The sequence below is a fragment of the Megascapheus bottae genome, chromosome 17 (genome assembly GCF_031878675.1).
Source record: "Megascapheus bottae isolate mThoBot1 chromosome 17, mThoBot2.hap1, whole genome shotgun sequence".
Classification (NCBI taxonomy): domain Eukaryota; kingdom Metazoa; phylum Chordata; class Mammalia; order Rodentia; family Geomyidae; genus Megascapheus; species Megascapheus bottae.
Genome location: NC_143525.1, coordinates 8,410,249 through 8,482,337, shown reverse-complemented (window position 1 = coordinate 8,482,337; position 72,089 = coordinate 8,410,249). Strand labels below are relative to the sequence as shown.

Below are 72,089 nucleotides of genomic sequence, written 5' to 3'. Positions count from 1 at the left end.
TTCTGTGTATTTTACTGCCTTATCACATGTGCCCTTGTAAAGTAGGGTGACTAGTCATCTTAGTTTCCTTGGATTACCTTTATTCATTTAGTTAGAGACGCATATATTAAACTGTACACAATAAGCGGTTTCATCATGCCATTTTCATTCATAAATGCACATGTACTTTATATGCATACCTTCTGTTGCTCTTTCTTCTCTTCCCCTTCCCTCCCTCTTTTCTTGTCTTCTTCACCTCTCTAGGAATCCCTTTTTTGTTTTCTTTGCCTTGATTTTTTGTTTTGCTTTGTTTCTTCCTCACCAAGTAGAGAAAATATGAGATATATTTGTCTTTGCTCGTTTCAGTAAACAATGATTTCCAGTTCCATCCGTTTTCTATCGAATGACATAATTTCATTCTTCTTCATGTGTGTGTGTTGTGTGTGTGTGTGTGTGCCAGTTTCTTTATTCATTCATCAATTGATAATCACTTTGGCAAGTTCATAATTCTATAACTCAGCTATGGAGAACAGGGCCATGTGTGAACAGAGCCATGATATATACTACGATAGAGGTCTCTCTCTGCATCGAGCAGACTTGGATTGCTTTGAGTGATATAAATGGGCCATTGAATAGTTTTATACTTTTGAAATTTTTCTATATTGCTTTTAGCATCCCAAATCCTTCCTCCTGAGAAACTTCTTAGTTACTTTGCTTGGTCACTCTGCTGGCACTATTTTTATGAGTTTGGTCAAGCTTCTTAGCTCTTTTATACATGACTTTTTTTAAACAAAATAAATGAGTCGTTTTTTTGTGACGCATGTAACACAAGGAGGCAGGATTTGAACCTGCTTCTGCCTGACTGCACAGCAATTCCCTCAGACAAGTACACATTCATCGCCCTGTTCTAACTGGTGTGAGTGAAACCAGAGGTGGTTGTTATCATCTTCATCATCATCATTGTTATTATTATTATTGTTGTTGTTATTGTCCTGGGGCTTGAACTCAGGCTTTGGGAACTGTCCTTGAGCTTCTTTTGTTCAAGGATAGCACTTGAGCCACAGCACCACTTCTGGCTTTTTATGTGATTAACTGGAAGCAAGTCTCAGGGGCTTTCCTGCTCAGGCTAGCTTTGAACCATGATCCTCAGATCTCATCCTCTTGAGTAGCTAGGATTACAAGCATGAGCCGCCAGTATCCAGCCAAGGGTTTTAATTGGAGACCAATCCACACTCATGAGTGGTCATTGGTGAGCAATCGTTTCCATGTGTTCTACTCCCCATGAAACATGATTGTTGGAAAATTTCTGAGCAGCATCTTAATGATATAATTCAGTTCACATCTGAGCCTCAGAAGGCTGGAACTTGAGGCTCAAGTTCACACAGCGCACAAATGACAGTCCCTGTTACCAACTCAGTGTTCTCTGTTCCAATGAAGCCATGTAATATGATTTCCACGCCTTTTGACAAATCATATTTGAAATGCAAAGTGGAGCTTGACTAGTTGACCGAGTAATAGTGGACTCCTGAGCACATATTCTGTTTTCCAACATGAAATTTTATAAACATGACATGTCACAGGTATAAAATCTAATAAGCACACCCTCATCTTTATTTTAAATTAATGACTCTCCGTAAGGCTTAGCCAAACATAAACATTAAACCCATAATTTCAGCTCATTGCATCTGTGGTTAATGGATTCCTACTTAAGTTCTAGATAGGAAAAGGACAATGGGATTTTCCCCATCTATGGGTGGTCATAGATGTGTCAACTTATCAAAAAAGGGCAATTTAGAGGTTGGGTGATGGTGGCTCATACCTGTAACCTTAGCTACTCAGGAGGCTGAGATTTGAGGATCGTAGTTCAAAGCCAGCCCAAGAATAAAAAATTTGGGACTTATATCCAATTAACCACCAGAAAACCAGAAGTGGCACTATGGCTCAAAGTGTTAGAACATCAGTCTTGAGGAAATGAGCTCAGGGGCAGGGCCCTGACCCTGAGTTCAAGCTCCAGGGCCAACCAAATAAAAAGAGAAAGAGAAAGTGGTAATTAGGTAATTTTGACCCAAGGTATCAGTATGTTCTGGAAATTTGAAGTATGGCTAGCCTGTTGTCTGAATCTGAATCCAAATTTTTACACCCTCTGGGAGGGCTGTGTGTACACATAGGTGTGAGGCACTGCCTGGAAGGTTGCAGAATCTGTCTGCTCTTAATGGTCTATTGGCAACCACCTTTGCTTACCTGTGCCTGATTTCTAAGAATGGTCTAAGAAACCTCAGGACATTCAGTACATTTACCAGGCTGAGGTTTTTTGTGCAGCTAATTTATGTAAACCCATAATTAGAAAAACTAAGGCAGGGGAAGATTGGGTAGTGATATATCTTTCTATGTTTCTGTGAGTTTTGGTTGGTAGATTTTCCTTCTCTGTTTAGACTGCACAGAATTATTGTTGTTGTCATTGTTTCTGTTTCTGTTCATACTAGAGTTTGACCATGTGACCTTTGTGTTGCTCGGTTGGTTCTGTATCATTTGAACTGTGGCTCCAGCCTTGCATTTTTTGTTGATAATTTTGGCAATGTAGTCCATGCCCTTCCTTTCCAAGGTTGGCCTTGAACTGCTATCCTCCAGCTCTCAACCTCCTGACTAGCTAGGATTACATAAGTCAATCACAGATACCTGATGTAGATTGGATCTAACTTCGTCACATCTCTCCATTCTCTATAGCTAAATACTTCCTAGTTGCTTTCTCATTTGGACTGAAATGGTATTGATCGAGGCTGAAACAATGTCGAATATCAATATATGAATACAGCCCCTTGATGGCTTCAGAATAGGGAGTAGTCTCTATCATTTTCCTCAATTCTACCTCAGTTTCTCCTTTGATGTCACCATTCCTTCACAAGAACATCCTGAGATGGACCCCATTGCTTCCAAACTGGCTTTTACAACTCTCTTAAAGATTATTTACTTGATCCTGGCTGTCTATTTTTCTGCCAAAAATCTAAAGCTTCCTGCTTCCATGTAATCTCCCACATAAGAATTTTTTTTTACTCTTGATGGAGTTACTAAGCTGAATAAACTGCCATGGTAAGTCAAATATCAACATAAATGGCCATGTTCATGCTATAAATATTGTAAATATTCGTTAAAGCAACAACAACAAGACAGCCTTATCCCAGGTTCCCAGAAGGATTTCAATATCTCTTTACTTATCTCTTGGTGTCCAAATGTCTCCAGACTGGGGCTGGTAGTAGGGTCACATCAACAACTAAGCCCACATTATAACACTTGGGGAACAAGCAAGAATAAAGCATGTTTTCCTATCCCTTTGTAGCTTTCAAGTGGTCTTCAAGGGGTTACTCCCAGCATGCAGGAATCAGGCAGCCATCTCTGGTTCCCACGTTTCTATTCCAACTTATTTTGTCACAAACCATAGTCCTTATACCCCTTTTTCCTCAGTAACAAATCCTATAGGCACTCTAATGAATTGAAAAAAAGACTCTCTAGGAATAGGTGAGAACTTGCGATGTCTAGCTAACTGAACTTATTATCTCTGAGCTGCAAAGGAGTACCTTCAGCAACATTATGGTCAACCCTTTTAGCTTAAGTTTTTCCAGTTCTGAGTATATTCTTCACTTGGCTTGTTTGCTCACGGTTGGTGGTGAACCAGCCTACGTAGGAAAGTCTATGAGACTCTCAATTCCAATTAACCACTAAAAAGCCAAAAGTGGATCGATGGCTCAAGTGGTAGAGAATTAGCCTTGCACCAAAAAAAAATGAAAAGAAGGAGGAGGAGGAGGAGGAGGAGGAGGAGGAGGAGGAGGAGGAGGAGGAGGGAGTGGTTGTGGCGGCGGAAGCAGCAGCAGCTGCTTAGGAATAGCACTCAGGCCATGAGTTCAAACCCTAGGACCCAGGACCACACACACACACACACACACACACACACACACACACACACACACACACACACACAGAGACGGACAGACAGACCAGACAGACAAACAGACAGACAAGACAGACACACACACACACACACACACACACACACACACACACAGAGACGGACAGACAGACCAGACAGACAAACAGACAGACAAGACAGACACACACACACACACACACACACACACACACACACACACACTAGCACAGCTTCAAGAAAGAGAAAGACAAACCAAGAAGCGTCAGTCCACAGCTTCATGATCATTTTTTATCCTGCTTGTTTTTATTGGTACAATTGAATTCCAGGTCTTGTGTTTTCTAGGCAGGTACTCTACCACTTAGGCCACAGTTCCAACCCCTTTTCAACTGGTTCTTTCCATCTTTTCTTTTTCTTTTTTTGCCAGGGCTTGAATTCAGGGCCTGAACATTGTCCTTGGGCTTTCCTCAGGGCTAGAGCTCTACCACTTGAGCCACAGCACCACTTCCAGCTTTTTCTGTGTATATGGTACTGAGGAATCAAACCCAGGGCTTCATGCATGCAAGGTAAGCCCTCTACCACTAGGCCACGCTCCTGGCACCTCCACTGGTTATTTTCAAGTAAAGTCTTGCTTTTCTTTTTCATGCCAGAGTAGGCTCAGCCTGCCAGCCTCCTGCTTGGGCTGTCCTGAGTCACTGGTGGTGACACACACAAGCCACCATGTCCAGTCATATTTGCTTTCCTTATAACCAGGACAAGTGTGGACTACTAAACCCAGGCATTGGTGCGATGGGGTCTTTCAAGCTTCTGTTTTGCACCTGCTAGTCTTGAACTGTAATTCTCTGATTGCTGCCTCTCAATTAGCTAGGATTATAGTCTTGAGTCATTTTCTTGGGCCAGTGGGTGGAAAGTACAATAGCAACAAAGTAAATAATAGATGAATTTGGTTCAGCATGCCTTATTGAAAATGTCAGTGAAATGTGGTAGAAATAGTCCCTTCAAAACTAAAATTTTTTTCTTTTACACTTAGGACACTGAGAGGGGGGAAGATATAACCCCAAAGATTCTTGCTAGGGTAAAAACATATTCTGAAGGCATAGGATCAGGGACTAAATGAGCCAAACTTTGTAGAAATTCATCATCCTTTTACAGAAATAGGAGGGCTTCTGTTGTCCCCTGAGACTGTGGCAAAGACCTAGCCTTACTCTTCTGCTAGCCTGGAACTCATAATTCTCCATGCACAGCTTGTCATGCTATTTTCTCCACCCACCCCCATCTGTCTCCTTTTCTCTCTCTCTCTCCCTCTCTCATAGAATAGGTTTGTACTCAGTGCCTCATCCACCTGCTTGGCTCTTGTCGCTCATGGATGACACTCCACCACGTGAGCTGTTGTATTTCTAGATTTTTTTCCCTAGCTAATTGGATATAATAATTGCTTACATTTGTCTGCCCAGTCTGGCTTCAAACCGTGATTCTCAGCCTTTAGGATTTTGCACACAAGCTACATCCAGATTCTCCCCCTTTTATTTTCTATATAATTCCATCCATTCTAATCAATTCCCAAGAGTTTAAATATTACATTCCTGAAATTGTAATGCATATGGAAATTCATATCGTCATATATCCAGCTTGCTGTTGAAAATTTCCATTTGGATGGCTCTCTTGTGTTCCTCAAATGGGAAATTCAAACAAGCCAATCACTATCTCTGATCCCTGGTATCTTAAGTTACTGATTGTTCTCACCACTCACCAGTGCAACCAAAACAATGGCTTCAGACATTATCCTTCCCTTTTCCTTACTTGTACTGTCCAAACCAACTATTTCTGTGTGTGCTAGTCCTAAAGTTTGAATTGAGGGCTTATGGGCTGCCTGTGAGCTTTTATGCTCTATGCATTGTGTCAGCATCCACAGTGAGTTTCCAGTAAAAAGAAGGGAACCAGAAGTAGAGCTGTGGCTCAAGTGGTAAAGCATCAGCCTGGAGTGGAAAAGAGGGAAGGTACATCTTCTCCCTGCCTGCCATTTCTTAGAACTTTATTGTCAGGCATATGAGTTTTCAAGAGTTACTATAACAAAGCCCCACATGCTAGGTACTTGAATCACAAAAAATTATTTTCTCACTGTTCTGGAGACTGAAAATCCCTGATCTATTTTCATCCCTGCTCTATTTCTTCTCAGTTTTCTGTCCTCGGCATGTACATAGCCTTTTCCCACTGTTAAGCAGCTTGTTTGTTCACGGATGGCATTCAACCACTTGAATCATACCTCCAGGCCAGCATTTAGATGTTTATTTTGGAAAACTATTTTCATAGATTTTTTCCACCTGGGCTGGCTTTGAGTCCTGATTCTTGGAATCTCAGCTTCCTGAGTAGTTACGTTTACAGGCATGAACCACCAGCACCCATCTTGAAACTTCTTTTGTATTGGTATGGGTCTCACTTTCATGGCCTCATACTGAGAGAATTACCTCTTTACAGCTCCTATGGTGAAATATAGGCACACTTGGCAGTACTGAGTTAGAAGGCTAATTACGTCTTTTTTATTGTAATTAGTAAAAGGGTTACATGATATTTGCCAGATAGAAGGTGCATTAATTCACATACATTGATACCCTTTCACATGTCTTGGTACCCATTTCCCTCCCCCCCCCACTAATTACCTCTTTATAAGTCTTGTTATTAAATACAAGGCACAATCGGAAGTACTGAGTATTAAGGCTTGTTATCTTTTTGCAGGTCATATCATTGAATAAAGGTGCATCTGGCAGACTGAATTTTAAGGCAACACTAAAAAGGGGACACAGGGGACTCTCTTTGGAGGAGCTTTACAGTCTCATCAATCATATTAGTTTATGATCTGCTTTATAATTACTCATTGACCCAGTAACCTACTGTAGTGGGCACAAAACCATGGTGACTGAGAGGGTGGCCCTTGAAAACCAGCCTCTCTGAGACTCACAGAAACATATCTTTAAATATGGCCCTTGGGAGTCTGAAGCCCGTGGGAATGTGGTTTGAGCAGTAATGTCTCCCAGGGTTTGTGAAGCCACGCAACTTAGGCTATGCCTAATCGCTATGAGCTTAAAAGCTACTGGGAACTCAATTATAATGTGATATTTACATTCTTATAAATCCAAATTGCAGCTTGGAAGCCATCCAGCAAATTCATTTCTGGATAAGAAAAGCTGATGAAAATCTTGTACCAGGAGGCTACATATCCCAAATATTACAATAAATATCAGTCATATTTGCATTCAAATATTAGGCTATTTATTCCAAATATGGTAGTGCCACAATTATGTGATAAACATGAAATATGCAAAATGGTTATTTACATTTTGTCTTCAATTTCCCAATAGCAATGTTTAAATTTAGTGCTATTATATTTTCTCTCACTTATCTGGTTGTCATGCTCTCTGAAAAATTCTATTATAAATAACCCTGCATTTCCTTACTATTTATGCCTTTTCGTTTGCTTACTATTGCTTTTCTAAGACTTCAAGATTCTCATCTTCATCTTCTGTTTTGGATAGGTTGATCTAAGCAGGGAGGAAATGTGTTGAATTAAAGCTAGAATCACCTTGGTGTGGTGGTTCAAGTCTGTAATTCTTGCTATGTGAGAAGTGGAAATTGAGGGATCATGGGGCCTGAGAGCATGTGAGACTCCATATATCTCCATCAATGGCTGGGCTCCCTGGCACTGTCTGTTATCTCAGTGACAGGGCAAGCCCAATGGCCAGTCACAGTGTTGTGCTCCTATCATCCCCAGAATACAGGGAGGCACAAATAGAAGGATGGAAGCCCAAGGTAACCTAGATATAAAGTAGATGCTAGCTCAAGAATAAGCAGTACAAAAAGGGGAATAGGGGACCTGGGAGCGTGACATAGCGGTAGAGTGCTTTCCCTGTATGCACGAAGACCTGGGTTCAATTCCTCAAAACCACATACATAGAAAAAAGCCAGAAGTGATGCTGTGGCTCAAGTGGTAGAGCTCTGGCCTTGAGAGAGCCCAACGACAGTTCCCAGACCCTGAGTTCAAGCCCCAGGACTGGCAAAAATGGGGGGAGCCTAGGTAGTAGAGTGCCTATCTACTTACCTAGCAAACATGTCATGAGTTCAATCCTGAATAGGGCCAAACACACACACACACACACACACACACATATATATATACAGAGAGAGAGAGAGAGAGAGAGAGAGAGAGAGAGAGAGAGAGAGAGAGAGAGAGAGAGAGAGAGAGAAAAGGAACTTTTGCAGACTTTAATATAATCAACAGAAGAAAATGGGGGGAGCAGTCCTGGGGCTTGAAATCAGGGCCTGGGCACTGTCACTGAGCTTCTTTTGCTCAAGGCTAGCACTATACCACTTGAGCCACAGCACCACTTCTGGACTTTTCTGTTTATGTGGTGCTGAGGAATCCAACCCAGGCTTCATGCATGCTAGGCAGCACTCTACCACTAAGCCACATTCCAGCCCAAGTTTTTGTTTTTTTTAAATCAACAAAGAAGATTGTGTGTGTGTGTGTGTGTGTGTGTGTGTGTGTGTGTGTGTGTATGTGCATGGTGTCCACAATTTTAAGATTCATCAGTACTGAGTTTTAAATGTTCACTAATGTTTGTGTGTTTCAAGGCCAGATCATAGCTAAAATTAAGTAGATGTGTGGCTATGTCCACATTTTTGTATGCCATCAACAATTGTATTCCTCATTCTATTGCTGTTTTTAGTACTAGATCTTAAAAGACTTTCCCCGTAAGTCTATTCTAGGCACTTTTCTTTTCTTCTGATATTTTCATATCCCTTTTGGTCTTGACATGTTTAACCCATTTATGGTGTGTTTGGGTATAAGATGAGATTCTAAATGTAATTTTCCTAATGGTTCGGCAGCTGTTTCAGCACCTGCTAATGACTACCTATCCTTTCCCCCTACTGATCTGAGGAACCATTTTAACACTCGTAGTCAGGGAATTCTAAGGAGTTCTAACAAGAGAATGATGTAGACAATTCCTCAAAATCTTCCCAGTTCTTTTGCCAGGATCATTTCCAGTCAAATGATCCATTTTTTTCTTAACCAAATAACATAGTCAGCATTGACTACAATTATCTACTCCTGTATCCAGTCTGTCCAGTTCACATCTGTCTTGTCCCCTCTCATACAAGAGCTCCCAAAGTTGCATTAGAAAGCTGCTGAGGAACTCAAGCCACAGCCTTTTGCACCATAACACACATCTTCTAAAACCACACCCTATTAAGGGCCTTCCCAAGCTTTCTAGTGAACTTTCAACTTCCTGCACATTTCGGCAGAACTCCGATTTCCAAAATTAATCTCCAGCTTACTAGTATTTCACAGTTTAGAAGCTTAGCTGGAAATGTATCGAGCTACTAGAAGACGTAAGACTTACCCACTCTTAGGATAATTATAACACCAAGCACTAGACTAAAATGTTTTCATTTCACTCTGTTGCCAGAGGTAGATGCAATTATGAATCCCCATTTAACAGCTGGAAAATCAAAGCGCACCAAGTTTGTGTTATGGGCTGTCACAGAGCTCCACGTTGTAGAGCAAGAATTCTGTCATGTACCTGTACAGTAAGAGCACAATGCAATCCCTTTGTCCAACTGACTTATGTAAATTACACCAGAATTCGCACTTCACCAGGGCCTATAAGGACCTGTATAACTCGCATCTGAACTTGAAGGCCGATGATCTTGAAGGAGCAAATTGAGGCTTCTCAGTGTGACCCTCAATGCTTGGGCTGAGAGATCTTCATAATTAGAACAAGGATCAACTTTCTTAGGACTGATTTGTTTCCCTCCTGGGTTCTATTCTTCATCGTTTTGTAACATGAAAGACTCCCGTCTTTTGAATTGGGATGTGGACTCCATAAACTGCTTCATCAAGCATTTACTCCAACTGTGCAAAAATAATGTTGATGGAGTTTTATGGGGTTTTAAAGATTTATGTCCATTGTATTTGTTTCTCTTGGGGCTGTACAATCCATCTCCTGACTAACGATGACAGCTGACAAAGGGCTAATGGTTGCTCACATCTCCGCTCCTCCAAATCTCCTTGTGTTCTTTTCTGTCCAGTCCCAGTGAGAGGTTTAGTGTGATTCATTACCTTTGCAACTACTAATTTTCAGGAGACATCAGTTCTTCTAGGGGTACAATCATTTGGGGCCAAGTATTGAAGTGATCTTTTCTTATACCCTACTATGTTCGGAATTGGGACAGCAAAGTTCATCTGTGTTAATTATGTGTTCAAGGGCACACATTCAACCCACATTATGTATTTTATGGCAGAGTCTGATGGAACTCTCAGATCTCCTAACACCCTCAAGCTCTGCTTTTGGTCTAACAGCTTGCAGCCTTGCGTTGTATGACAAATCTTGCTTTTTGATGATTTTTTTTTCTTTTGCAGTCACTTAGGTTTCATGTAATCTAACCCAGCTTGAAAGTGCACTTCCCTGTCCTGTATAACAACGTGCCTGTGAATGAGTTTATGATAAAGACACGTGCGCCCAATGACGGCTTTCTCATCTTCTCTCTGAGTAAAGACACACAATTTATAGCGTCGCACCCTGGCAGTGTAGGCACCACAGCCTGAATAGTTTGTAAGTACATCTCCTAACTCCTTTTAATGGTCACGTGTCACAAGTGCTTTTTATAAGGCCTGAAAAACACAATTCTTGCATATTTTGGCTGTCACTAAGTTCAGTCGATGCACTCGACCAAATATGCTTTTAATTTGGTACATAAAAAATACGATGTAAAAACTGAAGTTGGCTCAGTCGCATCCATTCCTAGCCCCTTCTTTCTTGGAGATTCAGGACCAAAGGATGCTGATTTCTTGGCTTTTCATGTAGCATTGGACATAAAGTGAGATGTGAGTGGAATCTTTCTGAACAGGGTCCTGAGGGGCAAGGTTCTGCCTTCTCCTAGCTGGAGCATTTGCGTGACTTTCAAAGGTATAGTCGCCAGCTCACGATGATGAAGTAAGAGTGTAAAGATTAAAAAAAAAAAAGTATGGGTCATAAGCATGACAGAATGGCAAGCAAGGGAAGGCATTTCCTGGGGACACAGGCACTCTGCATTGTCTTCTTTTTCATAAAAAGTGGGCATTGTTCTCATTTACTTGAAAACAGAAAGATACAGAGGTTAAGATCAATAATGATTATAGTACTGAATTTCCAAGCACTACATTGTAATGTTTTCCTAATTAATGCACTATTTCTATGAACATTTATTCGTGTGTGTGTGTGTGTGTGTGTGTGTGTGTGTGTGTGTGTGTGTGAATTCAGGGCTTCGCTTGTCTTTCTTACTCAAGGCCAGCTCTCTAACACTTGAGCCACACCTTCACTTCCAGCTTTTAGCTGGTAAAGATAAGTCCCTCTCTCTCTCTCTCTCTCTCTCTCTCTCTCTCTCTCTCTCTCTCTCTCTCTCTCTCTCTCTCTCTCTCTCTCTCTCTCTCTCTTGCTGGGGCTGACTTCTAACTGAATCCTTATATCTTAGCCTCCTGAATAGCTAGGATTATAGGCTTAACCTCCATGAGCCTTTTTACTTCAGAAAAAAATGGCATGAGCATCTACAGTTTGTACAAGCTGATTTTTATTTTGCACTCCATGGTGGATTATGAGTGTTTACCTACGCATTAAGCACTCTTGTGCAATGTGGTTTTTAATGGCGATACGATGCTCATGTTAGAAATATGCCACTGCTGAATGTATCAGTTCTTCATGGCTGGCATTTGTAGTACACATACATTTCTAGATTCTTCCTGCTAGCTACTAAACATCCTATATGAAAGAAACAGGAATTTGGGGAGGGGTTGAGCTTGCTAGGGAGCTGAGGTCTTAGGGACGGTCTCAGATGACTCCTCAAGTTATATTTCTGCCTTACACACCCTTGTTTTGAAAGTGAAGATATCAGCAATCTAGAAACCTCAAGTGTAGACAACTAAAATGAAGAACAAAAATAAGAAAGCTAGTTTTTGTCTGGGCATGGTGGTTCACACCTGTGATCTCAGAATTTGGGAACCTGAAGATTGTAAAATAGAGGACAACATGGACTGCATAATGAGTTCTTTTTAAATTTTTTTTTTGCCAGTCCTGGGCTTATACTCAGGGCCTGAGCATTGTCCTTGTGCTTTCTCAAAGCTAGCATCTGCCATTTGAGCCACAGCACCACTTCTGGCTTTTTTCTATGTATGTGGTACCGAGGATTTGAACCCAGGTCTTCATGCATGCTAGGCAAGCACTCTACCTCTAGGTCATAATGAGTTCTTGTATACTCATTCCATCCCCTTAATAAAAGCAGAAAAGAGAAACCATGATTTCTGTAGCAGAGGATAAGGGAAAGCTTCCTGTCAAGGAACTTTGATAGAAACTTTTAAAAAGTTTATATACTTTCATAAACTGGAGTTAAGTCTTGTAACTGAAGAGAGGTATAGGCTGAAAAGTACAAAACATTTACAAAAGAAATGTTCAGATCACGAATAAATAGATTATTCCATGTGCATTCCTCGAAAGAATTAATATTGTCAAAATATCCAGTGACTCACAACTATAATCCTAGCTACTCAGAAGACTGAAATCTGAGGATTACATTTCAAAGTCAGACCAGGTAGAAAAGTTCGTGACCCTTTTATCTCCAATAAACTACTCAGAAAAAAAAAGTGGAAGGGGTGCTGTGGCTCAAATGGTAGAGTGCTAGCTTTGAGCAAAAGAAGATCAGGGACAGTGCCCAGGCTCAGAGTTCAAGCCCCAGGAACAGCTAAAACAAAAAAGCAAAACAAAACAAAATTTATTAAGCATTTATTGTGTATCAAGTACAATTTGGGGTCTGAGATATGGTGGTAAGCAAAATACAATATGTGCCCTCCCTCATGGAATGAACTTTTAGTGAAAAATGGCAAATGGGAATGACCATCATAATATCAACAATGAATAAAGACCAGGAAACAGAACTAAGAAGGGAGCAATGAGAAGGAATGACACATTTATTAAGGGAAGTCCCTCAGGGAAAACTATATTTTGAGATGGTCTCCCTTCTCTGCCTTCTTTTCCTTTTGCTAGTTAGGACTGGGACTTGGACTCGGGGTCTGATTGTTTCCTTCAGCTTGTTCTCTCAAGGATGATGCTCTATTACTTCAGCCATGACTCCAGTTTTCCACTGGTTATTTTGGAGATGGAATCTCCATATGGGCTTTTCTATCCAGTATGGCATCACTCCTGCCTACTGCTTCCAAGAGGAGGTATTATTGACATAGGCCCCTAGACCCAAATCTAGGTGGTAGCTTTTGATTTTCTAAAAGGTGAGAAAGCCAAAGGGGAATGAGCTGTGCTGTCAGTCTCTGGTGACTTGGGGAATTCTGTTACATGAGGACATCTTCTGGTGCCATGTTGTACAGAAAAACACAGGCCTGCCGTGTTGTCACTATTCTAGTCTTCCTACAGCATGCTCATGATCGGTCATTTATCATCTTATTTGCATTTTCATTGATTCCCCTGGTCACTCATGAGTCTTTATTAAATAAAGATGCAGCTACTCAGACATTAAGTAGGTATGTTTTATTTGCCACTGAATGGACTGCAATTCTAATTTTGTTTCTGTTTTGATGACTCACTTTACAAGGAGTTTTTCAGGAAAAAAAAGATTATCCTCCCAGTAACATGTTTTATTACGCGTCCAACTTTGTCAACATTAATAAAAAAAATTCTATTGCTTTATGTGGTCATAATTTTTAAAGTCCTTTGTTTATGTTGATTTAACAAACACTTTCGATCTTTTTACTGTGTCTCTTCCATCCCTCTCTTGGAAATCTCAACCCGGTTATCTAGTACTTTTTTTTTCAGAAGGTTTTATGACTATTATGTTTATTTTGTTTTTCTATATCTGAATTTGTAGGGATGTGAAACATTTGGTCTCATTTCTTACATCTGAAGAGTCCAGACATCGTATTTATTTAGTTAGTTTTGTTTAGTGTGCTTTCTTGTTTGGGATTTGAACTCAGGGCTTCACAAAGCTGATCACTCTATCACATGAGCTAAGCCTCCATCCAGCTATTTGCTGGTTAGTGGACATGGAATCTCTCAGATTTTTCTTTTCAAGTTGACATTTAAATGGCCACCCTCTACATCTCAGCCTCCTGAGTAGCTAGGACTACAGGAGTGATCTACTGGCACCCAGACTATTTTGTTTAATTTTTATCTCTAGGTAGCTTTTAAAATGTGCATTCACTTACTTTAAGAAACAATCTTTCTTAGCAGGTTAGCAAGAGTGCAGAGTAGCTGACAAATGTACATGCTCTCTGCCCGTCTTGAAGCTCTTCAGGTTTAATGGACATTGATTACGATTCCATGTTTCTTGGTATCTGGTGTAGTCTACTAATCACAGGACACGCAAACTGCCATTCCATAACAAAATATTTGCTCTTGTATATTTGACATGATTTCTGCTATGTTTTTCCTGTTTCTTTTTGGGGGTTCACAATTTACATTCATGCCAATCTTTTTCTGAGCAATATTTATTTTTTAATTTCAACATGGTTTATAGCGTTTCAGATGATTATTTCTATTATTCTTTATTGAATTTCTTTTGGCTCCTATATCTTTCTTCTATTGTTCACTTATGTCTCATCCAATAAAAATCTGGTGCAGTGGTGTGCACCTGTCACCCAGCTGCGTGAAAACCATAAAGCTTAAGTAGGGTGAAGGCCAGACCAGGCAGTCTGAATATGTATGAGTAGGAGACCCTCTTTAAAAAAATAATAAAACCAGGCTGGGAGTTTGGCCTAGTGGTAGAGTGCATGAAGATCCAGGTTCAATTCCTCGGTACCAAATGCATAGAAAAAGCCACAAGTGGTGCTGTGGCTCAAGTGGTGGAGCTCTAGCCTTGAGAAAGCCCCAAAACAGTGCTCAGGCTCTGAGTTCAATCCCCAAGACTGGCAAAAAAAATAACAAAAGTAAAAAACGTTAATGGTGTGATTCAAATGATAGAGTAACTTCCTTGTAAGTTGAACCCCAGTATCACCAAAATGAATGAATGAATGAATGAATTAGTGAATTTAAATTTTAAAAAACATAGCCTCTACGATTTTGATTATGTCTTGAGAAGATGAAGACCCTGGGGAAACGTGATCACCAGCCATCCAGTTTAAAGTCATACAGGAGAAACATCCAGGAGGGGTTGTTAGCAGAGAGTTCTGTGAGCAATGAGGAAGAATGACAACAGACAGAGATGTGTCCAGACTTGGACACATAAGGACTCTGGGAGTGTAGGGCCTTTGTGATGTAGCCTCTGTGAACTACGGTTGGCTTTCTCTTGACTGGACAAGCCTCATTTTGAACCCCTCTTCCTTTACCTATTTTCACTACTGATTCTTAAACCACACTTTGGGTCTTGGACTTGTGTTTCTGCTGTTAGCTCAGAGTCCTGTTGACTCAAGGCCTCTCTTCAGAACCCTACACCATTCCAGCTAGTACACAGGGGTGGGAGTGTGGTTGTGGAAGACCAGTGGGCTGAGAGGATGATGCCCAGTGGATTTCCAGAGTCTAGGGAGTCTCATTGTCAATATGGGTCATCCCTCCTCATGTGCTCTAAGGAGTTGGATTGAATCATGAAGATCTGATAATTACTCATGGTGAAGGATGAATGCTTGGATTCCTTTATTTTGGCTCCAAGGTGCTTCTGATTTGTGTGTGTGTGAGTGTGTGTGTTGGTACTAGGTTGGAACTGAGGTTGTGGGTACTGTCTTTAGCTTAATCACTCAAGGCCAGTGCTCTACCAATTGAGTTATATCTCCACTTTTGGCTATTGGGGGGGGCGTTAATTAGAAATAAGAATCTCACTCACTTTCCTGCCCAAGCTGGCTTTGAACTGTGATCCTCGTATCTCATCCTCCTGACTGGCTTAGGATTACAAGTGATGTGAGCCACCAGTACTCAGCTAAGGTGCTTCTATCTTTAACTGATATTTTTTTTTACAAGGTTGACATATCCCTGCCAATTCTAAGTTAGGATGAATAGAAAGAGCATAAAGAACATCATAGTGCACAGCAAAGAGAAGAGAAGATCAAGTAAGCGAGTAGGGGAGAGAGGCTTGCCAGATTCCCATGAGAAGAGGCAGGGACAGCGTGGGAGAAAAGTGAAGCCAGAGAGAAAGACTCAGCAAGGACTTCTGAGTGGATTTGGTGTGACAACTTTCATTTACAATATATTATCTGTGTGTGTAGGTGGAGCAAAAGTTGTTGCTTCTTCCCTGGGCCCTTTGAATTGCAGGCCCTTCGGGACAAGGCTTCTCTGGCTTTGAGAAACAGTTGAGGTGCTTTTGCTTCAAAGCAAAAATGAGGTGGGGTAATGGAGGGAGAGAGGTGGGTTGTATTGCCAGTTATAGTTCTGATATAGTTATAGTTCAATATGATTGCTTCCTCGGTTTATTTTCCAAACAGAAAGACGGACGGTCTGTGACGTTCACAGGCTTCTGATTCATTGATTTATTAAAGGTGTTCAAATCTGCAGGTACAGATTAGACCTGAAATGAGCAGAAATGGGTCATTTAAAGCATTCTTATAACATTTTTGGCCTTTAGCAAACACAAAAGGTACATATATTTAAGAATGAACTTAAACAAGAAAGCTATAGAGAACAATATAATAGCTACTAAATATGAGCGCTAAAATATGCAACATACTTTATTTTAAAATGCCCATAACATATTAATATAAACTGATCACATTATTTATTTAGAAAATAAATCTTAGAATAGTCTCACCAATGGAAATTTTTATACTGGCAACATCTAAACACATTTTCATTAAAATATCTACAACTTACTAGTGCCAATTCAAATAAAACAAAACTAATCTCATAAAATTAAAACAAAATCCTACATAAACAGCTTTTGGACCTCATAGAGGAAAAACTATAATTCAGAAATATTTTGTAAAACTTGATAAGAAAGCTGCCTATGGAAAAACTAGGGAATGTTGCTGTAGTCAAACTCAGGGCAATTTTGTAGCTTTTAAATCTTTTCATTATTAAGCAAAAAGGGTGAACATAAAATAACCCAGCCTTCAAATAAGATATGTAGGTAGGATGGCAAAGTCAGCTTTAGGAAAGCAGAAAAGGGAAAGGAAGGAAAGGAGAGAGGGAAGAAGGAAGTAGGGAAGGCAAGGAAGGAAGAAAGAAAAGGAGAAAGATGAAGGAAGGAGGGAGAGAAAAGGGGAAGTGAGAGAAGAGGGAGAGGCAAAAAGAGTCAAGACAGAAAGAAGGAAGGAAGAGAGGAAGGAAGGAATGAAAGAAGGAAGGAAGATGAGGGAAGGAGGGAGGCAAATGAGAAAAGGGAGGAACAAAAGAGGAAAGGAGGAAGAAAGTAAGAAATGAAGGAAAGAAAAAAGAAAAGAAGGGAAAAAGGAAGAAAGGAAGGGAAACAGATAGAAAAGGGGAAAGCATTAAATGTGTCTCCTTAACTGTGTTATCTGGAACTTACTAATATCCTATCTGAACCAACTCTATAAACAAACCTTTCAAGCCTAACTAAAAATCAAAGAGGAAAAGTTCACTACAAGGGAGAGGTGCTTGTCATAAGAGAGGAAAAGCATCCTAAGAGGAGACTGTGTGTTGTTTCAGGCTAATACGCCCAAAACTCTGAATGAAATAACCGTTTTTCTAGGAAAATATAAATGGCCCAAACTGACTCCGGGTGAAGTAGGAAGTTTGAAGAGAACAAAGTAAGTAGGACAGAAATGGAAAGTGCAGTCAAGGCTCACCTCCAAACATGGCTGTGTGTTTTATGAACCATATTTTTTCCAAGTTTGAAGAACAGATAATTCTTTTACTCTATAAACTGAGTGAAGAGAAGAAACAAAGCTTCCTAACTGGTTTTATGAAGTGATCACAATCCTGGGCCTAAACCTGGACAGCCTTAGCCCAAGTGAAGAAAAGTTAAATAAGTTTCCCATTTGTACATCAGAAGGAAAAATGTCAGGAAGTTGAATTTGAAAGTATGTAAGAAAATGCTGCCCCATGCGCTGTGTTCTCTTCCTTAAAGAATGAAGGTATGCATTAGCATTAAGAAAAATATTACTGGGCCAGGAGTTTGGCCTAGTGGTTAAAGTGTTTGCCTAGCATGCATGAAGACCCGGGTTCGATTCCTCAGTACCACATACATAGTAAAAAGCCGGAAGTGGTGCTGAGGCTCAAGTGGTAGAGCTCTAGCCTTGAGAAAGTCCAAGGACAGTGCTCAGGCTCTGAGCTCAAGCCCAGGACTGGCAAAAAAAAAAAAAAAGAAAAGAAAAGTATTACTAAAAAATTCCTACTTAATAATAAACAGGCTGGAGAAAAGAACCTATTAGCATCATAATAAAAAGAGTCTGATAAAATCAAATGTCATGAGCCAATAGAAAAATGAAGGCAATTATTGATATGAGACAAAAGGATATATCTTAAACTGGTGGCAATTTTATGCCCTGATGAAACTCTGGAAAGTTCTCTGGAGTCAGGTTCACACTGCCACCAGTACCCTCTCCACAATAATCCAACTCGTTCTGGAAGTTTTGGCCAATGCAATAAAACAAATGGCTGATGGATACCTGAGAGGAGTCCAGGGCAAAAATATAAAGTTGTCATTTTCAGCTGATATCTGATTTTCTTCTCCCTCAGGAAAAAAAAATCAAAGGAATCTAGTAAAAATCGATTTGAACTAGTAAGTTACATAGAGAGCTGACTGAAAGGAAAAATGCCAGCACCATTGCCCATAGCAACCTTGGTAAAGTCTTTTCAGCATTTAAAAACAGAAAAGAAAAATAGCACATTTAATTTAAAAAGGGAGACTTTATTCAAATGAATAAGATCCACAAAATAGCCAGGAATAAACTTAGAGAACATTGAATGTCTGTGTTTAAAAAAAGAAGTACTACAAAATATTATCAAGATAGGCTAAGGAAAACATGAGTGGAATATATCTTATTCCTTAAGGAAAGACATTCTTTAATAAACACAATGATTCCCTAAGTAATTGGTACTTTTAAAATAGTTTCAATCCTGTTGAAACTATTTTGATATTGAAAAAGTGATTCTGAAAATGATCTGATGGAATGAGGACAGACTGTGTGTGTGTGTGTGTGTGTGTGTGTGTGTGTGTGCGCGCGCGCGCGCGCGCACCAATCATGGGACTTGAACTCAGTGACTAGGTGCTATTTCTAAGCAGTTTTGTTCAAGATTTTTGTACTACCACTTGAGCTCCAGTGGTGGATTTTTAGTGGTTAATTAGTGATAAATCTCATAGTCTTTTCTGCTAATGCTATTCTTAGATCTCAGCCTCCAGATTAGCTAGGATTACAGGATTGAGCTACCAGGCACTGGCAGTTGCATTTTAAAGTAAGAGCGTGGATGAATATGGTAGTATCTGCCTGTATTCCAGCTATTTGAGGGTTAGGGGGAAGGGAGATGTAGGAAGATCCTAGGCAGTGGTTGGCTCTGGATAAAAAGCTTGAGATACCATTTGAAAACTAACCAATGTAAAAACTGGGCACGGGTATAGCTCAGGTGATAAAGCACCTGCCTAGCAAAAGTGAGGCCCTGAGCTTAAACTCCATACCAATAGAACAATCAGGACAAATAATATTAAATTGAATTAAATGTCAAAATTGTGATAGGAATAATAAAATATCTGTTATAGGCAAACCTAAAAATACAAAATATGTATGTGGATGTATAGGTATATCTCATATGAATGTATCTGCATACATCATATGTGTACATCAAAGGGCAAAAGACAGAAAACTTGGTAATTCTCTGAAGCAGAAACCATCCCCCTCCCTATCTGGCAGTACTGTGATTGGCCCTTGCTAGGCAGATACTCTACCACTTGAGCCCTACCCACTGCCCTGCATAATTTTCAGTAATAGGCAAAGTTTGGCCTCCACAGGAATCAAAGCCACAAACAAAACAACATGTGTCACTAAAATACTAAGGAAGGAAGGCTAGTGGGTCTTTATTTCTCAGTTGTAAGGGAAGAGCACCTGAGAGTGGTCAGTGGAAGAGAAACCATGCAATAGCAAGGGAAACGTTGGATAGGTTGGCTAGAAACAGACTAGAGAGACGAATACTTACTCCTTCCCTTCTAGCTGTGAATCTTCACTATGTCACTCTGGGGCAGTTTCTGACTCTCCAGCACAAGGAAACCTACAGCAGGGACCTTGAGCATTCATGATTGTAATTGAGCATGTCAAGTATTACAGTAGTGCAAGGCATACAGGATGTATCCAACAATGCTTTTACATAACACTCTCCACGTGCATAATCCCTGATTTCATAATTTGGCTGCAATGTTCTGAAATGTGATATATAGGTGATTAAATGATTGCAACAGCTTTACTTATAATGGCAGGACATTAAAAGTGATAATAAGTTAGGGCCTAATCTAAGAGATGGTAATAAGCCAGATGCTAGTGGTTCACGGCTGTAATCACAAATCCTCAGATCCAAAGGATCATAGTTTGAAGCCAGCCTAGGCAGAGAAGTCCTTGAGACCATCTCCAAATGAACTGGCGAAATACCAGGCTGGAAAAATGGTTCAGTGGTAGGGGACCAGCTGTGAGCAAGCAAGAAAACTAATAACAACAGATGCTGGAGGGGGTGTGGCCAGGAGAGATCACTACTACACTGCTGGTGGGAGTGCAAACTCCTTCAACCACTATGGAAAGCAGTATGGCAGTTCCTCAAAAGGCTGAACATAGAGCTCCCCTGTGACCCAGCAATTCCACTACTTGGCATTTGCCCAATCATCTAGAAACAAAGACATACTAAATCCACTAGCATGCCTATGTTCATTACAGCACTATTTACCATAGCAAAGATATGGAACCAACCTAGATGTCCCTCAGTTGATAAGTGGATCAACAAGATGTGGTATTTGTACACAGTGGAATTCTATGCTGCTGTCAGAAAGAATGACATCGCCCCATTTGTAAGGAAATGGAAAGACTTAGAAAAGATCATATTAAGTAAAGTAAGCAGACCCAAAGGAACATAGGTTCAATGGTTTCCCTCATTTGTCATAATCAGTAGAAACCTTGGGCTCTCCTAGCAGAGATTTGCAATAGAGCAAAACCTAGATACATAAGGCTAAATGAAAGAATCTCTGGGATATAGAAACATAAGCCATATAATGAGTGATTGTTGTTCTTAATGTACTATGTTATCTCTCATCTCTTTTGCTGTCCCTTGGTTATCTCATATTGTTACAGTATCTCACTTTGTTACCTGATATATTGGATGCATTTGTATTTGGTTATTTGAAATTGGATAGGGAAGGGGGAAAACAAGATGAGGGGTGGGGATGGGGGGAGGGAAATGGGGACCAAGACATGTGAAAGGGTATCAATGTATGTGAATTAATACACTTTCTAGTTGGTGAATATAATGTAACCCTTCTATTAATTACAATAAAAAATATATGGAAAAAAAGAGGTAGAGCACCTGCTCTTCCTCTGGTGGCATTAATGCTTGAGTGTCTCATTTTCAAAATGCATGAGGCATGACGTGTTTTGTGGTTGACACTGTGGCTCATACCTATAACCTTGGCATCTCAGGAAGCTGAGCTCTGGAGGATTCTAGTTCTAAGCCAACCTGGACATAAAAGTCTACAAGACTCCATCTCCAAAATAACCAGCAAAAATCTTGGGGCTAGGAGTTTAGCCTAGTGGTAGAGTGCTTGGTAGCATGCATGAAGACCCAGGTTCGACTCCTCAGTACTACATACATAGAAAAAGCTGGAAGTAGTGCTGTGGATCAAGTGGTGGAGCACTAGCCTTGAAAAAGCCCATAGACAGACTCAGGCCTTGTGCTCAAGCCCAGGACTGGCAAAAGAAAATAATAACCAGCAAAAATGTAGATTGGAGAAGTTGTTCCAGGGGTAGAGTGCCAGCCAAGGAAGTGTAGGACTCTGAAATAAAGTAATAGTACTGCCCCAAAAAAGTATTTCAGATTTTCTTTTTCAGATTTTGGAATATTTGCATGTACATAATAAAATATCATGGCACTGCCAAAGTTCTCTCTGTTTTATGCTCACATTACACACATAACTAGTAGATAGTTTTTTTTACAGTACTTTTAAGTATGGTGACATTTTGATTGTGACTCCCTCATATGAGGTCAGATGTGGAATTTTTAATTTGTGGTATTATGTGAGGGTGCAAAAAATGTTTTCCAATTTGGGAGCATTTTGGATTTAAGATTTTCAGACCAAGTTCGTAGCTCCTTAGTTTCAAGTCTGAGGTGGCTGCAACTGTGCCTTTGAGAGTTACCATGGCTGCCAGCTCACAAAAAGAGCCAGAAAATTTTACTGCCTATTGCAACACAAAAGAGAGGAAGTCTAAGCACACTGGTAGCAAGTCTTGTCTGTCCGTTCATGTCTGTCTGTCTGTCTGTCTGTCTGTCTGTCTCTGTGTCCACCTATTTTGTCCAGAATTGATGACTAGCAATCTGAAGACAACGTCCAGGCTCTGGAGAGGGGAGGTCAGGTTTTTCTTGTTCTAATGGCTTAAGAGAAACTTTGAGAGATTCTGAAAACAGCTGAATAACTCCTCCCCAAATCTACAGGGTGGTTTGGGTTCATTGTAAAAGAGTCGATTATGTTCCTACAAAAACAAACAGTTGCTCCAAGCTGGGGTTGTCTTCTATTATTATTTGGTGCTGGGATACTGACTTTTTGAGGAAAGAAGTATTTTAAGTTTGGCTGCAGGGGGTGTGGCTGACTTCAGCTGCAAACAAACTTAAACCCACACGAGCTCTGGGGATTTCTTCTCCGCAGTCTACAGTTCTTTAAGCTGTTAAGGCTTGATAAGTAATATGCCAGGTATTAGCTGGCTGAGCCTCCGAACGAGGCTCAGTGATCTGACTGAATCTCACAGTTAATGAATGCTATCCCTTTATTCATGTGGCTCAGAAAAGACAAATAAAGCAAAGTTTCCTTTTCAGGAGGCTAGCCCTTGCTAAATAATTCCTCTCCTGCCTCCCCTCCCTCCTCTTCTCTATCTCTGCTTCCCTTAACTCTCTCTCCTCTTCATCTCCCTCTCCTTGTCTCTTCTCCATCTTCCCCTCCTTTCCTTCTTCCTCTCCAACTAACCCTTCTCCTCCCCCCCTTTTCTTCCTTCCTCTCCCTTCTCTCCCTGCCCCCGCCAGCCTCTCCTATTCATCAATTTAATGAACACTTTCTTGCCTATGTTACTTTAGGCACCACTAACATGAAGCAGGATAAGCACCATGCTACCAACTCCAGCGGAGCTTGTAAACAGAGACAGCCCCAACAAATATGGCGAATGCAAGACTTATAAATAAACATGAGGCTGAAAGCTGGCCTGAGAGCTCATACAGTAACATATACTCAGGCACCAATGTTCTTCTATTAAAAGGCACAATAGAAATAATACCTAGAATACAAAACCATCTCTGAAACATGGAAGAACACTTAAGGAAAAAAAAGTGTGGAAAAAAATAAAAGAGAAAAATCATATGCACATCATAGAACAACCAGAGTGCCTACGCCTAAATGAAAACAACAGGCAATGGAATATTCAGGTGAGAAAACAAGGTGTAGCTCTCACACTGTAGGGCAAGAGACAGAAAACTGGGAGTCAGGTGCAGAATCTTAGGCAGTCTCATCAGAAGACTGCCCAGAGCCCAAAGAGAGCATTCAGTATAATGCTTGAATGGGAAAATCCTTCTCTGTAAGAATGTGGCTTGTTACCATTACAAATTAAAATTGAGGCAGAAAATAAAATGATAGTGTGTGCCATCTGAGAAATGAACAAAGAAGTGCTTAATTATAAATTCAGCCATCATATTATAAGCAGATAATTTCATATATTATCTACATTGTCATATCGGTTTGCTGGGGCTGCTATTAAAAAAAAAAGTAAAATAAAACAACTGCAGGAAAGCCAGGCATGGTAGACCAGTTGCTTGTGAAGTAGAGAAATGGAGGAGGGTCACAGTTTAGAGCCACCCTGAGCAAAAGTTATCATGAACTCATCTCAACAAACAAACTAGATATGGTAGAACACACGGCAATACCAGTTACATGCAAGATGGAGGTAGGAGGATTGCCAGTAAAGGCCAGCCTGAGGGGGGAAAAATAAACCATGAGATTTTGTCTGAAAAAATAGGGAAAGAAAACAAAAAATGGGCAGCATAGTTCAGGTGGCAGAGTACTTGCCTAGCAAGCACAAGACTAAGTTCAAACCCTAGTACAAAGTAACAAAAACAAACACTACAGATTTATGGGCAGAACACAACACAGGTGTAGTCTTACAGTTTTAAGGCTCTCAAATCTATAATTAGTGTCACCAAACCAAAATAGAGGTACCAGTGGCCGCACCCACTCCAGAGGCTCCTGAGAGTCTCATCTCTGGACTTATGATGGCTGAGATTTAAGAATCATAGTTCCAAGCAAGCCAAGGAAGAAAAGTCAGTGGAACTCTTACCTCCAATAAACCACCCAAAATGGGAAGTAAATGTATGGCTCAAGTAACATAGCACTAGCCTTGAGCAAAAAAATTAAATTAAATTAAAAGTTTAGTGTCAGCGCTCAGGCCTTATGATTAAGCCCCAGGACAAGCATACACACACACACACACACACACACACACACACACACACACACACACACGCACGAGTGTTATTTTTATATCACCTGCTAAATTAACCATGCTATACTAAGAATATTTTGATTGCATTGATTTAAAAAAATGGAGGTTTCATGTGAGGATCATTCAGAAAAGTCCCTCTCCCGGCACACCTGGACTGTCTGCCAATCAAACCAACTGGCTGCTCTCCAGCTGAATTATAATACATATGATTTATCAAAGAAAAGTTCAATTGCAGGAAGTATTTATACTGTATGATTTTTCCCTAAAGATTTCATAGACATATGGAATACATTTCATTCAGACATGAAAAAACATGAAAAGAGAAAGGGATAAAAACCTATTTTATTCTTTTCCTGATAGAAAGTGTTCATTATTTGTTACAGTTACGAATGCAATCCCAGGCAGAAGGAGGCTGAGCAAGAGGCTCTCCAGTTTGATGCTAGAATAGACTCCGTGACAAAACCTTATTTACAAGAAACAAATAAGAGAGTAAAACATTTTTCTTTTTTAAAACTAGAATTATGGAAGCATTTTAGTTCTGGAGTTTGAAGTTGGAGCTTTTCACTGGCTTGTTTTGCTACCCATATCAGCAAAAACATACACACACACACACACACACACACACACACACACACACACACTAGTTAGTATGAGTGATTGAAAACAGAGCCTCATGTTTACTTGACTTGCCTTGCTCAGCTGGTGCTCTACCACTTAAGTCATACCTCTAGCCTGGCATTTTGCTCATTAATTGTCTTGGATGGCTTCAACCCATGTTCATCCACATCTCAACCTCCTGAGTACCTAAGACTCCAAGGCTGAACTACTGGTGACTAAATGCATCCTTTTAAAAAATTACACCAAGCAGTCCACAAGATAGATTCCTTGGGTCACAAACATTAAAAAAAGAAGAAGAAGAATTTAAGTGCTGAGAAAAAGATAATACAAATATATTCTTCAATTTCAAATGAAAATAAGTAAAAATCAATAACAGGAGAGAAAAGAAATACCTCTAAATATTTAGAAATTAAACAAAATCATTCTAAATAATCTACAAATCAAATAGCATGCACAAAACTAAAGTGAAAAGAAAACAACAGATGTAAGACAGAACTCACGCAGAGAAATTTATAACATTAAGTATTTACATAAGAAACGAGAATCCTCACTTGAGTTACCATTGCTTTGGTCTTAAGAAGAACAAAATAAACCCAGGCCTTGGTGGCTCATGTCTATAATCCTGCTACTCAGGGGGCTGAGATCTTAGAACTGTGGTTCAAAGTCAGTCAGGCAGGAAAGTCTGTGAGACGCTTATCTCCACTAAACTCTCCCCAAATTGCAGAAAGTGGAGCTGTAGCTAAAGGGATAAAGCACTAGCCTTGAACAAAAGAAGCTCAGGGGCAGGGCCCAAGCCCTGAGTTCAAGTCCCAGGACCAACAAGTGCCAAAAATAGAAATAAACAAATAAATAAATAAATAAAGCTATAATGAAAAGCAAGGTAAACATAATAAACGTAGAAGCAGACGTAAAAGAAACTGAAAAGAGAAAAAAATAATAGGAGAAACCAAAAGCTAGTTAAAAAAACAACAACCCCACAATCATATGATATAATTTCACTAAGATTGTCAGAATAACAGGATATCACTAATAATCCCACCATTTAAAAAGTGATAGAGAAACTGGATGTGGGATACACTCCTCAATTCTTCTGAGGAGACTGAGGCAGAAAGATGGAAAGTTTGAGGCCAGTTTGGAATGCATGCAATTGTTTCTCAAAAGAAAAATTTAAAAGGACTGAGAATACCGTTGAGTGGTAGAACACATGTCTAAAATGTACAAAGCCTAGGCCCGATCTGCACTATTGCAAATATTGATGATAGCACTACTACTACACTAATAAGAGTAAACACCATTGTATGAATCCTTCCGATGCGCCATGGCAATAGGCCAGTTTCTTTAAATCTATAAATTTCAGGTTGGGTACTATAGCTCATGCTCATAATCCTATGAACTTCCAAAGTGGAGATGAAGAGACTCTAGGTTGAAAGCCACCCTGGACAAAACGTTCACAAGGTTCCATCTCAGTCAATAAAAGCTGTGCAATGCTGATGCCTGTATGGATTCCAGTGCCATGGAAAGTATAAGATCTCAGTCCAGGCATAAGGGTGAGCCTTATTTGAAAAGTGAATTTAAAAAGTGGTAGAGTACCTGCTTAGCAAATGCCTGCAGTTCAAACCCCAGTGGCAGTTCTCCACACACACACCCCGAAAATGAAACCCCACAAGTAATCTAGACTCACTCAAAATGTAATAGACAGCTTAAACAGCCTCATAATTTTTTTCATATATTTTTATTGTAATTAATAGAAGGGTTACATGATATTTGCCAGATAGGTGGTGCATTAATTCCCATACATTGATACTCTTTCACATGTCTTGGTCCCCATTTCCCTCCCCCCCACCCTTACCCCTCATCTTGTTTTCCCCTGTTCCCTATCCAATTTCAAATAACCAAATACAAATATATCCAATATATCAGGTAACAAAGTGAGATACTGTAACAATATGAGATAACCAAGGGACAGCAAAAGAGATGAGAGATAACATAGTACCTTAAGAACAACAATCATTCATTATATGGCTTATGCTTCTATATCCTAGAGATCCCTTCATTTAGCATCCTACTATATGGCCTTTTGTATCAAGGTTTTGCTCTATTGCAAATTTCTGCTAGGAGAGCTCAAGGTTTCTACTGATTATGACAAATGAGGGAAACCATTGAGCCTAAGTTCCTTTGAGTCTGGCTTACTTCACTTAATATGATCTTTTCTAAGTCTTTCCATTTCCTAACAAATGGGGCAATGTCATTCTTTCTGACAGCAGCATAGAATTCCATTGTGTACAAATACCACATCTTATTGATCCACTTATCAACTGAGGGACATCTAGGTTGGTTCCATATCTTTGCTATGGTAAATAGTGCTGCAATGAACATTGTTGTGCTGGTGGATTTAGTATGTCCTTGTTTCTGGATGATTGGGCAAATGCCAAGTAGTGGAATTGCTGGGTCATAGAGGAGCTCTATGTTTAGTCTTTTGAGGAACCGCCATACTGCTTTCCATAGTGGTTGAACGAGTTTGTGCTCCCACCAACAGTGTAGTAGTGATCCCTCCTGGCCACATCTTCTCCAGCATCTGTTGTTATTAGTTTTCTTGATCCTGGCCATTCTAACTGGAGTGAGGTGGAATCTTAGAGTTGTTTTGATTTGCATTTCTTTTATGACCAGAGATGTTGAACATTTCTTCATGTGTCCATAGGCCATTTTTGTTTCTTCTTCAGAGAAGACTCTCTTTAAGTCTTTGGCCCATCTTTTAATGGGATGGTTGTTACTTTGGAGATTAGCTTTGGAGTGATTCAATTTTTTGAGCTGTTGATATATTTTAGATATGAGGCCTTTGTCCATTGTTTGGTTGGTGAAGATCTTCTCCCACTCTGTAGGCTTCCTAATTAATTTACTAGCTATGTCCTTTGCCATACAAAAGCTCCACAGTTTAATGCAGTCCCACATATCCAGCCTTTCTCTGATTTGTTGTGATTCTTAGTTCTTATTAAGAAAGTTTCGACCTGTGCCAAGGAGGTCTAGTGTATCTCCTTTTCCTTCTTGTAAAGTTTTCAGAGTGTCGGCTTTTACCTCCAGGTCTTTGATCCATTTGGAGTTAATTCTAGTGCAGGGTGACAAAGAAGGATCCAACTTTAATTTTCTGCATGTGCTTAACCAGTTCTTCCAGCACCACTTGTTGAAGAGGCTATCTTTCTTCCATTTTATTGTTTTGGCTCCCTTGTCAAAGATTCGGTGGCCATAGGTCTGGGGTTTAATATCTGGGTCTTCAGTTCTATTCCATTGGTCTTCAGGCCTGTTCTTGTGCCAAGCTGTTTTGATAATTATTGCTCTGTAATAGAGTCTAAAGTTTGGTATTGAAATTCCTCCTGCGCTGTTCTTTCTGCTAAGAAGTGTTTTTGCTATATGGGGTCTTTTATTATTCCATATGAAATTTTGGATTGCCTCTTCTATTTCTTTAAAGAATGCCATTGAGATATTTATGGGTATTGCGTTGAATTTGTAGAAAGCCCTTGGCAAGATTGTCATTTTCACGATACTGATTCTTCCAATCCAGGAGCATGGGGGGTTTTTCCATTTCCTTAGTTCTGCTTTAATTTCCTTTTTCAGGGTTTTAAAGTTTTCATCAAAAAGGTCCTTTACATTCTTAGTTAAGGTAATTCCTTGGTACTTTATTTTCTTTGATACAGCCTCATAATTTTTTTTGCCAGTCCTGGGCTTGAGCTTAGGGCCTGAGCACTGTCCTTGGACTTTCTCAAGGCCAAAGCTTTAGTACTTGTACCATTTCTGGCTTTTTTCTATGTATGTGGTACCAAGGAATTGAACCTGGGTCTTCGTGCATGCTAGGCAAGCACTCTACCACTAGGCCAAACTCCCAGCCTCCAGTCTCATAACTTTTAAGAAAGTTGAACTTACAGTTAGAAACTTGCTGAAAAGTAAAAGTTCTTCAGGCCCAGATGATTTCACTGTGAAATGCTACCACACATTTTCTAAAGAAATAACAGCAGAACTATTCAACATAGCACAAGATAGGAAATCAGATGCCCCTCAATGGAGGAACAGATAAGAAGATGTGATATATAAATATATATGTGTATATATATAAATGGAATTTTATTTATCCATTAGAAAGAATGATATTGTATCATTTGTAAAGAAGTAGAAAAATGTTAAGTGAAGTAAGTCAGGACCACTGAGACAAATTATTCATGTTTTTCTCATATGTGGTAAATAGCTTTAAAACTCTTAAGTAAATATGTTGGATGGTATGTAAGTTTATACAAATGTTTTAACTGAAATACAGTTAGATTCAAGGAAGATCCCAAATGATGTGATTCCTTGGAAAGCCAAAATTAAAGTTCAGCAAAATTAAACATGAGGAAGCAGGTACTCAAAAAGGATGGACTGAGATCAAAGGAAAAAGAGTTGACAATGCAGAGAAATGGGGGGAAATGCAGGCAAGAATCTAATGTATATCCTACAAAATTAAGAAGAGGGAGGAAAGAGTGGGTAGGAGAGCTATGAGTGAGAATGTCCAAAGAAGTGGTTGATTGAGATGCAATGTATTCATAAACTGCTTTGTTAAATTGTAACTTTGTTACGGGTATACTACTTACAGGTAATAATAAAAAATATCAGATAGCTAGTTTTATTATTTCTTTTTTTTCTTATTTTTTTTTTAAATTTGTTGGTCATGGCCCTTGAACTCTGGGCCTGGACACTGACTCTGAGCTCTTCAGCACAAGGCTAGTGCTCTACCACTTTGAGCCACAGCACCACTTCCAACAGCTATTTTTATATTAGCTCTCCTGAAAATGAGAAAAAAGAAGAAACACTTCCCATTTGAATTTATGAAGTCAGCCTTAGATAAGAGAAATCAAGAATAAAAGAAAGGAAGGGAGGGAGCGAGAGTGGTAAAAGAGGGAAGGATGTATCCAGTAATGTCCTACATTAGTATAGACACAAAAATACCAATTTTTTAATAAGGCAAATTTTTTCCAACAATGTGTAAAAAGGCTGACAACTACATAGATTGAAGGCTATTCCAAAAATCAATGTAATTCATCAAAAAACAGTGGCCTCAAGAAACAACCGCATGACCATATCAACTGATGCAGGAAACCATTTGGCAAAATTCAGCATCCATTCATGATCCATCCTGTGAGCAAAGTACAAATAGAAGAGAATGTCCTTAGTTTAATAAAGAGCATCTAAAAATACTCCAACAAGGAGCACCAAAATGAATAAAGAAACGCTTGGTACTTCCCCCAGACTGCTTGGAGGAAGAAAGCGCTGGCCTCACCACTTCCATTATCAGGCCATACCTACCCAGTGCAACAGAAAACACCAACAAGATCTGGGAACCAATGGCTCATTCTTGTAAAACCTAGCTACACAAGAGGTTGAGCTCGGAAGGATCAATGTTCAAAGCCAGGGTGGAAAAGTCCTGGTGACTCAATCTTCATTTAACCTGCAAAATGCCAGGGTGGAGAAATGGCTCAGGTAATAGAGCATCAGGCAGAGAAAGAAAGTTCAAGTTACTTCAAAGAATCTGGATTTAAGCCCCAGGACAGGCAAAACTAACAACTGCTAGCAACTACCGAACAAACAAAAATATCAAACATGAAATACATAAATGTTACATGAAATGGCTTAAATTATGAGAAAGGTAAACTTAACTGGTCAATGGAGAAAATGATTCTGCCTGAAAAGAAAACAGAAAACTAAAACTAGGCTTATGAATGGGCTCTGAATATTGCTTTTGTTGTGGAAGGAATTTTTTGGTCAGGTATTGCATATTTAAGAGAAGACTGACAGAACTTAACAATAAAAGGGATGATTTCACCTGACAATTCAAGAAACCTAATAAAAATCCTTCCATGAAGTGAAATCTAAAGTGCCAAAGAACCAAAGCATTTTGAAAGTTCTATAAAATGAGAAAGCAACTTAAAAATTGCTTTCTAAAATTCAAGGTAAAGAACACAACGAAAGGTTTAAGAAATCTTGCTAATGCTAACCAAAAAATAAAGTGCTCACCCATGTTTAGGGGCTTATATTTTCTACTTTGCTCTAAGTCTTTTTCCAGTGTAATGCCATAGTAACTGTGGTGTTATGCTTTGCTGTTTAAATAAACTCAGAAGTTCTATTTTGGATAGAAAAAACAATAATGGAGTACAAACTCAGGCTTATCTATGTTTCTCATGTAAATATGCTTCGAGGATGCTCAGCTCTTGGCATGGTGGCTGGTGAATGTGGTGGTTCTCTCTTTTATTTTTCTGGATGGAATTCTGGCTGAGTGGAGACTGTGGGAGGTTAGGAATTATCCGACCTCTTTGGATTTCAGCATCATGCAAAGCTGCACTGCAGCTCTTACCAGTAAGGCCAGTTTCTTGGGTTGTAAGAGGGGTTCATTCATAAGGAAGGTTTGTAAGATGCCTAGAATGGTTCTTGGGGTGAAGTAAGAACACACATTGGCTCCCCTTAATTCCACTGTTATCTAACACCTATGATATATTTTCTAAATGAAAGACACCATTCCCTAAGGGTAGGGTAAGAGAACCAACGATTATACAATGAAAAGCTATATGTCAATCATAGTCACACATATTGCTTTCTTTCGGGCTGCATCTGACTACACAGAGAAATTAGCACATAGAAATATTAGAGGAAGAAATATAGAGAAACCATGCATCGGCTTCTACTTGAAGGAAGAAATTGAATTGCCTCATTCCTGAAACCTCCCAATTCTGTCACTTTACTGTGCTAGGGCTATGAATTTAAAGATTTGTATTGGAAGCCACCCACAGGCCAGATTCACTGGGACTGAACGATGGATTTTAAGGAGTTTTGAGAATCATCACTGCAGTAAACCACAGGAGGTTAAAAAAATGCTGCTTTGGGGTGTGCAAAAAAAAAATAAGGCAGGTGGTGGTGGTTTCTGTAATCTTTGCAGCTCCAGAATTCGAGATCCAGTGGACAATAGTTAGAAGCCAGAGAAGTTTCTAAAATAACTAGCAAAAAGCAGATGCTAAAGAAATGGCCCATGCAGTAGTACACTAGCTAGGCTAACAGGCCAAGAGTGAGTTCAAAGAAAAATGGATCAAGAGTGCAAGCCCCTGTTGAAAGAATTGGACAATGTGACTTTTACTGTGCTTTTAAGGGACTCTATTCTTTGGGGTACCTCAGTCAAAATGTAGTGATTACTACTTCATAGATTCTTTTTTCCTCTTTAAAAATGTCAGGGTGATGTATAGAAGAGTTACAGTTACATTTGTCAGGAGTGGGTACATTACTTCTTGAACATTGATACCCCTTCTCATGTTTTTCTCCCATTTTCTCCCCACCCCCTCCCAATAATCTTGTTTTTCCCCTTTCCTTCCCCATTTTAAATAAATTAATGTATATACAATATACCAGATACCAAAGTCAGATACATCATAGATTCTTGTATATCCTTTGGATAAAAATGAAAAGAAGTAACATTTATTTAGAGACACAGAGTTTAGGGAGATCCGGAATTCTTGTTCTAAATTGGAGTCTCTCCATACGAAGTGAGTTTATAATTGAAAAATAATTTCTTGGAGCATCATGCTAGAAGTGAGTTGAATTCAACAGAAATCTGCTGGTTTTGTGAATAGTAAGACTGACTCCCTATCTGCCCCTAGTCAAATTAACCAGATTCAATTATATAATGGATATTGCCGATGTCACTGAATGCTTTCTCTGACATGATATCCAGGCAGAATTTTTTTAACTGATGATGAGGTTGATAAACACATAACAAAAGCAGCTCTTCTTCACTGAGCTATTACTATTATCATTTCCCCTCATAAAGTATTTCTTAACTCTACTTAGGAAGTAAGAGCCTCTCAGACTTGTCTGCTGGATTCAAATCAGAATCCACAGAACTCAGCTTCGTGAGTAGCTAGAATTATAACTGTGAACCACCAGTTGGTTTGATAAAGCCCTAACAACTTAGCTAAAATGAATTCAGGAAGGCTAAAATGAATTTCTCACTGGTTTAGTACTTTGGAATAGAACTAAGATTATTCCAACTTGTGACTATCCCAAGCCTTTGTGCTTCCTGAAAGCTTTATGCACATATTTTATCTTTCCTTCCCAGAAGCTGAAGTTTCTCTGTCTCCATTGGTTTCTCTCTGTGAATTTCTTCCTTTCTAGTTTGCATCTGAAGATTCAGATTTCAGAAGTTTTCTCTTTAGAAGGGGAGCTAAGCCTCATAGACATGGAAAAGGAATGAGAGTCACTGAGTTTTATCTTTGCAATATTGGAGATGATATGACACGGGCTAATACTCTTGCACAAATTCTAGGATATTGACGGCTTTCCTACTGACAGAGCTGGGGTGATATCATCGATACATCTATACCTATATTTGCATCTTTATCTATATCTAACTTTTTTTTCTGTTTTGCAAATTGGGCCTCTGTAACTCAGTCCAAACAGGGGAAAATAGATGATTGTACCCATGTTGTCTTTGAGATCTAAGTCATGTGTTTCAAAATAGAGGATGGAATTAGAGCCAGCTGGTAGTGATATTCCGATCTTGACCTGGACAGAAAGAGGTTGAGAATCCACCAGCTAATCTGCTGCTTGTTCAGGACACTAGGCTGTGTTTCCCTCACAGGATGACATGAACACTACAGAAATTTTGCTTTAAAAAAAAAATTCATTAGTAACCACAAACCACACTGTCCTGGTATTTTGAATACAGCATTTATAAATTGAAAAAAAAATAGAAAAACAGTACGGAATGTGCCATATTTCTAGTTCGTTGTTCCATGTCCATAAAAACATTTTTCTCCCCAAAGGAAAATTCTCCATTCTTCAAGGTAGAATGATATTATTCTTTGCAATTTATCTAGGAGGATAAAAATAAAGCTCTTGGGGTTCCTCAACTGCTGTAGTCATCTCTTCCATGATATGGGGTTGTTCCCCGATTCTCACTGCTAACTGAGATCTGAATAGGCAACCGCGCATTCTCCATCACCTGTTCTGAGGCCAAATTGAATCCTCCCCCGGAAGAGATAGCTGACAGGCTAACCTCCAGTACCTGGAAATATGACCTTATATGGGAATAGATTCTTTGGAGATTTAATCAAGTTAAGATGAGGTTGCTGGAGTGGGCCCTGATCCAAGGAGAAAATGGGCAAGTGAAGATCCAGGAGAGAACGCCATGTGAAGATGGAGGCAGAGATTGGAGTGATATGTCTACAAGCCAAAGAACACCGAAGATTACTGGCCATCACCAAAAGCCCGAGAAAGGCACCCTCCGAATCTTCCCTCTGAAGAAATCAATGCAGAGACACTGGTGTCAAGATTTTTGGCTTCCTGACAGCTAGTGAATAAATTGCTTTTCCCCAGCCACCCAGTTTGTGGTAAAAACATTCCTGCAAACCTAGGAAACAAATGCACTACCTTCACAGAAAGTGTCCACAAAAGAACTCTGTGTAATATTGCACATAAAATTTAACAAAAAAACACACTTAACCTGACAACTGCTGTAAATATGAAAATTATTATCACATGAAGGATAGGAGATGTGATGAGTGGGGGTGGGTGAGTTGGTGAGGCTACTTTTGATGGGAGAAAGATTTATCACAGAGTAGTTGTGTTGGCCTTCAGAAGGGATGTAAGAAACGGTTGTATCCGGCGGCAGTGGCAGCGGCGGGCAAGCCGAGGCCAGCCAGCTGAAAGCAGCCCCTGATACGTAATTGTACAGCCCCAGAGCTAAGAATAGTTCTTACATTTTTTTTAAAGGATTCTTGAATGTGGGCCCATCTCTGGACCTTCCATCTAGAGGAGGTCTCCAGAGCCTTAGAGGATGTTAGAACCACTAGATAGAAGGACACTAGGTCCCCAAAAGACTGTGTGGGGTAAACTGTTCACCTCTCAATTGAGAAATAGATCAGTCATGGGGAGGCTCCGTACCCACAAGTGAGAGGATGGCAGAGGAAATACTCTTTCACGATTACCACTTTATCCTAATAGATGCCCCTCCTCTTTCTAAGCCAGATCCTAATCCTAATTCAACCAGGAGAATATGCAATAGAGGTCAAAAGGATTTACCAAAAAGAATTCCCCCAAATTTACCATAAAATCCTTTACAGAATATACTTGCGACTCCTAAGCCAGGGAATGACTCACTAATTTTGTGGTTTTCTTTTCTTTTTTTTTCTTTTTTTCTTGGTTCACAGAGTCTAGGGTTTTACCATGCCAAGTTTTCTTTCTTTCTTTCTTCTTTCTTTCTTTCTTTCTTTCTTTCTTTCTTTCTTTCTTTCTTTCTTTCTTTCTCTCTCTTTCTCTCTCTCTCTCTCTCCCTCCCTCCCTCCCTCCCTCCCTCCCTCCCTCCCTCTCTCCCTCCCTCCCTCTCTCTCTCTCTCTCTCTCTCTCCTCTCTCTCTCTCTCTCTCTCTCTCTCTCTCTCTCTCTCTCTCTCTCTCTCTCTCTCTCTCTCTCTTTCTTTCACCAGTCCTGGGCTTGAGCTCAGGGCCTGAGCGCTGTCCTTGGACTTCCTCAAGGCTAGAGCTCTACCACTTGAACCTCAGCACCATTTCCGGCTTTTTTTCTATGTACGTGGTACCTGGGTCTTCATGCATGCTAGGCAAGCACTCTACCACTGGGCCAAACTCCAGAACCCAACCAAGCATTCGTTCTTATCACAGAGCTACATCTCTAGCCCTAGTCTCGTGATTTATAATATTATCATCATCATCTTATTTAATTTTGTAAGAGAAGGAAAAGGTATAGGAGGAGAAAGAAGAAGGAAGAGAAGGAGGAGGACAAAGAGGAGGAGGGAAGACAAGACAAGGAGGAAGAGAGGGAAAAGAAGAAAAAGAGAAGTAGAAAGAAGAAAATAGACAATAAGGACAAGGAGAAGAAGGGGGACAAAGAGGAGAAAGAAGAAGAGAGAAAGAGTGAGAAAAGTATAAAAGGGGAAGAATAAAGAAGAAAAGGCAATGAAGGAGAAAGAGGTGGAGTAGGAAAGCTGCTTTCCTGGCTAAAGGATGCAGTCTAGAAAACTCTCACTCAAGCCAAGCACTCCCATCACGCCTGTAATCCTAGCTACTCAGGAGGCTGAGATCTGAGGATCACGGTTTGAAGCCAGCTCAGGTTTTCCTGTGAGACTCTTACCTCATATGAACAATTATTATATATAACAATTATATATAATAATTTTATATATAGCAGAGCTGTGGCTCAGGTGGTAGAATCCTAGCTTTCAGTCAGAAAGCTCAAGGACAGTCCCCAGGCCCTGAGTTCAAGCCCTAGGACTGGCACACAAATACACACACACACACATACACACACACGCACGCACGCACACGCGCACGCACGCACACACACACAAGCACATACGCATGCGTGCACTCCCACTCAAACAACTCAGTAGCCCTCATGTGATAGAGCTCTAGGGCCCTCTGAATAACTCACTATTGTGATACTACCACCACCAATGGAGTGCTTACAGTGCAGAACAACTCCTACATTCTCCTGAATTTCATTTTCAGAATAATCTTATGAGACAAGTGCTACTCTGATTTCTCTACATAAGGGGATTGACATTTAGAAATATTAAATAAACTGCTCTACATCTGAAAAAGAGCAAATTCCAACTGGAGGTTCTCTTGGCTCCCAATCCTGGCCTATCCCTCACAGATCTACCTAAAGGAAGCTGCTCTTCTCTGGCTCCACCTTCCATGGAGGGCCCTAAGGGTCAGAGAAGGTAAGGAATGCATCTAGAGCTAGGAGCTAGTTAGCTCTTGATTCAGTGTGGAACCCTGGGCCCCAGATTTCTGATGGAATCCTCTTTCTAGTGCTCTATTTGGATTCCGTGGTCCTGGCTGGATGTGGCTTGAGACGTTGGCTAGGCCGGCTGTGGGGTAGAAGGGCTATAAATGGTGTCGTGTCAGGTCCTCATGTGTCTCCCTTCAATGCAAAATGAGATTTGTGCAACAAAGGGGCCCAGGGTCTATTTTTCCATGTCACTTAACTACCGTTCCCGCTTGAAGAAATGGATTCTCTTTCACCCAAAGCCCAACCTGGCCTCCTGTCTCTGGAGAAAGGATTCAATGCACTCTTTTTTTTCTAGCAACTGGAGGCAGTGGTCGTCTGGATGGGTTCTTCAATTGGACACGTCCAGCATCTCTTTTTTTTTTTTTTTTTTTTTGCAGCTCTTCTTCTTGTCATGTAGCCTGCCTCTCTCTGGCAGCATCACATCTGCCTTGACTGGTGATGATGGAGTCCTTCTCAACCCCCACCCCATCAGCACCCATTTATCCAGATCTGATCTGAAGATCCCATTTCCAGAAAATGCAGCCTGGCCCAGTACTTGATACCCATAGCGTGTGAAATGCCAAACTTCTCACCTTTGCTGCCTGGGATGTGTCACCCACACTCACCAAAGCATAGCTGCCAGGGGCTTTAAGTTAATGGTTTACAGGACAGAAATGCACAGTAGTGGAGATAATAATCACATCATTTAATTTATCAAGTCCTTGTCCTGCATGGGACTTGATGCGCTATGTACTATTAGAGCCCCTGTTTCATAGATGGGGACACTGAAGCACACACAAGTTGACCAACTTGTTGAAGGATACAGAGACAGGAAACACGGAGCCTGCCTTTGAACATTTGTATAGATAGCGGTTACCGCTGTAGGCTGTCTGACAGGCATTTTTTTTTTGTGGTGAGGAATTCTGGTGACATAAGTACCTATATGTTTCTTCTGGTATTTCTTCTGTATCCCCCCCCTCTCTCTCTCCTTCCCTCCCTCCCTCCCCATTAAGCAGTATGTCCTTCTGTAAAGTTTCAGAGAAGGCAAAGCTAAGAGAACACAAGATAACAGTTGAATCCTATTTTTAGCTTTTGAGTCCCAAATCCCAGGTTCTGGTCATCTACCAAAGATTTGAAAGATTAGATTAAAAAGCTGGAAACTTCCCCCCCCAACACACACACAACACACACACACACACACACACACACACACACACACACACACAAAGAAGAGATCCAGAGAAGTGAAGAAAACTCACTTGATAGTAGAGTCCCCCAGGAAGGAACACTAAGCCCCTACTAAGCACCTACCCTCCCCCCCACCCCGCCGGGTGGAAAAGAGACAGTGCCAATGGAAGAGACAGCCTCTTCAATAACAGAGCCATCCTAGGTGTCTCTGAGAGAGTTCAGATTAAATGAAAGCATCCTCATTTGACTGAGGTTATTACATCTCTATGACTAAACCAAAGTGAAACTCAACACAGAGGTAAGTAGAATTACAGGAAAGCAAAGGAACCTGTATTTCTTACGGAGAAAAATGTAGGGCTCACCTGTACTTTATCCCTACATCCACTATGTCTAGTCTATACAATAATTTGAGGGTCATTTTTATTAACCGCCCCCGTGATAACATTTGATTATAGAGTGGAAAAATTTCCTTGTCCAGTGAGTTCAGCTGGTTGATAGAAGAAAAAGTACTTCAGGAAACAAGTGGAAAATAAACAGTGTAGGAAAAAGAAAAGTAGTGAATGATACTATTAGAAGCCTAGTCCCCAAGTAATATTCTTTTAAAGCACTTTCTCCTTTCCTCCCATGAAAGTGAGCATTTGGCTTAGAAGTTACTCACATTTTGTTTCGTGGGATCATTATTTCCTTGATCTCTTTTCCTGAAGCTTTCATTTGAGACCGGTCATTGTGAAAATGGAGCCAACCTCCACCGAAGGGCAGATTCAACTGTATTGTTACTAGGAGGGGAAAAAAAAGAAGGAAAAGAAAAGAAAAGAAAAACACACTAAATTGCATGTGAATTAGAGTGCTCGCATGGAAATTATGCTTTGTGACAAATAGGTTATGAATGGCTGCTCGTAAAACCAAGTCAGTATGTATGCTATCACCGCATTCAATTATTTTAACCTGCTGTGAACTTGCTTGCGATAAATCATGGGAAAACTGAAGAGAACTATCTTTAGTCCCTGTGCTGTTTCACTGGCTCGAGTCATTCACGGCTCTAAAAATACCATTTATATCATCGAATTCCTGACGTTCCTTTGGTGCTTACATTCTGATTTAAGTGGCATTAAGGCTAGGGTGATTAAACTGAGAAGTCCAAGGCTACTGACCGGTGCCTTCCTGCCCCCCGCCCCCCAACTCTCCCGAGTTAGCTGCCTCTTTGGAAGATGGTTGTTTTAAAATCAGGCTCACAGTCTGAAAATGGATCGCTCAATGACAGCCCAAGGGACATTTCTAGAGGTATTAGCTGGAGGTACTCATCATATACAATTTAGAATATGTGGAGATGACAACATAAGCATTAGCTTGTTGTTCCAGAGTCCAGCACACCTTGGGACTGAGAGGGTTAAAACAGGGGAGTCTCCTCCGGGACAAATAATAGGGACACGGGTTTAACTTTCCTTCTTCACATTTATAGGGACCACACCTCCTAATCTTCTTCTTCAGAAACTCTCTAAATAGAAGAAGTGTGTCCCATGGCTTATTTCTCCCATGGACTTTCATAAAAGTTGTTGCTGCTTTTGTATGTGGCTTATGGGAATGTCAGGTTAGGTTCCAGCATGTTCTTTTTGTAAATAAAAGGGTAGCAGACTTGAAACATGAAGTTAGAGTTATTAAAAAAAATACCAGTCCGAAAGTTTCAGCAAAATAGAACACAAGGAAGAGAGTATTCAAACAGGATGGGGTAAGGTGGGGGGGTACGTGGTAGACAAATGTGGAAGGGAAGAAGAGAAGAATGCAGTCAGAAATCCAATGTATATTGACCAAATTAAGAAACATGAGGGAAAGGGTGGGTAGGGGAGGGATCACATGTCAAAAGGGGTGATGTTGAGCAAGATGTATTGTATGCATAAACAGCTTGATTACTAGCATCCCCTTTGTGTCACAAAAGATATATATTTATATATTTTAATTTAAAAAAAAACAAAGAGATAACTCCATTGGAAATGAGTTACAACGTTCTGAGAATCACCTCAGTATAGACCACACTGTGCCCATTTCCTCCATCTGGAAAATTAGGCAGTGGGATCAGATTGACAATTCCCCACCCAGGCCAAAAAGAAACTAGCATCCCCTGAAGAACATTCCAGCATCCTGTGCATTCTAAGAAATTTCATTTAATGAGTCTGGGTTGGGCCTTCCCAGGTGACTCTATACACAGAGAACTGTTAGACTGTAGCTTTACTGGGGACTGCACCAATTTTCAAGCAGCAAATGTGAACCTCTGCATTGCACACAGATAATCCACCGCTGTTGACATCTGCCTGTTACTAGTGGAAATGTTCAGATATGAAGTGTCCCAGGATGCTTGGTCGCTGTTTTCTACTGAGAGGCAAATGGGTAGTAAAAGCATTTCCTTCTAGGAGTACAGACTGCACACTCAGGGAAGGGGAAGGGGGTTTGCATGTAGGGCTGGAAATAAATTGACAGGGATGCTAACCCTGGTTGGTTATAGGACTTGAACCTCGGTCCTGGGCACTGTCCCTGAGCTCTTCAGCGCAAGGCTAGCACTCTTCTACTTGAGTCACAGGGTCATTTCTGGTTTTCTGGTGGTTAACTGGAGATAAGAGTATCAGGAACTTTCAACTGTGATCCTCAGATCTCAGCTTCCTGAGTATCTAGTATTACAGGCATGAGCCACTGGTACCTGGCTTGACCTCAATATTTTTATGATGCACTTAAATAGTATATGCATATACCATGCCATATATTATGTATACAATACAATGTGCATATATAATATATGCAATACATAATGTACACAGCATACATAGCATATATACATATTACAAAGTATGTTATACTACACAATTATAACACTCTATTATAATGTACATATGATGTATTTTATATAACATCTATAGTTTTATATGCTTTATATATAAAGCATTATATGTGTGTATGCATGCACACATATATGTGTTTATATATGTACATTGATGCATATAAATATATTTATGTATATATGTACGTATTTTTTTCTACTAGTCTATGTCTTGTGCTGACCAGGCTCATTTTGGAAGTAATCCTAGGTCCTTTTTTGTTGTGGTAGTTAAAACTTTATTCTGTCATTGATACACTTTTCAGGATCCTGCTGGGACCTAAGTGACTTGAGGAACAATTATGGATGTCAAAATATTATTAATGATAAAAATTCTCCTCACCAGCTGTGTCCCAGGGATTTCTGGGGTTGATTAGTGGCTGTTCAGTGCTTGACGACTTGACTGGTCTTCAATGCTTTCTCGGTTTTCCTGATAGGGACCATAAGCACGTTGTGTTCTCTTTCCCAGCTGGCAACTCAACAAAGGCCAGCAATAAAAATCTCCACTTGTGTAATAAACTGTTGTCCAATCTACTGCTTATGAACAAGGTCCCTGAAAATGTGCAACCTTTCTGCACATTAAACACAAAACAGATGGAGGTTTGAAAATAACTTTCTTCTTCAAGGGAGGGGAAAGTCAAAGACAGGAAAACAAAACTCAGAGTCCTAACTTACAAACCCAAAAGGCTGGGCTCCCCAGACTCAGCTGTGCAAGCAGCCATAGCCCTTTAGAGATGCTGCATACCTTGTCTGCCCTGTAGCACTGGGATTTAAGGAACTGGTGTATGTATAGTCATTCATTCAAACTGACTAATCCGCCCTTTGTTAGTCAGGTACATGGAGCAAGGAAAGAATTCCCTTTGCTTTGATTGTGGTTTATTTTACTTTCAGTTTTGTTTTTTAATCCTTTTTTTTTTTTTGCCAGTCCTGGGCTTGAGCTTAGGGCCTGAGCCCTGTCCTTGGACTTTCTCAAGGCTAGAGCTCTACCACTTGAGCCTCAGCACCACTTCCAGCTTTTTTCTATGCATGTGGTACTGAGGAATCGAACCTGGGTCTTCGTGCATGCTAGGCAAGCACTCTACCACTAGGCCAAACTGCCAGCCCCTGTTTTTTAATTCTTGAATCCTATTTCCCAATCACGCCCAAGAACTGAGTTTTTTTCTTACCTTTTTTTTTCTTATTTATTATTATTGTAAAGGTGATATGCAGAGGTGTTACATTTAAACAAGTCAGATAAAGGGATAATATCATCTCTTCCGTTTGCTGTCTTCCATTTTTTTCTTCTTATTCTCATCTACAAGTTGTATAGTTCATCTTCAAATTAGTGTCTAGTGAGTACCACTGCAGCATTCATTCACCCCTTGTGCCTCCATTTCTGGGCACACCTCCCTCCCCTAACCCTTCCAAGGACCGAAAAGCAAACAAGACCAAAGGAAAAGAAAACAAAATCAGTAATAGTTTTTTTTTAAAAAAAAAAACAAACTTGTTACCACTTTCTGGAGTTCATTTTGATAAATATTATTTCATATGATAGATGCACATAGCTGTTGTGCCTCTGGGATCCTCTTCCAAGAAACGAGTTAATAGAAATATAAATGCTCTTGTTTTGGTGTTACTGTTGTTTTTCATTTGCTTTTCTTTATTGTTGGCTTTACATATACAAAAAGAAAATCCCAAATATATGTAATTTCTGGCCAGAAGAAGTGATGAAGCCAAGCATTTATAAATCATGGATGTGCCCATGTATACAGTATGCAATAATTGCTCTCTGATTTTCCTACAGTTCTGCCATGTGTTGGAGAAATCTGAAGTATTTTAACACAGTTAAAATAGAGCATTTTTACACAGTTCACACAGGCTGTTTCAAGGCTTGTGATTTGATTTGTAGGAGTGACTGAGGTTTGGTTATTAAATGAAACTAAAATTCCATTCTAGAGTAGTAAAATAGCCACCTCACATTCATGTCCTGCCCTCTGCAAGCAATAAAGGTGTTCCTTGATGGTAAAGTGGTGATAACTTTTTATAAAAGTGTGATGATCTCCACAGAAGGTTTTCTTCAAACTACGGAGTCCCACCAAGTGCCACATGAGGCATCTTCTACAGGAATAAGATGTTCCCAGTTTTGGGTTTTTTAATTTGTTAGGGTATAGCTAGGAAATTAGAAGCTACAGTAGCAATTTCGAACAGAAAGGATTTCGTACTCTCAAGAATTGAGAGACCGGGGAGGAACACTAAGGAAGACTCTGTCATATCTGGGGTGACACAACACAAGAAAACTTAAAAAGGGATACAGATTGATTATGACTTCAATGAGGATGAAGCATTGTTACTGTGGGGTTCCAGTTAAGAAAGCGATGGAAGGTTTTGGAAAAAGCTGGCAGCTACAGCCAGAGAAACATTAATTAGGAAAGCAAGGACCGAAGCTCTCTCTAGCACCACCTATGGGCCAAATTTAGGAAGTTGACAGGAAGAAGAATGACCATAGCAATATGTAGGGGATGAGGCTAGGAGTGGGAGACAGATGACTCACTGGGCCAGGTGTTAGCTGAAGATTCCTAAGAGATAGGTTGATGAGTAAAAAACGGGAGGAAAACAAAAAGGACTGGTCATTGTGACCATATTTCCACAGAAGTAAGAAAACAACGGACAGTACTATTTAAAAAAAGAATCTAAAAAATATATTACCATAATTAAATGTTATTTAGGGAGTTCAGGTAAGACCTTCCCTACAATAGGTGATTTTTTGTATAGAGGCCAAAGCTAATCTTGAGTTCAATCCTCTCCTGCTTCTTCCAGTAACTAGCTATAAAATAGACCAGTCATTGAGCTTCCTGGAGCAAATACTTGTTTACACATCCACAGGATTATGTATATCAAGTGAAATTATATACATAAACATACATTAAAGTGCACCTAAGTTCTGTTCAAGTGCAACTCAACAGATTCCATGGCCAGTTTAGCTTGGCGAATAAACAATCTTTATCACAGCCTGATAAAAATTTCCTGGGCTGGGAGCCTGGCTTAGTAGTAGAGTGCTTGCCTAACATGTACAAAGACATGGGTTTGATTCCTCAGTACCACATACACAGAAAAAAGCCAGAAGTGGTGCTGTGGCTCAAGTGGTAGGGTGCTAGCCTTGAGAAAGCCCAAGGACAGTGCCCAGGCCCTGAGTCCAAGCCCCAGGACTGGCAAAAAAAAATTAATAATCCTATATAAATAAATGTTTGAATGCAGATGGAGCAACAAGCCTAAGGTATTGCCTGAAGGGAATAGGAAGGGAAAAGATCCAACTGCCATTTGAATTGCACATTGACTTTCTATTACTGTATACAAGAATCCCCAAAACCCAGTGCCTTGAAGCAGCCCATGTTTATTTCCTCATTAGGAAACTGAACTCAGCCTAGCTAGAAATGGTTCAGACTCACAAGAACATAAACTTAGCACTGGGCAGGCTGCAGTTTCATTTAGAGGCTCAAACAGGAAATTATATATTTCCAAGTTTACTCAGGATGTAGGCAGAGGTGATCCTTCATGTCTGTGTCACTGATGGATGACCACTACATTTTGTTAGCTGCTGACTGAAGGTTGCTCAAGGTCTTCGAAGGTAAGAGACATACTCTAAGTTATTGGTTATGATACAAAAAGAAGAGAGCCACAGCAACTTAATTCACTTAGAGGGGAGGGAGTAGCAAGGAAAGCACGAGCTACTGGGGAGCTTGGGAGAATTTTAATTCAGCTACTCAGAGCAGTACTGTTACTGATTTCAAAGTTCTCCCTCACCCGAAGGGGGCCCTGCCTTTGAATAAATACCAGTGACACATCTGGCTGCTAGGAAAGCAGAAACGAATGATCTCTGGGTAAGAGTTTCTTCCCTAAAATTAAGCTCATGGTCAAAGATCAAATGCATAAAACACACCAGTGAAGACATCGTGGGTGACTTTCTACACACACACACACACACCCCAAAACAATGAATTTAGATTCTCAAGACATTCAGTTGTTGGCACTAACAAATACAAAAAAAAATGAGGCTAAATTAAATAGCAGGTAAGAAGTAACTGAAAAAAGAATCTAGCATAGAGACATGTCTGTAAGTACTGTTAAGGGAAAGTAGAGTAAGAAAACCTAGGGTACATTTGATAAGATACTTCAACAGAAAAATTAGAGAATGAGACCTCACATACCAGCTACACATAAGTATTAGATTAAAATGAAAAAAATGAACAAATTAGCATACATACATAGGCATATACCTGTATATATGTCCTTCCCAATAGTATATTTTCATGATCATGTTTTAAAAAAGCTTTCAAAAACAAAATACAGAATGTTCTAACGATAGTGTGAAATTACAATGAATATAAGTGTCTTAAAATTACGAATCTTGTCTGTGGGTATCATGATTCCAAAATTACCAAAATCCTAAAGTTTAATATCCTTTCCCGGCCCTATGAACAGTAGATGATATCATATTGTAATATGCACATAACATATAGTTAATTTATTACCAGAGAGTTTCCTCAGAAAGCTTCATTTCATCATATGGAACCAGACAGACAGACAGACAGACAGGCAGGCAGACAGACAAATATCTCCAGTTGGTGGCCAAAGGGGAATGCAGAAGTCAGGAAGATATGGTTGCCTTTGTCCTCAGGAATCATCACTAAGTCATGACTGGAAGAATTGTGGTGAATTCTTCAAAGACCTGATGTTCTTCAAAGACAAGAGACCACTCTCAACAATATGAACTTTACAAGCAAAGCTGTGAATAAGAGAAACCAGATACCAAAGCATTCATGAAATTCTGTAAAAATAATACACTTGTAAGAAATCAGTATAGTACTTGTTATAAGGAGGAGAGAGGAGCTAATGGTTTACAGGAGCCACATCGGAGATGTCAGGGTTTTGTTTTTCTTTGGGCTTTGAGTGTCTACTTTGAGATTAAGTCATCTAGTCATATGTTCTGTTTTGCATTGTACACCTTTGTAGTTCACAGAATTCAAATAAATTTTACAATAATGAATAATTTTAACTAAACAACGGAAACTGAAGAAAAAATTAGTTAAAGGCCTGGATAAGTAGAAATAAAGTAATTCAGTTGTAGAAATGTTTAGATATATCAATAAACCCCAAGCTATTGATTGACTAAGCCTATCTTTTTTTTTTTTTGCCAGGCCTGGGCTTGAGCTCAGGGCCTAAGCACTGTCCTTGGACTTTCTCAAGGCTAGAGCTCTACCACCTAAGCCACAGTACAACTTCTGGCCTTTTCTATGTATATGGTACTGAGGAATTGAACCCTGGTCTTGGTGCATGCTAGGCAAGCACTCTACCACTAGGCCAAACTCCTGGCCCAACTAAGCATATCTTTTAAGACACAGAAGCTGAGAGATTATATTATTAAAAAAATCAAACTCTTATATTGTGACAGTATCTCACTTTGTTATCTGATATATTGGATATATTTGTATTTGGTTATTTGAAATTGGATAGGGAAGGGGGGAAAAATAAGATGAGGGGTGGGCATGGGGGGAGGGAAATGGGGACCAAGACATGAGAAAGAATATCAATGTATATGAATTAATGCACCTTCTATCTGGTGAATATAATGTAACCCTTCTATTAATTACAGTAAAAATATATGAAAAAACAAAAAAATCAAACTCTTACCTTGTTTGGTAGAAACACAACCAAAAGAAAGAGCATAGAAAGTTTCGAAATAAGATGAATTTGAAAATTTCACACTGCCTGGTATTGGAGCCTAAGACCTATTATCCTAGCCATTTAGGAGTCTGAGATCAGAGAATCATTGTCTGGTGCCAGCTTGGACAGACAAATCAGAGTCTTATTTCCAGTTAGCTGGCAAAAAGCTAAAAGTGGAGGCATGGATCAAGTGGTAGAGTGCCAGCTTTCAGTGAAAATGTCAAGGGATGAATCCAAGCCCCAGTCCTGAGCCAAGAAAGGAAAAGGAATTAGAAAAGAAGGAAAGGAGGGAGGGAGGGAGGAAGGAAGGAAGGAAGGAAGGAAGGAAGGAAGGAAGGAAGGCAGGCAGGCAGGCAGGCAAGCTCCATATCACACCTGTCCCTAAGCAATGGAAAAATAGATAAAAATTGATGATACTTAGACTTGAACAACATAAATTGAGCTTAGATAAACAAACATAAATAGACCTCAGCATCTAATAAGCAGAGAATGTACATTCTTCTCAAGCACAAATGGTTTATTTTCAGAAATTGATCATGTACTAAGCCATAAAGCAATTCTGAAAAACTTTCAAAGAATTAGAGTAATAAAATCCACATTTTCTGACCGCAATGCAATTAACTTAATATTCCCACTCATGGCTATTTTTAGAGACTCTTGTGCATGAGCCTCAGGAGACCCAAACAAGAATGTGCTAGCGGAATGTGCAGAGTAAATGGGAATAGCCCAAATGTCTATTGATGGACCAATAGCTGAAACACCATAGCCTACTGTCATTAGGAAATACAAATGAACTCCACTGGAAGTGTGGCTCAACTGCTACACTCCAGCCTAGCAAATAAGGTCCTGAGTTCAAATCCCAGTGCTGGCCATGAACACATAAGCAACAACAAAAAATGAGCAAGAAAAATACATAAACTAGAGCTCCACTCACACTTGACCTTACCCAAACCAAAACTCCTTTACAGAACTAGGCCCCAGTGTCTTATGCTTGCAATCCTTACTACTCAGGTGGCTGAGACCTGAAGATTAAGGTTCAAAGCCATCCTGGGTGGGAAAGTCCATGAGATACTTCCCTCCAAATAACCATCAGAAAACTAAAAGTGGAACTGTGGCTCAAAGTGATAGAATGCTACTCTTGAGCACAAAGAGCTCACAGACAGTGTCCAAGCCTTGTGTTCAAGACCCATCACTGATCTTAAAAAATAAGTTAGAGGATATATGAGGAAAGATATGGAGACAATACATAGCTATGGATTCACCTATGACTTTTTTGAAATCTGATGGTAGATGAAAAATGCTCAGATAGGGAGGATTAAAAAAAAAGAAGAAATAAAATCCTCGTCTTGATAGTATGAATCTCTGTTACACACAAATGGTATGAGGCCCAATCCAGAGGATCAGGGTCTAGGTTAACCTGGGAAAAGAGAAAAACAAAACAAAAACAAAAACAAGCAAGATCCCCTTTGAAAATTTACCAAAGCAAAAATGGCTAGAAATGTGGCTCAAGGGGTAGAGTAGCTACCTAGAAAGCAAAAGGCTCTCAGTTTAAATTCTAGTACTTCAAGCTAATTAATTGTTAATTACTTAAACATAGAGCAAGCCACAAGCGAATTAAATTGAGATAATAGATAAAATTAATGCTATATGAAAAAGTCCATTTGAAATTATAAATAAAACCCAAATCTTGTTTTAATCAAAACCAATGATGTCACTAATTATTGTCAAGCGCTAGTTTTGGTAAAAATGCTCAAGAAAAATAGTAATGGAAAGGTTTTATAATTGACAGTGACTCTTGTCCTAAAGCCAGCAAGGCATAGAAAATCAAGACTTATACAGCTATTGTCAGTGAGCATCAAAAGAAGAAGTAATTGATGAAAGAAGTTTTAGGATTTTTTTAATTGAATGGATTAAGGGGAGAAAACCAGGGCAAAGAATGGAATTTGGAACTGAAGTGGTAGGAAAAAGGTAGACTTGCATTTGCAGACTGCCATTACCTGGTACGTAATTGTATGGGTTGAAGGAAGAAAATCACAGCTTTCCTAAGAAAATGCAGGGGAATGGAGAGGGAGCCCTGGTGAAAACACTTGTGTGCTGCTCTCAGCCCTCCCTCCTCCTCTCCCTCCCTCCCTCCCTCCCCCCCTCCCTCCTTCCTTTTCTCTCTCCTTCTTGTCCTCTGTGGAGCTTCCCCAATACAGGCACTACTTATGGGGCTTGGATGGTGGGGGGAGGGGGTGAATAAAATAAAACCAGATAATACTTAAAATGTCAGATCTAGGATCTCCACACAGCAAAACATGTCATATAAATTGAAGTACATTTAAATGTTACAACAATTTGAGGAAATCAGTCTGAAAAACTCTAGAAGTGACCCACCCAGCCATCCTCTCCACCTGTGCATGACTTGAGGATTCCAACTTAATTCCGTCATGTCTGTCTTCATCCGGGTCCTTGGACTATAAGATTCTTTGTGTGATTGTCTGTCTAGCTCTATGTGCAAACATAGGAGAAGAAAGGAAATTCTGGGGAATATTGTCTTCTTCTCTGTGTATATAAAGGAGTGTTCTAGACTCCTCTTTGGGAAAACTCTTCTTTCTTTTCACGGCTTTCCTTTCATTTCCAAATAAATGTTACGCTGTTTAACTTATAAAAAAGAAAAGAAAGGTAGGTTCCTTCCTAAGAACTTTGATTTGCACCAAGAAATTCAAGCCATTGCATCTCTGCAAAGCAGTCAAGAACGTGAGAGAGCCAATGAATGATCTTTTCTTTTCGAAATCAAAATGAGTCTGACCTGTTGTAGAGACATAATTTGAGTACATTTGGGGCACACATGCAATATATATGGTCATTTGACTGGGTAATATATCGGTATGCATATTCTTGTGAGTTACCCAATATGTGCAGATTAAAAAAAAAAAAAAAAACCAGCCAGGAGCTAATGGCTCACACCTGTAGTCCTAGCTACATAGGAGGCTAAAATGTGGAGGATTTCACAGTCTAGCCAGGAAAGTCTGAGATTCTTTTCCTCATTAATCCACCAAAAAAAGCACACAGAAAGCCTGGTTTGGTGGCTCACACCTGCAATCCTAGCTAGTCAGGAGGCTGAGATCTGAGGATCAAGGTTCAAAGATAACCTGGGCACAAAAAGAACCTGAGACTCTTATCTCCAATTAACCTCTAGAAAATGGAAAGTGGGGCTTGGCTCAAGGGTAGGTGGGAGTCTTGAGCTGAAGAGCTCAGGTACAGTGCCCTGGCCCAGCGATAGTACAGTAACCTTGAGCTGAAGAACACAGGGACAGTGCCCAAGCAGAGTTCAAGGCCCATGACCCACCCCCCCCCCAAAAAAAAAGAGAGAGAAAAGAAAGAAAAGACAAGAAGAAAGAGGAAGTGGGGAAATGCTGCTGAAATGGTGAAATGGTAGAGCATACAAGCCTTGAGAAACAAAGCACAGGGACTGCCCAAAGTCTTGAGTTCAAGCCCCAGAACTGACATAAGAACTTCCTTTGTTTGCTGTCTTCATTTGATTATTTGAGCATGTACATCAGCCTTTGGTCAAAATCAGATCTCACTAGGAGATCCCTAGCTACTGGGCTAAAATGCCCTGCTTGAGGGTCAAAACCATTAAAAAGGATGAGGCCCAGATTAAAGCAGACAAGGGCCCAGCCCCCACAATTTGTAACTTCCAGAAATCTGCCCCACTCTTTCCTGCCCGCAGGGCCTGGAAGCTGCCTTGGAGTTGTTCAAAGAACTAAATCAAATCCCAAGGCCAACAGAGGGGACCTAGGGCGGTCCAGAGGAGCCGAACTCCTCAGCTTGATGCCTGGCTGTTACCTTTTGATCCGGGATCCTGACACTCTGCCTGGAGTCTCGCCAGAGCCCAGAGTGTCTGGTTTGAGGGCCATAGCACTCTCCCCACAAGTCTTTGAATGACAACATTTTTGTTACAGTACTTTAATGCTCTAATAAATTCCTCAGTTGTGGTTAGTCCACCAGACTATTTAAACATCATCCACAAACTGTTTGGTCTGTGGGGGACGGTCTGGTGTTTGAGTGTTCAGACTGGCTTTGCAAGGCCAAGGGCGTGAATAATGAATCTACGTTCATGGGCTTCTCTGTTGGATCAAAATCTCCTTCATAAAACACGACCTGAACTATCTGAGAAATTTGTATCCCATGGGTGATGTTGGGTCACTAGGCAACTTTCAAGTTAAAAAAAAACACCCCAAAGCTATATCTTCTCCCCAAATAAAACAAATAATTCCATTTGCTATAGAATCATTCACCTGCCATAGGGAATTGGAATTCTGCTGAGTCCAGACCCTGGGGAGATAGTTGGTTGAGGGCTTGTTTGGTTTGGCTTGTTCATTTTCCTTGACTGAAGGAAGATCTGAGGATTGAGGTACCAAGTCAGCTCAGGCAGGAAAGTCTGTGAGATCTCATGTGGTAGGGACAGTTTAGGACCATCAGCTCAAGCCCCAATACACCCCCCCCCCCCGCCCGACACACACACACACACACACACACACACACACACACACACACACGAGGTTTTTAGAAACTCTAAAACGCTAAACACTGACTAGGGAAGGACTGTGATTTCTCAGTACTTGAAAAGCGACTGATCAGCAATAAAGAGTTTACTTGTATTACTGTACTTGTATAAGTGCAATAATAATTAGCGTATTCTAAATGTAAAAATATACAAGGATAAAATTCAAAGATTTAGCTTAATATATCTTGCCTATATGGATGTCTTTTTCTCAACTGCAAATTTTACAGAACCTGCACAAATTAACTCTAATGACTGTAGCCATTTGGACACTGTATTAAAACCATGTAAAAGATCTCATTATTCACGTCTTTATTCTGATCCCATGTTAAAACAGCAATACTTATGGATGAGTTTAGGTAAGACCATGAAGCTTAGTTTCATGGATATACTTTGATCTCTTCAAGGAAGCTACTAGAAAATTTTAAATGGGATGCTGCTAACTTCCACTCTTATTCCTAGTAGAGACTGGAGGATCATGAAGGAGCCTGGGCTGAAAAGTCAATTTCCAGTTAACCAGCAAAAACCTGGACTTGGTCTGGGAGTTTAGCCTAGTGGTAGAGTGCTTGCCTAGCATGCACAAAGACCAGGGTTTGATTCCTTGGTACCACCTACATAGAAAAAAGCCAGAAATGGTGCTGTGGCTCATGTGGTAGATAGAGCTCTAGCCTTGAGAAAGCCCAAGGACAGTGCCCAGGCCCTGAGTTCAAGGCCCAGGACTGACAAAAAAACAAACAAACCTGGACTGGAGGCATGGCTCAAATAGCAGAGTGCCAGTTAGTAATAAATTGATCCAAGAGATAGTACTGGGGAAAAGAATTAAAAAGAAATAAAAGGGACAATAGAGTAGAATAAGGAAAATTTTTGACTTAAATATGTATCTCCAATTGAATTGTTGTTGAAAAACAGAGGCTCCACCCTTGAGACTCCTGGCAATTTCAAAGTATGGACAATCACAGTCTTGTTTCTGGGGTCAGAGTCCTGTGTAAGGGGGATACATGTGCACATCTCTCCATCTTATCAGCTTCAAAGTAAATACACTTGGCAGCTTTACACCTGTTGTCTAGAAAGTTACCACGGAGTCATGTCAAAACTAATTGGATTGTTGTGAATTTGGCCATGCTACATATTCAGAGAGACCAAAAGTTATTCCCAAATGTATGCAGACTAGTTAGCCAGACATGAGATTCTGCGAGACTTCCTTATGGAAGACCTCTAATAAGCTTTATGGAGGTGGCCAGACCATATGTAGATATTTCAGCTATAAAACAAAGAACTTTTGAGGACATCTCATCTAACTCTGAGGTGTCCTGTATTTTCCTTGGCAAACGCCAGCATCTAAGAAGGAAGACAAAGATATCAGAGACAAGAGGAATCTCTTCCATTAGATGAGCCAGCCTAGTTACAAAGCCTTGTATACACCTTAGGCCTGTGGCCAAAGCCTTAGATGTACACAGAATGGTCTACTTTGGTTAGTCAATAAACAATGCCTATCTTGCTTTTTCACTGTTATCTTCCCTTAGGCATACGATCTGAAGTCTGTCCAACTCCTTGTGTGGTTTATAGCTTCTCTCTTAATCCATAGGGGGACTGGAGCAACGGCTATGTATTGCGGATGGAGTTTCCCTCTACTCACAGCCAGACTGTAGCACTTGGTGGCTTAAAGTTCAAAGAATGATTAAAAACTGCCCGAGGACCTCTACTGAAACCAGAAGAAACGAGCCACCAAGTATGATGGTGGAGGCAAGGAGGAGTTTGAGTTTGAATCCAATCCTGCCCAAATCCTCAAGACTCTATCTTGAAGGCAAGACACAAACAAGAGCTGGGAATGAGGTTTAGGAAGTACTTACTTATCACACTAGAGGCTCTGCATTCAACCTATAGTCACATGTATCAAATAGAATAGAGTGGAGGGGAGGAAAAGGAAAGAGAGGGAAAGGGGAAGGAGGAGGGAAGGAGAAAAACACTTTCAAAGAGAAAAGGAAAAAATGAATTCATAAATATGGCAAGGTACCATCATCTCCTTAGAAAGGCCAGCAGACGTGGGAACACTCAGAGGACTTTCTTGAGTGAACGCATCATAATGGGCAGTGGGTTTGTCATGATGCCTCCTCTCTTGCCCATTTTACAATTGACATGAGCCAGGAATAGGGGGGGGCATCACCCATGTGAGGTCAGAGTGAAGGTGGGGAAATCACCAGCTCTACATCTTTGGAAAGGTGCCAGAGCCCAGGGGAAACTTGTAGAAAACTTCAGACACATAGGGCAAGAGCTGGTCCCAACAACCACACTATTTACTGCGAGCATCTTAAATCTGGGTCCTTAAATCTGGGATGTTCAAGGACTTTATGCAAATCGTGTGATCTTGGCATGCAACCCGATGATCTTATATACTCAAAAGCATCTCTGGGCCAATCACAATGTCCAATAGTATGTAAAGGCATATAAACGGTTAACACTCTATCACCTAACAAATAATGACGAGGAAAAGCCTTTATTCCTAGGATGCCAGGCCTGCTATTTGAGAGGAAGGATTTATTGCTAGAAGGTATCAGCTCATATTATTTGCCCAGTGCTTCCCTAGCCTTAGAGATGGGCCACCTGCACCCTCAAATGCTTTTGATCCCATTGCATTGAAGGTACATGTAACATTTAGAGCTTGGCCCAGCGCTTTCCCGACAGCTCTGCTGACCAGTTGTTCTCACTGGTGACATTGTCGCCTCTGCATCTGCCATACTCACTGCGCCTCTGGTCATTGTGAACGCAAGAGGACCACAGAATTCTCAAAGGCAGTAATTTGCATTTTGAAATGTGATGGCGATCTATGAGGTGATGGAGAGTAGGAGCGTGTTAAAACAAAATCAAACAGACCCAGATGAGGCCACGGGACGTGCTCGATTCTCTGAGTCATTGTCGTCTCTGCTCTGGTGGTCCAGTGTCTCGCCACGTGCCAGACAGACTGCAAGCTTTTGGTTCTTTCTTCAGGAAATGCCGACAGGGACTAGGCTACAACCCAAGGAGGTTGTGAAACCCTGTTAAGGGCTTAAAAGCCGTGTTTCCTCACCCATTGACTCTGGATGAACATGGAACGCTGATGGGGACATGCTTGATGATGAAAAGGGCAAACTTTGTAAAGATAAAGGGTATAGAAAATCTGTGAGTATATTTAAATAAACGCTGACTGTACATAAATATTAAGAATGGCTTGGTGAGGTTTAGAATCAAGATACATGATAAGCAAGAGGGTAAGTATACTTAAAGGGTTTGATGGGATTTGTTGTCCACAAAAAGAGTCAACATACCAATGAGTATTAGGCTTTGATAAGTTGTAAATATGTGCTAGAATACACAGAGTAACCCTTAGCTCTCATCAGCAAGATAAGGCAAGGATTAAAGTAGACTAAACAGGGCAGGATAGGAAAGAGACACTGGGTAAGATAGTCGTTCTAAATCCTTATAAGTGAATAATTATTCAATGTAAAAGGATCGAATGTTCCACATGATCGTACCAGATAAAAGCTTGACAGTATTTAAATGGATCCCATTACACAAAAAGAATATGGAGGTAGATGCCAGTGGCTCAGGACCATAATTCTAGCTACTCAGAAGGCAGAGATCTGAGGATCTCTGATTTTTTTGATTTCTGATCTTTTGATTCCAAGTCAGCTCTGGCAGAAGAGTCCATGAAACTCTTCAATCAATAACCAAAAGAATCAAAAATAAGCTATGGCTCAAGTAGTAAAGGACTAGCCTTAAGCAAAAAACACTCAGGGACAGTGCCAGACCCACAGTTCAATTCCCAGGGCCAGGGGGAAAACAAGTAATCAAAGGGGAAAGGGGAAAAGACAGACCATGCAAAATGCCAAAAAATCCTTTACTACATGGATGTAAGACCCATCATTTTATAAAACACAGAGCAATAGTGCATAGTGTTAAATGTTTCAACTCACCAGAAATATATCTCCCTGACTGCCTTTGCATCATTGAATGAGATTAAGCAAGACTAGACGAGGTAGAAATTGGCAATTAAACAAACATGTGATTACTGAGGGAGAATATTTACACCTGCTTCCTGATCCTGCAATTGGCAGGCCAAGAGTTAGTATTTGAAGAATACTGTCCACAATCCACCCCCCTCCTTCGCCCCTGGGGGACACACATAAAACATTCACCTAAAAAATGTACACTTCCCAGCTAGCATATATTAAGCTACAGAAAGCTATCATTTGAGACAGCAAAGTGTGTTTTCTTGCATGTTATTTCTTAGCGCTCTCTCTCCCTCCCTCCCTCCCTCCCCCTCCCTCCCTCCCTCTTTCCCTCCCCCTCCCTCCCTCCCTCCCCTCCTCCTCCTCCTCCTCCTCCTCCTCCTCCTCCTCCTTCTTCTTCTTCTTCTTCTTCTTCTTCTCTCTCTCTCTCTCTCTCTCTCTCTCTCTCTCTCTCTCTCTCTCTCTCTCTCTGTCTCTCTCTCTCTCTCTCCCTCTCTCTCTCTCTCTCCCTTTAAAACTTTTACTAGATACATGTTGGAATTCCTTCATCTCCCTTCGTAACTTGAATTGCTATAGTCTAAGTTATTTTCTTGGCATCAACTTCTAATTCACTGATTCTTCAGTTAAGACAAGTCAAATGTTTTAACTAACTAGTGAATTTTTACATTAAAATAATTAAAGATTCTTTTTAGCCAGACTTGGGACTTGAACTCAGGGCCTGGGCACTGTCCCTGAGCTTCTTTTGCTCAAGGTTAGTTCTCTACCACTTGAGCACAGCACCACATCACTTCTACCCCAGAATTTTTTTAGGTAGGACACTGGTGGCTCATGTCTATAATCCTAGCTACTCAGGAAGCTGAGATCTGAGGACTATGGTTCGAAGCTAACCTGGGCAGAAAAGTCTATGAACCTCTTAGCTCCAAGTAAATATCAGAAAACTAGAAGTGGAGCTGGGACTCAAAGTGGTAGGGTACTAGCCTTGAGAAAAAAATAGTTCAGAGACAATTCCTAGGTTGGGTCGAACTTCCCAAGTCACACACACACACACACACACACACACACACACACACACACACACAATTAGAACTTACAGAAAGACATAGGTAGCAAACTTCTTTGAATAAAAAACATGTCTATACTAATATATATATATATATATATACAGGAAATCACTGACTTGTGCCTGTATGTCCATCTACTCAGAAGGATGAGATCAAGAAGATCATGGTTCTAGCTAGCCCCAGTCAAAAAGTTTGTGAGACACCAACTTAACTAATATGAAGTTAGCTGTGGGCACTAGGTATTTGTCATCCTAGCTATTTCAGTAAGCATACATAGTAGAATACTGTCATCCTTGTAAGGCAGGAAACATACAAAGAAGAGAGGTCCAGGCTGGCCCAGCCACAAGCACAAGATCTTACTAGAAAAACAAACAAGCAAAAAGAAACGAAGGCCAGAAGGTCTACTGCCATGAATTAAAAATGGTACAGTACTTGCCTGACAAAGTAAAGACCATAAACTCAAACCTCCGTACCACCAAACAAAACAAAATATATAACATCTACCTGGCCTAGAAACTGAGATGCAGTGAGCAGCCAGTGTCTCAGGCAAGGCAGGTCACCAGAGAGCAGTGCTGGGACAGATGGCTCTGTGGGATGTGAGGAATTGAGAGTGACTCAAACAACTTCTCAGAGTCCTGAGGTCCCAGGGAGGCAGAGGATCCTGAACTTAATTGAGTAAGAGGTTGCAGGTGGAAAGAAGGTCTTACAGAAAGAGCATGGTTGTGCAGCTGGAGGCTAGATGGGATGGGTCGATCACAGAAATGTCAGCAGACAGCCCCATGTGGGGACCAGAGAGCATCCACCAGCCAATGAACACATGCCATTCTCTGCCCAGATGAACATGGCAGCCAGATGCATCCCCACTCTGCTTGGGCCTTCTGTACACCCTCCTTCATGCCACCAAGGAAGGGGGAGAGCTGACATCCAGAACACCAGTGATTTACACTGAGATGAGTTTCCCGAGAATCAGCTAAGCTCTGTTTGCTACCAGCTGCAAAGGATCACATCACTGAGGTAAAAATGAAGTGGAATCACAGAAGAAAATGAAGCTGGCTAGTTTGCACAGCTCCAGCAGAAGTCAATAGATGTTATTGTAGATTTTCAATCATTTATTTGGATAGATAGAGTCAGTGGGACCCCCTCATTACATCCAGCATCAGCATAAAGATGAAAGAACCCCAAACTCTGGAAGCAAAGTAACTAGTGCAGTGTGACCAGGCTGAGCTGTGAAAGGGAACAACAGTCTCATACCTGCAATGCCAGAAAGTGAGTTTCATTCCTAGATTTCACAGTCTACTAAAATAGGGATTCTCCTATTTTTTTTTTCAATTTAAGCTTTTTCCTTTGGGCTGGTACTGGGGTTGTAATTCAGGGCCCTGCTTCAAACCAGCATCCTCAGATCTCAGCCTCCTGAGTAGCTAAGATGACAAGTTTCAACCACCAGTACCTGGCTGGAATCTCTTACTCTTGATTTCCCTTCCTTCCTTCCTTCCTTCCTTCCTTCCTTCCTTCCTTCCTTCCTTCCTTCCTTCCTTCCCCTCTCTCTTTCTCTCTTTCTTTCTTTCTTTCTTTCGTGCCAGTTACTGACACTTTAATTCAAGCCTGGATGCAGTCCCTGAGCGTTTTTAGTTCTCCACTGCTTGATCCACAGTGTGTGTGTGTGTGTGTGTGTGTGTGTGTGTGTGTGGGTGTGTGTGTGTGTTTAATTGGAGGTAAGTGTCTCATGGAGTCCCTTCTCAGGCTGGTTTCAAATCACAATCTTCAAGTCTCAACCTCCTGGGTAGCTAGGGTTGCAGTAGGCGTAGGCATGAGCCACTAGTGCCTGGCTTCTAGACTCCTTTCTTAAGTTTCTGCTCCAATAGGTCTGGTTGTACATTTACCAAAGCATAGTGGGGAAAATGATGGTTCTTACATTGCCTCTGTAATAACTTTCATTTGGGAGTTACCTCAAGTGGTATTCTACCTGTCGTGACACGCTATCTATTATAGATGTTGTTCAGTCTCCTTTTGCCTTTCTAATTGACCTCCAATTTCACAGATTTCCTGGATTAGTCCACATATTCTTCCCAAAGAAGAAGAAATCCCCGTCTGATTTTAGTTGAAATTGTACTGAATTTACAGATCTGAGGGGTGATGTGAACAGGTCACATCCTGGGGTCCCACCATCACCCGAGCAGTTTCTACACATCTCCTTTTCAATCTGTCACAGTTCTCTTGGGTTTTCCTAGCCTGACTTTTATTTTGAAGTGTATCCCCAGGCAGTTTATATTTATGATGGTTTTAGCGATTAAGATCTTTTTTCCACTCTATTTTCTAAATGCTCCTTGGTGGTAAATTGGGAAAGCTATTGCCTTTTTATTTTGCTCTATTTGTTTTATTTCTGTGTTTTGAAATGTGAGATCTTATGTGTGGCATAATACATAAACTTTTCCCAAAGGTTTTCTATTCTCTGGAAAAAAAAGTCATGATCCATGTATATGGAGTGCAAAGTGTATCATATTACTTTTAAATATATTTTAGGGGTTTTTTTCTGTAGTGAGGCTTGAACTTTGGGCCGGGGCTCCGTTCCTGAGCTCTTCAGCTCAAGGCAGGTGCTCTACCACTTTAGCCACAGCACCACTTCCGGCTTTTTCTGTATATGGTACCAAGGAATTGAACCCTGGGCTTCATGCATGCCAGGCAAACACTCTAGCATTAAGCCAAATTTCCAGCCCATATCCATTGCTCACTAAGGGGGTTCACTGTACTAGCATCTGTACTGCCCACAAGGGCTAATGTTTCAAAGGCATAGCCACAGGTATAGGTTTACTAGCATGTAGTGGAATCTTTAAACTTTAAAAGTTGCTATTTCCTGAAAGGCATTTAGCTCACTGGGGGTTGTGTCCTTCAAGAAGGTATGGGGATGGGGGGAGGGCTTCAGCTTCTCTCTCTCCTCCCACCTGCCTTTTCCCTTTCCCTTTCCCTCCCCACCCCTCTCCCTCCTCTAGAGGCCTTTTCCTTTGATTGCATTTGCTTGATGTGTGTGGAGGGGGCGGGGGGTTGAACTCTGGGCCTGAGCACTATTCCTGAGCTTCTTTGGCTCAAGGCTAGTGCTCTAAAAACTTTGAGCTACAGCCACATGACATCATTTCCAATTTCCAGATGGTTAATTGGAGATAAGAGTTTCACAGACTTTTCTGCCCAGGCTGGCTTTGAACTGCAATCCTCAGCTCTCAGCCTCCAACGTCCTGAATAGCTAGGATAACAGGTGTGAGCCACTGGTACCTGGATCTTAATTTTAATTTCTTACTTGGCTGTAACAGTGATCATCTAATATTTCTGAGTTCTTCCTCTGAGTATGCATTTTGGTTGCTTTTACATCTGAAAGTCAGCACAAAGCTATAAAATCCCCAGGGCATAATCTCTGCTTCTTAAAATTACATAAAGGTTCTCCTCGTCTTCTGGTATGTAGGGGCTACAATGGCGAAGGTTGATATCATTCAGATTTTTTTTTTACTTATTTATTCATAGGTTGCCATTTTGTCATTATTTCCTATATTGTGTCTCCAGGTGATATAGAATACATGAGCCTTAGTTTGTATACCCAATTCTTTTTTCTTAATTCAAAAAGCATTTCCCTATTGTCAACAAAGTATTGTTTGCTTGACATTAGCTAAGAAGATTGATCATAAGTGTTCTCAACATACAGATATATTCACTTTCTGTTATGGCTTTAATTTAATTTTAACTTTTACATTTGCTACGTGATCCCCATGCAGATTGTATAAAGACTAAGAAGGAAAGGGGGAAACATGCTATTTTTTCTTGCTTCTTGTTAGTCCAGTGACCATAATGACCAATGAAGGGGCTGGATCAATAAAATGCCTGCTGGACAACTCCTGGGAACATTATCAGCAAGCGTGTTAATGTCTGAAGACTCTTACCACGTATGCAGCTCTGGTTTTACTCCTTTCCTTTCATTATCTCATTTAACTCTCAGGACAGAGTGAAGACCTGGTATTAATTAGAGTTGCAGATAAGAAGACTGGAGTCTCCTAGAGGTCATATCAATTAGCTAAGTTGGGATCCAAACCCAGCCAAGGGAAGAGTATGTCCTTATCAGAAGTTGCTGTGTGGCCTTGATGAATTTGATGAAAGAAATAAAACTCCATGTCTGAAGAACAGAGAGTGAAGGTAGAGCCTCAAGACTAAAGATGGAGAAAGGAGCCAGATGGAGCCCTTTCTGCAAAACTTCCAGATTTATTTGGCATGGTATCATTTTATCTTTATTTAATTTTTTTAATCTTTATTTTCAAATCTTTTTTTCCATTCAGCATTTCATATGTTGTGGGTCACCTAAATGACTTAGAAGGAATGACGATGCCCTTCCTTTCTTTTTTCTTTTCTTTTCTTTCTTTTTTTTTTTTTTTGCCAGTCCTGGGGCTTGAACTCAGGGCCTGAACACTGTCCTTGGGCTTTCTCAAGGCTAGTGCTGTACCATTGAGTCACAGCACCATTTCCAGATTTTTCTATGTATGTGGTACTAAGGAATCAAAACCCATTCTTCGTGCAAGCTAGGCAAGCACTTTTCCCACGAGGCCAATTTCCCAGCCCCTTATCTTTATTTTTCAAATCTATAAGGTTCGTTTTCATTGTTCTACTGCCTTTCTTTTCTTTGAGAGCTTTCTGTTTTGTTTTGTTTCTACCTCAACTTCTCTATCTTAAAAAGCAATTTGATCTCCTTCTCTTGCTCAGATTTCATTACCCAAACTGGAGCTCCCTTTTATCCCAGCCTTTTCATCAGGATGCGGCTGTAGCACGGGAATTAGGGCGTCTTTTTTTTAACCAAGTTGAAAAAGCTAAACAAACAGCTATCCGAATTATCGCATGCATTGTACATTAGATAATCTGCACCACTCTACTGGTATGTAGCTCAAGACTAATTTCTTTTGTAATGCAACCCACTTGGAAACATTTAGAGGTGGCCTTGCTTTCTCCACATTCCTAAACATGATGGACCCTGTCCAGACTCAACTTTGATGTGGAGATTAGATGAGAGGGTAGGGCACCACATCATTATCAATATGGTGTAGGATGATAAATCTACCTCCAAGCCTCTGAGCTCAGAATGTTTTGATGCTCCAATCTCATTTCCTGGAGAAGCGGGGGTGGGGTGGGGGTTGGGGGGGTGGTTCATGCCTATTTTTTTTCCTGTTGTTTACAAAAACAGAATTCAGGTATTTTGTTTTCTTTTTTTTTTCACTGCTTAATTTTTTTGATTTCTAAATGGTTGCAGTACTTGTAAAGCCCAGCTCTTCAGAATGCACACCTGATATTCTTGATTTTTTTTTTCCTCCTGTAATGGACTGCATCATTCCCAGTCTTCCTCCAGACAATCCAGCTGTTTCCCTGGGTTCTTTCCATCTCATTGGAAGAAATGGGCATGGTGGTGTGTGCCTGTTGATTCAGCTACTGTGGCAAGAGAAAAATTAGGCAGAGTGTGGCTCAGTCGCATCTAGGAAGAAAGTGAGGCCATATCTAAAAATTACCTGGTATGTCAAAGGTATCCAGGTGTGGCTCAGAGATAGAAGTGCCTGACTACCAAGCTTCAGGTTTGAGTTCAAACCCCAGTGTTGCCAGGGGAAAGTAGTCTGTCTCATAGTTTGGGTTTACCTGAGTTGAATGTTGTCATGTTAGTTAAAAACTAGATTTCTGCTGTTTCCCCTTCTGTCCATTTCATTTTTAAGTAATCTTGTGAACTAACTAGCTATCATCTTTATCCACATATTCCCAGGAATCTACAAGTTTTCTTCATTTTCAACTCATGATAGACATGAATATGTATCTGAGTTTAAGAAGAACTCGAATGATTGCTTTAGGAGATGCATGCCCTCACCTCTAGTTTTCTGTATTACCAAAGAGAAAAAGAAGAAATAACAAATAACATCTTTGCCAGGTCAGAGTAAAGACTCTGTCACTGGAACCAGGATTCATAGTAATAAAAGCTACATCTGCAGTGTATCTTGTGCAACTTGAACTTTCAATGTGCTCAGAAAGTCACATGAGGGGCCGGGAGTTTGGCCTAGTGGTTAAAGTGCTTGCCTAGCATGCATGAAGACCCGGGTTCGATTCCTCGGTACCACATACATAGAAAAAAGCTGGAAGTGGTGCTGAGGCTCAAGTGGTAGAGCTCTAGCCTTGAGAAAGTCCAAGGACAGTGCTCAGGCCCTGAGCTCAAGCCCAGGACTGGCAAAAAAAAAAAAAAAAAAAAGAAAGTCACATGAGTTTTCTATATGCAATTCCCTTCCCCCATTTACATTTATCACTGCCACTTTTCACATGTAAAACCCAACTGACAGTGGCACATCCCATTTCTTTTGGCCAGTAGTGATGTATAATGATTGCCTTACTTTAATTATATTTAACATTCCTACAGTTCTGATTTTCTAACATCTGTGGTTTCCAGATATGTTTTCTTCTCCCTCCCTCCCTCTCTTCCTTCCTCTCTTCCTTCCTTTCTTCCTTCCTTTCTTCTTTCCTTCCTTCTCTTTTCTTCCTTCTTTCCTCCCTCCCTCCCTCTCCTTTTCTTCTCTTCCCTCCCTCCTTCCCTCCCTTCTTTTCCTTCCCCTTTTCTTTCTTTCTTTCTCTCTTTTTTTTCTTTCTTTCTCTTCATGTTCCTTGGATCGGTTGCTTTTCTTCTTCTTAATGTTCATCTTGCAGCTTTCAGCATTTGGCATCTTCCAATTGCTCTTCATCTGAAGGAAATGAACAAATGAGTCAGAAGTCACTTCATCTAAATCACACTAGAAAATGAGCTCTATTGCATTCACTGACAAAGCAGTCACCCTTTCTCCATTCCTTATGAGTTAAAACTAAATCCTTTCTTCTTTGCCTCTTTGAAATTTAATTCCCCATTCTCCATTCCAAATTGAAAAGGACCCAGGGCAGAGAATTTCAAATACTGGATGCTCAGCCTCAGTAACAGTTCATATTTGTCACCTACAATGTCCGCTGCATGACTGTCTGTCTTGTCTTGAATTTAGCTATGACTCCTCTGGTAAAAATTATGTGACTCACGTCCAATTCCACATTTAGCAAAATTTCTAAAGCTTTGTTAGTATGCAGGGCAATGAATATAAAATGAGGTCTACATTCTTTATTTGGATTAAGTTTAAAGCTTTTCAAATAACACCCTCTGAAAATGTCATGGCATGACAAAGCAGGTCTCCCTATGCGAGAGGTATTAGCTACAGGATGCAAGACTGGGGAAAAATACAATGTTTATCTTGTTGCATTGTAACTAATCTGCCACACGAACCCTACCCCCAACATTTATATAGATTTATGAATAGATTAAAAATGAGCAGGAAGAGGCTCAGTACAGTGGCTTTCACATCTGTAATTCTGGCTACTTGAGAGAGAGAGAGGAGGCGATTTAGAGGATCACAGTGAGAAGCCAGCCAGGCACAAAAGTTCAGAAGACTCCATGTCTACAAATAGAGCTAAATGTTAGCCAGTCGTCAGTGGCTCGTGCCTATACCCCTAACCTACCCAAGGGGACTAAAATCTGGAGACTCACCTTTCAAAGCCAGCTCAGGAGAAAGGGTTTACAAGATTCCATCTGCAAATAACCATGGGAAAACCAAGCTGTAGGCATGCTCCAGTGATAGAGTGCTGGCTGATGAAGCAAAGTTTGAGTTCAAATCCCAATATGGAAAAAAAAAATAAGATCCTGTTTGAAAAATAATTAAAGCAAAATTGGACTGGGCTGGGGGGGGAGGGATTCAAATGGTAGAACACTTGCCTTAAAAGTGCAAAGCTCTCTGGGCCGGGAGTTTGGCCTAGTGGTTAAAGTGCTTGCCTAGCATGCATGAAGACCCGGGTTTGATTCCTCGGTACCACATACATAGAAAAAAGCCAGAAGTGGTGCTGAGGCTCAAGTGGTAGAGCTCTAGCCTTGAGAAAGTCCAAGGACATTGCTCAGGCCCTGAGCTCAAGCCCAGGACTGGCAAAAAAAAAAGTGCAAAGCTTTGAGTTTAAATCCCAGTACTACCTCTCCCAAAAATAATATCAAAGGGAAAGTTTCAGATGGGTAATTATGTAGAGGAGAATGCTAACATGCAGTGATTAGTGGCATAATATATGTCTCAAATTTGACTTTTTGTTAATAGAGCTTTATTAGAATATAGTTAGACCCACTCGTGTATAAGCATTTACTTTTCCACTACAATGGCAGAATTAACTAGCTACAACACCTTTAACTCGTTATGATCTGACCTTTTATACAGACACATTTGCCAACCTCTTGTGTGAATAAATCATCATGATTTTTTACTAGGAATCTCCTCTTTCTTTTCCTTGGTACCAGGGATTAAGCTCAGGGTCTCTGAGCTCAGGAGGCAAGCACCCTACCACTTGAACCCCACCCCAGCCTTCTTTCTTTATCTTACAGGACGGTGATTTGTCTATATTCCCACTCCTCCCTATATCTCCCAGATGTTCAAGCTTTACTGCATTGACCAGCATCAGTAACGGTGAATCTGAGTGGGCCAGAACTGGTCCCAGCAAGCTTGCCACATCCATTAGACTAACAGCTCAAGTCTAAGCCAGACATCAACACATAGAAATCCCTCAATGCCGGGGATTGCTTCAAAAATAGACATGGAATATTATTTGGCTTGTAGGAGAAATGGATTGCTGTTGATTTCTGGGAAAGAAAACATTTTGTTTTTAATCAAGAGTGACTGGAAGAGGCATTTTTCTCCACTCCTGGTTAGTCTGGTGTGTGCTATTATAGCCATCTTGCCACCAAACAAAACTAAACCCACCCCATAAATGCATAAGCCTGAACAGAGGCAAAAGTTGTAGCACAGTTGGAATCAATCTGCAGCTAGCTAGTCCAGGGTTTGGTGATACTGGGGTTTGAACTCATCCCAGGCTCATTCAGCTTGCTTGCTTGGCTGGAGTGCTACCACATGAGCAATGTCTCTAGTCAGGCCTTTTGTTGGTTAATTGGACGTGAAGTCTGAAGGACTTTTCTGCCTCTACTAGCTTCAAAACTCCAGATCTCAGTTTCCTGAGTTGCTAGAATTACACGTGAGCCACCAGCACCCAGCTGTGTATTCTTAAATCATTTTGGGTACAAGATTTCCTGATATGAGTAGCAGAAAAAGTGCTGCTAATAGAAACACCCCTACTCTTGTCTCACAAAAGCACATGACAGGGTTTTGTGTTTCTTTTATGTAGTTGTAGAATGAAAAATATCTTTAGATAGATTGGGAGAATAACATCTTCTATTTCTTCCTACTAATATCTCTTGGTAGCTGCTTGTTGAAATGACTGCTGATCAAGTTGTGTCAAGGAAGAGAACCAACTCGAGGAAACTTGGGGCCCAAAGGGAATCACATTGTGTGTGTGTGTGTGTGTGTGTGTGTGTGTGTGTTGGGACTCCTTCCTTCCTCCCTCCCTTCCTCCCTCCCTCCCTCCCTCCCTCCCTCCCTTCCTTCCTTCCTTCCTTCCTTCCTTCCTTCCTTCCTTCCTTCCTTCCTTTCTTCCTTCCTCTTTCCCTCCTCCTACTGCTTCTCTTCCTCCTCCTTCTTCCTCCCCCCCCCCGTGTCTCCTAGGATGGCTTCAAAGTGGAACCCTCAAATCTCAGCCTCTTGAGTAGCTGGGAATACAGGCATGAATGAGCCGTGGGTGCCAGGTTGATATGGCTGATAAGACTTTCCATGTTCTGCCTCCATCCATCTCCCTAGCTCTCAACTGCAACATTTCTCTCTTCATCTTTTCTCTACTCACACATGTCTCTGCTGCTTCCTGTGAGGACTTTTCCTCTTTCATATTTTCATCCTGTTCTGTCTGTTGAGAGCCCTTCACCTTCCACCTACATTCTTCTTGCCCATCAAGTCTTATTACAAGAGTGGAATCTTCATTGATGACTTAACCCCTCTTGGGACTAGTTTAGCTCCTGCTATTACATTTCCACTTAACACATCCTTCCTATTTTCTCGTGCTCTTTTAGCTGGTAAGCATTTCTTACAAATATTATGTATGTATCTACGTATGTATGTATGTATGTACATACGTATGTACATATTGGTGCCAATCTTGGGCTTAAACTCAGGGCCTAGGCCCTGTCCCTAGGCTTTTATGCTCAAGCTTAGTGCTCTACCACTTTGAACCACAGCACCATTTTTGGCTTTTCTTTTTTGTAGTTAATTGGGGATAATAGTCTCAGACTTTTCTTCCTGGGTTCACTTTAAACCATGAATCCTCAGATCTCAGCTTTCCGAGTAGCTAAACTTACAGGTGTGAGCCAACAACATCTGATTCAGACCTTAGTTTGGGTCACTACTAGTTTTCAAGTCTACTGTCTGGACTCAAAATAAGGCTCCGGACTAAATAAATAATCTTGACCATGTCAAGAGATGAAGTTCTGGAAACCACTTGTAACAATGTTTAAATGCAGAGTACATTTTTAGTGACTCATGACCAAAAGCTTAAAGAGAATGCTGGATACACACTAGTAAATGCTTATTCTCTGACTCTGTTTTTACTGAAAACAAGGAGCAAAACAGTTTTCAAAGTTGAAATCCATTCCCATCTTAAAAGCTATCAAGCTATCCATCAAGCCTTCGGAACAGACTTCCTCCAAATTGTACATTCTCAGCCAGCACATGTGAGCGAGCTGGCTTTGGTTCTGGTCATCGGGAATCAGTAGAATGCCAGTGCCTCAACTTGCTTGGCCTGAGTGGCTCAATCCATCCCAGCACACGTTGAGATCACCATCAATGCCCAACCCCGTGCATAGTGCCATGGAGAAAATTGTTCTTTCAAGTCTGTGTGTGAGAAGATAAGAATCTATAGACAAGTGGGTCCTAATGATTCTGAGGTGATGTGTGTGTGTGTGTGTGTGTGTGTGTGTGTGTGTGTGTGCACTGTATCGTGTCCCATTCACCTCTTCCTCATTTACATATTGAACCTCTTATCCCCAATTTAAGGCAAGTTGAGTATGCCACTGATTCTATGTCTGAGCTCTTTCTTGCAAAGAGAGTGCAGTATATATGGAAAGGGAGCCTTTGGGAAGCCATTAGGTTTAGATGAGGTTGAATAGCCACAGTCCCTTTGACAGAATTAGTGCCTTTCTATAAAGAGACACCACCACCTCAGAGGGCTTATATCCTCTCTCCTACCTTCTCCATTCCCCCTCCGTTTCTCTCTCTCCTCTTTCTTCTTTCCAACTCTTCTTTCTCCCCTGCTCCCCCCTCCCAATTCTATACTTTCCTCTTCCTTATAAGGACCAAATGAGAAGCCAGTCAGCTATGAGCCCAAAGCTGGCCATATAGATCTTGGACTTGCAGCCTCCAGAGCTGGAAGAAGGTAAGTTTCAGTTGCTTACATCATCCAGGCTATGGTCATTAAGATATAGCTGCTTAAGATGGATGAGATACTGGTACTCACAAAGTAAGTCTACATTGCATCTCCAAAACATTTCCTACATCATTTCTGCACTTCATTGTCACCTTTTGGTGTAATCCTGCATCCTCCCTCAGGACAGCTGTGAAAATTCACCTTCCACTCCAGTCAGGTCACCACAAACATCTGGAGAGGCCACAACACACTATAAACTTAAAATTGTCAATGTCATGCCTTAACCATTTTGTCTTCCCATCCCATTTAGAAAAAGAATATCATATACCACTCAGTGCAGTGAACAAACCTGGACTGTCATTATGGAATAACATAAATACTTAATAAATAAATGGTCAGCTGCTGGTGGCTCATGCCTGTAATCCTATCTACTCTGGAGGCTGAGATCTGAGGATTGTAATTTAAAGCCAGTCCAGGCAGAAAAGTCCCAGTGAGACTCTTATCTTCAGTTAACCATCAAAATAAGCTGAAAGTGGCTTAAGTGGTAGAGCATTAGACTTGAGAAAAAAACAAACAAACAATAAAGCTCAGGGACAGAAAACAGGCCCTGAGTTCAAGTCCCACAATCAGTGGGCAAAAAGGTTAAATGTATCACTCATTTTTTTTTTTTTTGCCAGTCCTGGGCTTGAGCTCAGGGCTTGAGCACTGTCCTTGGACTTTCTCAAGGCTAACCCTCTACCACTTGAGCCTCAGCACCATTTCCGGCTTTTTTCTATGTATGTGGTACCGAGGAAATCCGAGAAATCGAACCTGGGTCTTCGTGCATGCTAGGCAAGCACTTTAACCACTAGGCCAAACTCCCAGCCCGTATCACTCATTTTTATACCAACCAGATATAAAATAAGGTACCTGCCATCTATTTGTGTGGGAGGCTGAGATCTTCATCTAGAGGATTGTGAATCAAAACCAGCCCAGACAGAAATGTCTATGAACTCCATCTTTAAAATAACCACCAAAGCCCTCCCCTGCCCCCAACCCCAGCTATGGGCTCAAATAGTAGAACACCAGCTAAATCAAGCATGAGGCTTATAAATTCAAACCTTGCTATTGACATAACGATACAATAAAAATAAAATAAGAAGCTTGAATGGAAAACTTAGGTAAAAGTGTGAACATTTCACTGTCATTGCTGAGTCAACTTCAGCCAAGTTCAAACTGCCTCACAAAGCACTGGCACTGCATGATCGCTCTACAGCCTGCAGAACCAAGCTCAGGGCTCTCAGGACTCCAACCAGATGTGCTTAGATGTCTCCAATTTGCCTCAAACAAAGGACAATCCTTTGAGGGAGAGTTCAATTAGTGAAAGGGGGAAAAAAGGAACACAGGAACATACAATCCTTTCACAGTGAAATTCTTTTTTAATGGCCTAGGTCAGGATAAGACCTATAATAATGAGGCCATTCAGAGTCTAGAAGATTTTTATTTTTTATCGCTCAATGGAGTATACCATTTATCCTGGGTCTCAGTCGCTCTTTAAATAAGAGAGGAATAAGCTAGCCACCAGTCATTTACATGTCTAGCTCCCAGGGAGGCTAATAACTGAGGATTGTATTTCCAAGCCAGCTTGGGCAGGAAAGTCTGTGAGATTCTTCTCTCCAATCCACTAGCAAAATGCCAGAAATGGAGCTGTGGCTCAAGCTGTAGAGCTCTAAGTCTAGAGCAGGGACAGTATTCAGGCCCTGAGTTCAAGCTCTAGGACTGACACCATCAACCAATCAATCCATCATCAATTAAAAGCGAAGAATACATGAACATAGAGTAAACCGATTCATGAAACCTTAGCAGAAAATGGGGAGCACTGTGATAGTGTGAGATGGGGTACCCATCAAGAGAGAATGATCCACAAGAGACAGAGATATCTTTCCCCACTTCCTCTTCTCTCTGAGGCAGCAGTGTGCCACGAAGCAGAGTGTGACAGGAGATGCTCGTTTACCATGCAGTGGCAAGCTGGAGGGTGGCACCTAAAATATTAATGACATCCAGTTGTGATGGGCAGCAAACGGTGGCATATCATCGCAAGAGATCAAAGCGTCTGGAAGCTGGGAGAGGAGAGGAAGGAAGGCGGTAAAACTCCTCTGTACTTCCCTTTATGGTAACAATTAAAACAAATGAAAGACGAAGTGTCTGGAAATAAAAGAAGGCACACTTTTTTGTTTTCATTCAAAATGAAAATATGAGAAAGGAAAGCCAGCTCCAGGTGGAAATTGTTCCCTTCCTCACAAATCAAGTATTTGTTTCCTTATAATATCTGCGTCCTTTCTTAGTGTTCTATGCTTTTCATAGCATAATCTTAATAAGATTTCCCGACTTCAGTGAAATGGCTGATATCTCAATCCAGGGAAATAGTGCATGCCTTTGCAATGAAAAAGCTGGAGAAGAAGCAGAATTGAAAGAGGAGACCTGATCCTTGTGGATTTCTATAATAAGGAAGCAAAGAAAATCTGAGTTTCCAGGGAGGAGGAATGAGAGAGTACTGCACTAGAAGGACAGGGATGCATTGTTCCCGCTCTATAATTTAAATTAAAATATCAACCGCAGCCTGACACTGCTGGCTCAGGCCTATAATCCCAGCTACTCAAAAGGCTGAGAAGTAGGCTGATCAATGTGGAATGTAGCCCAGGCCGAAAAGTCTGTGAGACTCCCTCTCCAATTAAAAAATAAAAATAAAAAAGCAAAGCAAAGAGCCAGGCTGAAGACACGGGTTACGTGAAGGGACATCAACCTCGTAAGCACAAAACCCTGAGTTCAACCCCGGGTAGTGCAAAGACACAAAATAATGACACTTGGACAGTTGAGCCAGTGATGTCTTCCTTTAAAAGATGATTTTGTGGTAGAGGGATTTCTCCATACCAGCATCAGAGATAATTTGATGATCTAAATATTGTAGGGACTGTTATGAAGACTGGATTCTGGCCCACGTTCCTGGAGAACCTTCATCCCCATGGTAATAAAAATTATAAACTGCAAGATGGGTGATTTGACAAACCAGGAAGTCCCCTTTGTATCAGGGAGCCTCCAACTTCCTTTGAGCAGAGGGGTAATTTTGGAAGAATTTGACAGGGATCAGGCCATGCCTGCCCTGAACCAATGTGACAGATTTATGAGGGCTGTAATGGTTCCTGGTTTTGCAATGTGACACGGATGGATTGGCAGACAGTGAGTGTTGGGAGACCACCAGCCGGGATGGGGTGGAGAGAAGGGCCTCTGCCCCCGGGGATGGGGGGTGGGGGAGCCTGCCCAGCACGATATTTACACTAAGTCCCTTCTCCAACGAGGACCAGATGCAGTTTCAAAGCCAAGTCCAAGGTCCTTGGGTTCTAAGTTGGAGCACAGGCTGACCGCAGAGACAGAGGGGACCCCAGCACATACAGCTCCCGCCCCTCAGAGGGCTGAGGTGAGGTGCGAGACACAGCAGCCACACAGGATTACTTGTCGTGATTTAATTTGTGTTTTATTTACAAAGCATGAGCACATCTTGGGGTCGCTTGCCGAACAGATTGTTCACTGTGAATCTCAGCAGCCCGGAGCAGATGGAGACATGCATTAGGGGCCCTGTGGATGAGCCTTAGGGCACCCCATTCTGGGAGTGGAAGCAGAGCAACTTAGAGTCTGGGAGGAATTGAGGACAGATATGATCTTGCACCTTTCAGCCCCTCCAGGGTTCCTGGATGGACTTTGTACATCTCTGTTCATGCTTTGAAGTCAGCTTTTCAGTGTTTCCCTAGCGGAAGAGACTAGGAGCTGTTAAAAAAAAAATAGATGGGACAAGATGGATTGAGTTGATATTTAAGACTCAGCTGCTTAAGATATGACCATGGCAAATGCATATTTTATTCACTTAGCTCATATCTCCAACCATCTTATTAAGAGAGCTGGAGACCTTGTGAATGGTATTTTACAAATTTCTTTACCACTGTTTTCACTGGTGGTTTATAGAGAGATCGTAGATTTTTTGCACGTTCACCAAGTCCTATAAAGTCAATTTATTTACTCATTTATTTCCTCATTTTCACACTTTTTATAGACAGTGCCAGATTTACCACACACAATGATGTGATGTAGAAATGAAGACAGTCTCTTATTCTCTTCAGATATTTATTTCTACTTAAAATTTTTCTTAATTATTAAATTATGAAAGTCATTGTAAACAGAGGCTCCAGCTGGATATTTATTTCGTGACTGAGGTTTTTGCACTGCAAGCCCAGGTAGAACAGAAATGGAGAAAGGACCATTGCCATGTCTTTGTAAGACTGATTTCTTTTCCTGTTAAATATTTAATTAGGTTTCCCCAGAAATGTTATTGGGACTTTAACATTTTCATCAGCACCCACCCAGCAACAATGCTTGTTCTATTATTTCTGCTTTTTTTTAAAAAAAAATG

General features: G+C 40.7%; 1 long non-coding RNA gene across 2 annotated transcripts; it reads right to left on the bottom strand.

The window, feature by feature from the left end:
• Window positions 1-16,212: 16,212 nt before the first annotated feature.
• Window positions 16,213-53,320, bottom strand: LOC150050935 (uncharacterized). 2 transcript variants are annotated; one of them, XR_016538396.1, is made up of 3 exons: window positions 53,267-53,320; window positions 38,799-38,916; window positions 16,213-16,423 (listed from the first exon to the last, which is right to left on the bottom strand). It is a non-coding gene; the product is annotated as an uncharacterized LOC150050935 (long non-coding RNA). The 2 variants fall into 2 exon arrangements; XR_016538395.1 differs by lacking the exon at window positions 53,267-53,320 and adding an exon at window positions 53,103-53,185.
• Between the last annotated feature and the right edge of the window lie 18,769 nt (window positions 53,321-72,089).